The sequence below is a fragment of the Mesocricetus auratus genome, unplaced genomic scaffold (assembly GCF_017639785.1).
Source record: "Mesocricetus auratus isolate SY011 unplaced genomic scaffold, BCM_Maur_2.0 Super-Scaffold_100014, whole genome shotgun sequence".
Lineage (NCBI taxonomy): Eukaryota > Metazoa > Chordata > Mammalia > Rodentia > Cricetidae > Mesocricetus > Mesocricetus auratus.
In genome coordinates, this window is record NW_024429197.1 from 63633996 (window position 1) to 63697167 (window position 63172).

Sequence of the window (63172 nt, forward strand, 5' to 3'; positions counted from 1 at the left end):
GATTGATTGACTGATTAGAACTTCAATGATGTGGGAAGTTGGAATGTTGCAGGTCCAGAGCATCAAAGCAATTTATCTTGTATTATGTTTAGCCCCCTAAAGAGCCATTCCTTGCCCATGTCTGTGTCAGATCTAACATCCTTATAAGCAGATAAAAAACTTTGGAATATATTAACTTAACAAAATCTAGTTCTTCAAGAACCAAAGGGCAAAGAATGATATTAGATAACACCTGAGGACTATTCTCTTGATATTTGTACTTGTATATTTGAAAAATGTCTTGATCCATAACTTTATTTGTTCTGTTACCATAAATATTTTAGTAAACTTCATATTAAAAGAGGTCAGAATAAATCCACCAAATCAGGAAAACTGTTTCACTATTATTTGGGCAGAAGGAACAATATGTTAAAGGGACATACGGTTATAGGAAGAGAGCATAGTTGTTTGTCACTATGATAGTCCTCCTGTATCATTAACAGAGATAAATAAATGGTTGTGTTTTGAAAAGGATCTCAAAGTTTTATTTAATAATTTACTGCCTGGCAGTGATTTGAGTGATTGTGCCTATATATTATTCAACCAAAACAACTACCTTTGGAAGTACAAACTGTTTGCCCAAGGCTCATATGACAGCATTTCAGAGAGAGGTTGAGAGAAAAAAAAGCAGTGCATTCCAGAAGTCAACATTACCAGCGAAGGATGTCTTTGGAGCCTGTGCTGTAGGCTTTATTGTCCACACCCATTTAACAAGTGCCAATTTACTAGCCAGAAGCCAGCACTGTGACTGGCACTAATGTGTCATTTCCTTTTTAACAAACCAGGAGAAGGGATCTTACTTTTCATTCTACAGTTGGAGATACCATCACTCCCAAGTGGCAAATTTGAACTATTAGCAGAGCAGAGAGAAATTCTTGCTCCAAATATATATCACAGAATTCATAGCTCCAGCAGACATGGAATTCAGGCCTACAAACAACTCTTATCATTGGTCTATGTACCTCCTCCTTGGTTTCTTCCTGATTTAAAAATTTTTTGACATATTACTATAGAAAAAATTGATTGTCTACTTCAAATATCCTTTGCATTGTGGTTTGGAAGTAGACTGTCCTCCATAACTCCCATGTGTTTCAACACAAGGCCTTCAGATTCTGGCACGGTTGTATGAAGTTATAGGGTAGGCCTAGCTACAGGAAGTAGCTGTATCAGGAGGAGTGGTATTAATGCATGAAGATTGACCCTGCTCACTTTCTGACCTTTGTTTGTCATTCACTGGGATGATAGCAAGCTGTTACCTCATCCCACAGTGACCCTGTTCCCAACCTTGAGGGACTGTTTTCCTTGAATATGAACCAACATAAACTCTCTTCCTTTAAATTGTTTCTTGCCTTTATTTGGTGACAGTGGTATAAAAAAATAACTTACATAAAATTGTTGTCAAGAAGTATAGTGCTTGATCTGCTGTGAGAACCCTGACTATGTAGTTCTTAAGCATTTACAACTTATTTGTCTTAGAGAAGAGTTTGGAGCTGTGGACTAGCCAAACACTAGTGTTGTATGCTATCTCCTCTGAACTGAGACATTCATGCCTAAGTGGAGGGTCTAGGACTTGGAAAGTAAACAAAACCTGTAAAACCTGGGAAACAAATGAAATTTACAAGGGCAGGAGGTTCCTGAAATCTGCAAAATTCTCAAGACACCTACACAAGGTTATATAAGCATTAACAATTCTCAAACAGTAGAGTCTTTGACCAACAGAGATCTCCAGCAGCACTGATTTTATGAGTTGATACCCTTCCTAGTGAGATGCCAGTTCCTGGCAGGCACCCTGGCAGGCAGATAGGTAAAGGAGCAATGGTTAGGTGATAAATAAAATAGGCATCTTCTCACCATGCCATTTAAAACAAACGACCTGTGGGCTTTGGCCTTCCACAGGCAGGCCCTCTGCTGATGGGCTAACTCTACTGGTCAGGACAGTTTATACAACAGATATGGGTCAACATGTCATCCTATCTTTCTTCCAACTGACAAGCCCTAAATTAAGGAAGGAAAGTTTTCAGAGACTTAAAAAGCAAAGCAAAGAAACAAACAAAACTCCAGCCTTGGAGTAGAGACTGGACTTTTTGTTCTTTAGAATCCACCTCTGCTTTGCAGAGGGTCTTTTTCTCTGTGAGTCTACTGCTTGTTTGTTTCCTCAACTCCTGCAAAACCCTTTCTTCAACCGTTGATTCCATCGACTGCTGTCTGCAGTGTCTGGGCTTTCTCTGCTGCTACCTGTTGTGCTGGAGATTTTTCCTGCCTTTTAATTCTTTGATTGGCAGAAAAGATGGGCATCATCAAGACCCCTACACTGTCTTATTGTGCCTTATTGTGATGCAGCTTCCTTTCAGTCACCCAAGATCTGTAGGTAACCCTTCACCCATACTGTACGTAATCCCAATAAACTCACTAGTTTATGAAGCTAGACTTGGTGAATAGATACTTTTTCATGTGTTCCCAGGAAGTCATACAACACATAAATGCTGTATATAGCATTCAGGAGACCATTATGGTGGAAAGAGGAAGGTTTTCTCACTGCCTCACAACACTCTGCTTCATGTTCACCGAGAAGTGTGGCAGAAATTGTTGTGTGTTCCCATCACACCCCCTCCAGGAATGATGGACTACATGCTTTGAGCTGTGAGGCAAAATAAACTCTGCGCCCTTAAGTTGTTTCTTAGTGGGTGGTTGGTCTCAGTGATGAGAATAGCATACTGCTATCTCAATTTGTCAATGTCTGGATATGAATTTCAAGTTCTTGAGATAAATGAATCAAATAGAAATTTTTTTCAAGGGCATCGTTGTGCTGCTGATACTGTTCTTTGGAGCACTGAGCTCCTAACAAAGATCTGTGCAGAGTCTGTAGAGGGACTTCACATACCTGCCACCCTTTTTTTCCTTTTTTCAAGGCATACACATTTGCCTTGAGTCCAACAAGGTGAAGAAAAGTAGTGAGGACAATATGGAAAGCCAGCCCTTTTGGTCTTTCCTCTCTAAATAACACAGAAGATCAGAGAATCCTCAGAAGACAGTGCTTAAAATCCATCTACATAAGCACTTTGAAAAGTAGACCAGGAAATTGATTTTGAAGTTTGAGCAAATAAATGAAATGTGACAAATACCTTAGTTAAAATTATAATTTATAAAAAATAAAGTATAATGGAGAAAGAAAGTATGCTAACTTGGGTGCAATTTGGGGCTTGGGAGTTAGGGGAAAGAAAAGTATGGCAGTAATTTTTTCAGGTGTTTTACTTCTTTTCTGTTTTGTTTTTGGGAGGTCTGTTTCTTCCATGTGATCCATCAGATCATGTGTTGTTCTAATAGGCTGAGAGGGAAAGTGGTCTATATGAAGTTATCACTGAAGCAAAGCCAGTTTTGCAGATCTCACTTGGCTTTGTGATTCGAGAATCAGCTGGTAGCCTGAACCAAAAATAGTTCAGAATTCTTTGGCTTACTACATAGGATGACTATTTTTAACCTCCATAGAAGAGGAAGTGGGCACACAAACCAGAAGTGAAATAGAGAGGACTTGACTGGTTATAGCCCACATCTGTCTTATTTGAGCATGAAAGGAACATCTGGCTTGTGATTTGCTGACACCTAGACCTTTGGGTCAAGAATGCATATCAAGTTAGCTTTTAATATTAGCAAAATTTTAGCCTCAACTTAAAATATGTATGGAGGCATCTTTTGCTTTATAAGATTTATCTATTCTTCCCAAAGAGGTTGAAAGAATAATTTCTCATTAGTGATTTCTAAACACATTCAAATAAGTCCTTAGTAATCCTTGGAAATTCTTTGTTTTGCTACAAGGAAGAAATTCATCCATAATTGGTTTTCAAATGTTGCTTTTAATTTTTCAAAACATTTCCACTTATGTCTTTTAAATGTCTATGAATTTCTAAAAATTAATCATTTATGAAGTGTAGTAATTCTTACTAACATCGTCAAGACCATTGCTGTAGACAAGTGAGGAACGACTGATGTCACTCTTCCAGGGCCTACTTCTTCTTATATGTCTATTTTGCGTGTGGAAATTTTACTCAGGATTATATCCAAAGGGGAGTTGAAAATGGTTTGAAGATATATGGATTTATCATGTGACAATTTGGGGTTTGCAATTTTGAAGTTATTGGTTCAAGACTCATATTTGAAACCTGACTCACTCTATGGACATAGGATTCATTACTGCTCGTGTAACTGCCAACCCTTGAGATGGAGTAGGAGGCCTCTGTGATGTCTGCAGGTGTGGCTTCTGCTACCTCCCATTGTACAGCACACCTTTCTCTTTCAGAATTGGTGCTAGGCTCTGGTTTTATTCCTGAGTGCATGATTACATGGTTGAATTTCTTCTTCTTATATAAACATACTTTCTTCATTAACAAGTATATTCTAGGCCTTTTCTCACTAATACATTTCTATAAGCATAAATTTCATGTCTATAAAATATCACATATATTAAGTAATATCCCCATTGGAAATTTAGGTTGATGCTTTTATTAATATAATAAGTGATGCCTTGGTGAACAATTTTGTCAACATTTCTGACTACTCTTTCCAGAATAAATTTCTAAAAGTGGATTTTAGCGTCAAGGGATGTCAGACTTGTAAAATTCCCTAAGTTTTGCTAAACTTCTTTCTGTAAATTCTGTTAATTTTACACTCAGAATGAAATCTAACAATGTGGAATTTCAAATGATGGTTCTAAACCTAAACCCTTTGTCTCCTGAGAAAAGAAAAATCTTTGTTAGCTATTAGAAGTGGAATAAATGTATGAATGCATGACGACATAATGCAAAGACGTTTCTTCTGAAATCAGCGAATAAGAAGTACACCAGCAAAAACGTAAATGAAAGTTTGTATTACTAATCAGTTAAAAATTTTCAATTGTTTATCAAGTTCTAAAAGTGAGAATGTTTGTATCCATAATGACCATAGAATGCAGGCCCATTTCTGTCTGCTGTACAAGCACACATGTTTCAAAGTGTAATGAGAATGTGATGCCTGACTGCCGTATTTAAAACACATTATAGCTCATAATTCAATCACCGACAGCCGTCCACTTGGGACTTTACCTTTTAGTCAACTGTTATTGTTTGAATTCTGAGGTTCAACATGGCATTGCCACTTATTGATTTCATGAATTGGTGCGGGTCAATTTTCTCCATAAGCCTTGTTTGCAAAATGAACACAGTGTTGGCATGGTGACAGGAAATGAAGCACGCAAAGAACTCACCATTTTGGTGCAAACAATACAGTCCTGCATACTTTCCGCGTGCGGCTGCTGAAAACAACCAGGAGTGTGGCTGGTCCCAGTTGAAACTTTCTATACATGTTGAACACACATCAGTCTCATTGAAAACCATGAACTGCTTAATAAATCATTTCATGCTGAAGCAATACTCTTTGGGATATCCTGTTTTCAAACAAAACACATTATTAAAAATAATTGTAATTTAGTGCTTAAATACTTTTTCCCATTTAAAAAGATTGTGCCTTGCATTATTTTTTATTGGGCAGATCTGCTCTAGAATATGATGGCAGCTTATTAAATACTTTAGAGATGAAATAAACATAGATTGTTTCCTCCAATGTAGAATTCGGAGTTTTCTTTTTATTCTAGGGACTTTTGATATTTGGCAGTGATCACTTATTTAGATGGGTTAGAAAAAACTTAAGTGAGGACTAGGCATAAAATTTTACTCTTCATCAGAGGAGGGGTAAGAGTTTATAAATAGCATCGCCTCCCTCCCTCGTTGCCCAATGTCTATCCCTGATGAGTTATTTTTGTTGGCCACATTAAGAACCTGACATTTGATTCTTTCTCAGTGTGTTCTGCGTTGGTCCTTTGAAGCAGAATGGATAGTGAGCAAAAGGTCAAAGCGGTTGTCAAAGCGGTTGTTGCTGGTTGCATACATTCAGGGCCACAACTGACAGCAGAGCCTTAGGAAGACCATCATATTAAAGATGGCAAAATGCTTGGTCAAGATCCGGACTCAACGAAGCCTTCACTTGCACATGATGAACCACTGTAGCAGCAACGTGTTCGTTCGTCTGCTGAAACATGGCTCCAAGGTCATACCTCGAAATGCTGGTATGTGCTCTGCCCTGGGCTATCATTCCATGCCTAGAGAAGTGTGACTGCTTCCAGCTGCGCGCTCACCACTGGTGAGCCAGAGGGACGCTAAGGATGCATGTGGCATACATTTTTATGTTTCATAAGGAGTGAAGGTAGACAGGGAGAGAACAGGAAGGGGAGATGAAAGGCAATGAGGGGTGTGAACAAGAAAGCGAGAAGGGGAACGGAAAGCCAAGCTCTCTTGCGCAACAAATAGCGAATGCCTTCTTTATTCAAAAGATTCCAGAGGAAGGCTGTTGTGTCTTTCTGCAGATTGCTTAGGAGTGGGAGATGATGCTTACAAGGCATAACGGGCAATCAAAAGACTTCTCTGCCTCCCATTATGTGAATATTCAGATCTCAAATGTGTTTCTATGAGGCAGAACCCCTCCCCCCCTTTTTTAACTTCCATTGAGAATTTTATTAAAATAAAATACCAGGTCCTCTTTTGGTTTCTCTGAGCTCACACACACAGAGAAACATGTAGATGAGTAAAATGAAAATGAAAATGAGTAAAATAAAAACAATCAGCTAAATAACCACCATCAGACTGATGCCATACCTATTTTTTTTTCCTCCGTAATGATCCTGTTTTATGTTACTGCATGGTCGGAGAAATTGAAGCAGGAATTCAAAGTCAGATCCTCACCTCACAATGCTGCTGTATTTTATATGTTCTTATGTTTGTGTATTTTTTCAGTGAATGGTTACAATAAAATTTATTCTGAGAAACAGCTGAAATTGGTCATAGCCTAGTAATATTTATAAAATTGCCTTCTTAGTTGAGATTAAGTGTATTTTTATGATATAAATAGGATGTGTTGTGCTCCTGTTCTAGAACCTAGACAATTATTGTTTTCTTTTGTTTGAGGAAGGCTTGCACGCCTAGGCTAGCCCGTAACTTACTGTGTGGCTCATAGGTGGCTGGGACCTCACAATCTTCTTCTGCCCTCCTGAGTTGTGTGATTGACGTGTACAAGCATTATTTCCATCTTATTTTTAAAAGCACAAATATAGTGAATATTTTCTCATGCATTAGCATTCTTAATAATGAGTTCAGGAATGCTAAAAGTAGCACATAAAGTATTTTTTATGAATAGAATTGCTCTAGGTATAGTGTTTTATAATGCATTTTAAACTTACGATTGACAAAAGAATTTCCATATTAATACAGATTAATATGAATCTTTTCAAAACTGACCAAATAATACAGAGAATAATTATATAATGCAGATAAATAATAATTCACTATGTAATCACAAAATTATCATTAGAAATTATCATTTATTCATTTTAGTCATAAAAGTGATGAAAATAATTTAGAAACAGGTATTTCTCTATCATTTTTTTTCCAGACAGGGTTTCTCTGTGTAGCTTTGGAGGCTGCCCTAGAATTCGCTCTGTAGACCAGCCTGGCCTCGAACTCACGGAGATCCACCTGTCTCTGCCTCACGAGTGCTGGGATTAAAGATGTGCGCCACCAATGCCTGGCTTTCTCTATCATTCTTAAAAATATATGTGTTAGGATATAAAAAACAAACTTGATGGAAATTATGTAATTATCTGTGGCGCACTCCCTGACCAGCAGGAAAGACAACCACCAGACAAGGATTCTTCCCAAATCGCATTTTATTGGAGCCTCTTGGTTGAAGGGAGAGCAGGAAGCGAGGGACCCCGAACAAAGACTGCAGCTGCTTATATAGAAGCTGAGGCAGCGTGCAACTGTCCTATTGGTCGAGCACCCCTGGCAACCACCTCAGGCTCCCTGATTGGCCCAGCAAGCTGAGGACACTGCGGCATGCCCGAGCTGGTGATTCGGGTTATGACCCTATATGGAGTTGTTTACTCCAACCCTGCAGGGGCCCAGCGCCATCTTGGAATGGCGGCCACACCTCATGGCTCCCTGAAATTATCTTTAAAATACACTAACACAGTAAGTCTGAGAATATATGCTTACCACATCACTACTAGATCTATTAGGCTTGCTGCCTTGGCATTTGGTAGCAAAATGACTGGGGATGTAGTTCAGTGGTAGAGTTATGCATTTTTTGATAATCTAGGGCTAAAAACCTTTCAGTTTTTGCTTTGTTTTACCTAAAAACATAAGAAGTGCAGCCATTTCCTATATGGATCCATTGCCAGAGCGATGTATTTTTCTAGATGACACAAAATGATTGCCTAGCAACCAGAGTTTATAGTAGGGTTCATTCTTTGTGTTGTGCATGCTATGAATCAGTACTGCATCATACAAAACACTTTCACTGACATAAAGTCCTGTTTGCTACTCTTACTGGTTACTTTTTTCTACCAACCATGGGCAACCTCTTACAAATCTCCATCTCCTTTTCCAGAGTGTAGCATAGTAGGAACCACACAGGATGCAGCCTTTTTAAATTCTTCCCTTGTAGCCATAAGCACCTAAGACTGATTTAGGACATCATTTTAGCACTGAATTATATAACATAATTGGATTTATTTAAAATTTTTAAATTTTTATTTTTTAATTATTCCTGTAATCTTCCCCCAATTATTGTTCCTGAAAATTTTAGAGAATTATTTTTAAATTGTAGTGAAATTTATATTAAAAAGAGAACTGAATGTTTGAATCGTTTAGGGCATTTATTGAAGAATGTCATCATGGTCCTTCATTTAATGACTTATTCAGTTACACTTTAGCATTGTTCTCATTCAAATCTTGCATATTTCTTTTCATTTTGTATACTTTTGAGTATTTCATATTAAGGATTTTGAACAAGATTGTCATTTATTATATTTTGATAGACTTGACTGATGTGCTATGAATCACTGAATTCAGATACTGGTTTTGCTTTTGAAAACTTTGCTGAATTCTCATGATTTTCCTGTTTATTTTGTTTTATGCACATATTCTTACCTTAGGAAATAGAGAAAGTATGTTCCACATTTCATACTTTCATATTTCTAGTTCTATTAGAGTGAGTCTGATGAATAGTAAAATTTTGTCATGGTTCACACTGGTGGAAATTCTTCTAATGATTTCACATTATATACCTTCACCATCATACATAGTCATTTATTTGATAGAAATCTCAAGTCCTTGACTTTTAAAACATAAAGATTTGATGGAAAGGGGGCCAAAATAAAACCACAGCAAGTATGGTATTTGGTTATAATGATAAACAGATCCACAAAGTGGAATGATAGCTGTAAGGTTAAGGTGCCATCAGGAGAAATTAACAGAGAATCATGATTCAGACTGGTTTAAATCACAAGGTAAGCTTTTAAACAAAAGAGAAGTTCCCGAGAAAATGGTGAGAAAAACTTGCATTTTATCTCTGTTCACAACTTTTCCAATTGTCAGGGTTTTACCTCAAAACAGCAGCCTTTGTTGTGATTTTTATTTTCTCCTTCACTTTCAACATTGTCAAAAGAGTCTATGTTGGTTAGGTTTATGTCAGCTTGATACAAGCTAGAGTCAGTTGGGAAGTAGTACCCTCAATTTAGTTAATGCCTCCATACAAATGGCCTATAGGCAAATCTATAGTTAAGCTGGTTAATCAATTCTTGATAACAATTGGTGTGGGAGGGCCAAGTCCACTATTGGTGGTGAGGCCCCTGGACAGGTGCTTCTGTACAGTCTAAGAAAGCAGGCTGACAAGTTCTGAGAAACCACTCAGCAAGCAGTATTCCTCTGTGGTCTGCGTCTTCTGGTTCCTACCCTGTGTTCTTGCCCTGACTTCATTCAGTAATAGACTATGACCTGAGAGTTGTAAGATGAAATGAATCTTTCCTCACATCGATAGGAACCTAAGAGAGACAGAAGTTTGCTCTGAAGAGTAGAATATTGGTGTGTGTTGTGGGGAGGACTACAGAAGGACCTCTGGAACAGCAGCCAGTATTCTTAACCTCTGAGCCATCTTTCCAGCTCTTGGACTATAGAAGGAGTTGGGAACTTTGAGCTAGAAAAGCCACAGAATGCCCAGAGATTAATGGGGGTATTTGGGAACTTGGAAGATAAGGCTGAAGCAGATGATGGAGGCCATGCTTATGAAGTATCAGAGAGAAACCTATCAGGATCATTTTGTGATATTTTGAGTTAAGAATGATATTTTGAGTTAAGAATCTATGGTTCTTGTCAAGTGGAGTTGAAGAATTGGCTCTCATTAACAAGAGACCAGAAAACCAATAGTGAAATCTTTACTTTGCTAGTACAGTCAATACTGGTTAGATGGGGGTTAAGAACGAGTTGTGGTTGAGAAGAGACTAGCATGAAGGTAAAATCTTCTGGGAAGTACTTTTAGAGCTAGCACACAGAAATTGAAGTTGATGGACTTTAAGGCTGTATCTTATGACAGAAATCAAATTTGGTGATATGCATGCATTTCCCAGGAGGTAGTAGCTTTGAAGAGATGAAGAGGCCATGGGGAGCAGCTGAGGCTAGATGCTGAGAAACAGAAGCCATTTGTGAAGGTAACAGCCTTAATTGCAGGGCAGATCAAAGGTCACAGAGAGAAATTAAGGTTTGGCACCTTGTGGCAGGGTCAGAATCCCTTAAGAGAGGCCAGGAGAAGCCACTGGTGTGGGTCTAATCTCAGTTGCTGGGGAAACAACCGTATATTGGAGGTACAAATAACCATGGATGACCACCAAGGACCGCCGCAGATGTGAAATGGGTCTGCCCCGAGCCTCTTTGACATGCACCTGTGCTGTGAGTGGCAGAGCCAGAGGAGCGGAGCTGCCCAGGCCCTTTGGAGCCTGGAGGATCATAACTCAGACATCTGACACTGAGCTTTGCACTGCTGGACTTTTGTTTTGTTTTGATTGTAACTGGGCTCTGGCCCTTCCCTCCTGGAGTATGAAAGTACTTAACTTGCTTTACCCAGGCGCCAGCATTCCATAAGGCCACAGTTAAGAGATTCTGGAGTCTTAGAAAGATTTTATTTTACTAAGATTGAACTTTTAAAGAGACCTTGATTTTTTAAAGACTGAACTTTATATATATATTTGAGACAGGGTTCGCTGTGTAACAACCCTGGCTGTCCTGGAACTTGCTTTGTAGACGAGGCTGGCCTTGGAATCACAGAGATCTGCCTGCCTTTGCCTCCTGAGTGCTGGAATTAAAGGCGTGCACCACCACTGCCTAGCAAGATTGAACTTTTAAAGTGTTTGAATTTTTAAAAGCTGTGACACTTTTAAAGGTTGAAATGGTTTATATTGTAAGAATTATATCAATATGACATCTTAGGGGAAAAGGAAAGTTTATGATTTAATAGTTATGTGTTTGAATGTCAATTTGACAAGGTGTCAATTACATTAATTCTGTGTAAACTCGACACAGCTAGAATCATTTGGGAAGAGAGACTCTTAATTTAGAAAGCACATCCATAAGAGTAGCTTATAGGGGCTGGAGAAATGGCTTGTTGATTAAGAGACCTGGCTGTTCTTCCAGAGGACACTGGTTCAATTCTCAGCACTCACATTCATCACCATGTGTAACTTTAGTTTCAGGGGATCCAATACCCTCTTCCTGCTTCCATATGTTCCATGAATTCATGGGACACACAGACACCCTTGTACACAAAAGACCCATAAACATGAAATGATATTTTTTTAAGATTAGTCTATAGGTAAGTCTATTGTTTTTTCTTGATTAATGATTGATGTGGGAGCATCCAGCCCACTCTGGGTGGTGCCATCCCTGAGCTGATGTTTCTGAGTAAGCAGGCTGGGCAAGCAATGAGGAATAAGCCAGTAAGGGGCACACCTGCAGGGCTTTTCTTTAGTTCCTGCCTTGAGATCCTGCTCTGACTTCTCCAAGTTGTTTTTGGTCATGGTGTTTTATCACAGCCCTAATTAGTTCTGAGTATCTACCTTTCCAAGATGTTGCAAGAAGCAAGAATCTTTCTCAGAAGTCCCATTTTCATGATCGCCTCAAGTCTTTATTTCTATTTGGACCTTCTAAACAAATATAGCCAGGAGACTGGGAATGGACCTTTCAAATATTTCAATATGCTAATTTTGGCCTTGCCATATGAAAGGAACTTAATGTACATTTATCTACTTGCAATACCTCATACAATTATGACCCAAATTTTCTGCTAATTCATGCATACGAAGTAAGAAAATAACAATTAAAATAGTAGGTTCACTAGAATTAGTAAACAGTCAGAGTTCAGCAAAGTGATGTGAGAGCTTGTATGCTCAAAGTCAATGTTAAATGGGTGGTAGAAGGTGCATAGGTCCACAATCTTCTTTAATCTAGAACATCCATTTTGGAGAAAAACTGGCATTTTCAAGGATAGTAGTAACTGGTAGTACCAGGATGAGCACGTCTTAATCAGCACATCGGAAGCAGACATACGGTTGAAACTTTCAGGAAGAAAGTAGAGTGAGAAGAGCAGAGAATTGAGGTCATTCCAGAAACTGAGTGGACTGGGGATTGAGGTAGATGAAGTCAGTGAGTTAAATCAAGAAACTGTGGACTCATGGAGGCTGACTAATGAGAGGAAAGAATGATCACACACACACACACACACACACACACAACACACATTGGCTTGATCAATGCTGTGACCAATCATTGGAGACTTTGATGAGTGCCATTTCCATAGGCAGTGTGCAGAAAAAAATGATTGAGAAACACAGGAAATATGTGAGTTCTCATGAGTTCTAGATGTTTGTCATACACAAAAAAAATGTTAATATAGGTGAGAACTGAGGGGAAACCACGAAGTTGGTAGGTGATAGACACAAGGTGAAGACACATTATGCAGCTATATGAAACTCCCTAGAAGAGGGAAGGTAGCAAAAGAATGCTGAGCTATTATGAGACTACCCCCTTCCTAAGAAGGTGGGCACAGAAACAAGGAAGACTTTAGGATTTCTTTGTGTGTTTGTGCTTGTGTATGTGTTTGTCTAAGTTCTCATTTTTTATGCTTTTCAGAATCACCAGGATAATTTCTGATAGATGTAACATAGATCAAACAAGCGGTATTCCTAGGGTGTTCAGAGGCATGCCCTATATGAGATATTCTGAGATGTCCAATGAAAATGTCCAATTGAAAGTGAAAATATTCATTGAGAAAGTCAATTGCATTCAAGAGAATTTTAAATTTAAACCCATGGATCATAAATTTCATTTGAAACACTAAACTATAGGCTGCTTACTCTGGAGAGAAAACATTTTTGTGACTGATATCACATGCATTGTAAAACATTTAAAGTTTATTTCAGACTTAACCTGCAAATATCAATAGCAACTTATCTTTTGCTTTGGTTATCATGCTGTTTATGATATAATAATAAGAGATATTACATCACATGTAGCAGTTGTAAAATTGAAGGAAAGTAAGGAGCATTTTCATCCTGAAATTGGACAATAGAAACATAATTGGACTGTTCCAGGTGAATGATATGGGTGGTGACTCTATGTATAATGTAGTTGTGGTTTTTAGTGAATAAAATTAGATCACCATCACAGAAGATTGGAAAACGCCTTGAACTTTGGATCCAGACAAGCTTGTTAACCTTTTTGGGGAAAGGCATATGAATATTTCTACTATCAGGATCCCCAGCCTGGAATACATGGGTAAATTGAAATATCAGAAGTTCTGTCCATAGTTGGATGTCCACAAACCAGAGTCACACACCTAAAGGTAATTACAACCTTTGGTCACTGTTGTTTTAGGTTTATCCTGTTGAGCCAAGAACTTACTATGAAAGGTCTATTATTAAACTGATTTTGTTTAAAGTCAACATTCCACAGAACAGGTTCATGTATATGTTGAATTCCACATGTTTCTACATCCAGATTTTTGTGAAACAAGAGAATCTGAAATCTAAACTTTATAAAATAATGTTTTTTTTCCAGGTGCCCCATTGCCTAAAGCAGATGTTTCTGAGTCCCTGCCTGTCAGCTCACCAGTGAAGAGAGCTCGAGGTGCAGATGCTCTGAGTGAAGAGGAAGAGCAAGTAAAAGAAGACCCCGTGACCATCTCTGAACTAGCATACAGTCCCAGCGCCAGCCTGCTCCCCACCCCAGTGGATGATGACGAAATCGACATGCTCTTTGACTGTCCGTCTAGGTTCGAACTGGACAGAGAAGACACAGATTCATTTGAGGAGCTGGACGCAGATGAAAATGCCTTTCTGATGGCTGAAGAGGAGGAGCTGAAGGAAGCCCGTCAAGCTTTGTCATGGAGCTATTCCATCCTGACTGGCCGTATCTGGGTCAATCCTATAGTCAAGCGTTGCTCCAGGCTCCTTGTGGTGGGCCTGGGACTGCTGCTGTTTGTATTTCCCCTGCTCCTCCTCCTTTTGGAGTCAGGTATTGATCTCTTCTTCTTATGCAAAAACCTGAATTTGAGCAGTTTTGCTATAAATACTACTGTCCCCTGAAGGAGTGGGCATCTGGGAAGGTCAACATTTTTGTGTACTTGTTGGGATTCCCTAGTAAGAACAAAGGCTGTATTCAATATTAATATTATTTATTTTTCAAAAGATGCCATGGTCCAAATGGCCATGGGTTTGTATGCCAAACCCTTAATTTGGCTTTCTATACTTCCATATACTTCTATCAGTTTAAATCAAGTAAGGTTATTTTGTTTATGTTATAAAGGTAGCCTTGAAGAAACAAAAGATATATTTTTATCACAGTGTAGATATTCTTTTTTATTCTACATCATAGTGAATTATCTTTTCCTGTTTCTTTGTCATTGTCAGCATTATGAAATACAATGCTAATAATTAGAGTTTTAGTCAAAATCTAAGGGAACACTTTTCAATACAATCCTCAGTGAAAACAGCATTTCTCTAAGAAAGATTTATTCAACTAAATTTACCTTGGGCCTTTCTTTCAGTTTTTAAAAATTATTTTTATATTCAAAGAATTTGGTAAACTTTCTGTGAAAGAAGTCCTATTGAATTATTTAACTGTAAGTATTTTAAAATTAGTACACAAGGTATATCATAATTTTTTTAGTATTATTTAGTATTATGATTTCAATTTTATAAAGTATATACGAGGCTAAACGTTCCCACACATTAAGCTCTCTGAACGTGATATAGAAAATTAGTAGAATCAGGTTGTAAGTTGTGCAAACAGACACTGGACTTGGAGATACAGACAGAGAACACTGAGTTTGCATGTGAAGGCCACCTTTCAGTGTTTAGTCATGATCACTTACTAGCTTCATGTTGGTTATGCCCATGGATTTAACTTGGATAGGCAGAATGCTTTGAAAGAAAGTGAAATTTGAAAAGAAAGAAATTCTACAAAGACACACTAGTTAATTGCATATTGTTCGGTATTTGGAGTGAAGGGAGATGGGCTGGACAGGAGAATGGCACCAAAGAAGAATGGACAGATGACCTCTCACATGGGAGCGACAGTGATGCAGGGCATTCAGCAGTGTAAGGAGCTGCTATGCTGCTTTCCATGTTCACAAGGGCACATTTCAGTGATTCTAAATGACTGCAGAGAAGTGTCAAAGTGAAATGCTTCTTATCCTTCACCACATTTATTGTGACTCTGGGAAAAACCCTTCAAAACTGTGTGTGTGTGTGTGTTAGTGTGTCGGTGGATATGTGTGCATGTGTGTGTGTGTGAGTGTATATTCATGAATGAGTATGTGTATTTGCATATATGTCAGTGTTTGTATATGTGTACTTTATGTGTGCATTTCTGCAAGTGTATGTGTTAGGGTATATTTTAGTGTATATATGTATGTGTGTATATGTCTGTACATATTTCCGTAAGTGTATGAATTAGGGTATATTTTAGTGTATATATGAATGTGTGTATATGTCCGTACAAATGTGTATCTGTGTGTATATCTATGCATGCCTGTATGTGTATTTGTGTGTACATATATGTATGTATGAAGGTCTGTACATAGGTATATATGTGTGTCTGTGTATGTCTTTGTGTATATGTGGGTGTGCATGTGGGTATGTGAGTCTTTGTTTGTGTTTATGTTGCATCGGATGGTTATGTGTATATGTCTTTGAATGTCTCTGTGTATGTGTGTTTGTTTATGTGTATCTATATATATGAGTATGTGTGCATAACTGTGTGGGTGGTTTGTCCTTCTGTATATATGCTTCTCTTATTGGTTGATAAATAAAACACTGATTGGCCAGTAGCCAGACAGAAAGTATAGATGAGATGAGGGGAATCTGGGGGGGGAGGACACAGAGAGAGGTGCCAGGGAGACACCATGCAGCAGCAGAAGGAGTACCATGCTGGGCATTACTGGATAAACCAGGAGCATGTGGAAATACCTAGATTAATAGAAATGGGTTAATAAGTAAGAGACATCTAGTCAATAAGAAGCCTGAGTCATCAGCCAAACAGTTCGTAGTTAATATACACACAACTTTGTGGTTATTTGGGTCTAAATGATTGTGGAGCCAGTGGAACAGAACTCATCCACATGGGTGGTGGCGGCAAAGACAGAAAAACATATAGAGGGGGAAAGAGAAACAATGTCTTCTTGATTTTTGTGATGGGCAATATATGCCTTTCTTTACTGGGTTTACTTAATAAGATCTTATCTTATTCATAATTGGGTCATTCATTGAAAAGAGTGAAGGGATTATCAGATGACATACAAATTCAGCTTTGGTAAAGAAGATAAGTGAGGGAAGAAATCTTGCAGTACATTTCTTTGTGTCATAAAATTCATGAAAGAAAGGGCCTTGTGTTTACTGTTAAGAGTGAAAAAATGGTACTTACTTTACAGTACGGATTGTAAGATTTCCACCTATATTAAAATATTCAGCTGCCCTGAGTTATAAAAATATATGATATATAATATCTCCCTAACTCTAATAAAATTTCAGCACTATCACCAACTGATTCCAAAGAGGGCATTCCAATCTGCCTGGTTCAGTACAGCTCTGGGTAATTTGCCAGCTCAGGAAACCCTGAGTTGTGCCATGCACTCAGTTATAAAATCTGCAGAGCTTTCCTCTCGAAGGTATCCTGTGAGTTGTACTCATATAAAAAAGAATTACCTTTGGTAGAACCTGTGAAAATTTTACTTTAGAAGGTTTTAAGTAGAAAATTTTTCTAGTGAAGTTTTAACGTTTCCATTTTTCTCTCATATGACTTTGGATTCATGTCATTGTCATTGACACGGGGGTTCTCTACTGGTGGACTCAAAGTAGTCCCTCTTTTACTTACTTCTAACTACTTCCCATTTTCTTTGATGTCTTGTCCAAGGTAAATCATTTAGCCTTCACATTTGAAAAACATGTTAAAATTAATATTTTTAAATTATGGAAATAATATAATTCTTACTTTAAATACAAACTGAATGGTATTTTCAAAATTGTCCATTATTAGGTAAGGAAAGTATAGGTCCTGATGACTTTAAGCAACAGATATCAAAAGTAATATTGGTACTTTAAGATGTTATTCCATTTACATAGAATCAGATTCTTAAAAATATATCCATTATGTGTTAGAAGACAGGGATCACTTGCCTGAATCAAATAAGGAGAAAACTATTGCTCCAGATGATGGTCAGTGCATGATATAGTGAGCCTGATGGCCAGTGTAGAACATAATAAAATTCAGAACTCAGGGGGTGTGAGAGTAGATTAGGGTCCATATTATGGATATATGGGTATTTAGGTAATACATGTGTATGTGTATAGAGACAAACAACATCAATTATTTATGCTTGTTCATTGTTCCTTTCTCTCTTAATTATTATGGTGGATTTTCCACGAAAATCCCATGTGTGTATTTGTGGACTTGAAAACACACACACACACACACACACACACACACACGTGCACATTCATACTCACACTGAACTAGGACATGTACACACAGCCTGTATTTAGTGACACTACAAGCTATATAATTAGAATGATATAGGTAAAGTATTATATATTTCCATCTCAGCTTGAACCATAATGTATAAGGTTATATATTTTCAGTGTATTTTCTAGTTTGTCTAATATTCTTAAACTTTGGGGACAATTTACAATGACTCAATGTCACTCAAATATAAAAGATATGGAAGCCATATTATTGTGATGGAGCTGTATTTAAGTATAGTGAAATTTTCATTTCAATGTCAACATACAGTTGTTTAATATGATAACATGATGACAGAATTCCTAGTAAATACTGTGGGATAAAGCAAGTTTTTTAATACTTCAGTTATATTTAAGGCAAAGCTGTAGAGGCAATCTATTGGAAACTCTAGGAGGATGCATGTTAAGAATAGAAAATAAGTTGACCTCTGGTGATAAAAACCTGAAAAGAATCATAGGTAATGGAGGAGATTCAGATTCTAGTGAAAGCTACCGAGGCCTAACCAAAAATATGAGCATTGAAAACATACTTTGGTATAGAAAGATATGATCAAAATAATGATATCTAGAGATATAGAAAATCAGAATAATCAGAAGAGTAGTGTATTTCATAGTGCCAGGAATTACCATCACAAAACCTACCACTAGGTAAACAGTCTTCCTACGTCAGTAAGAGCAGTCAGACTCTTAACTCTGCCATCCTTTCCCCACAACATTGCCAGTAAAGAGCAAGTACTCTGACGTGCTCTCATATCTGGAGTGTTTTCTGGGATTGTTGTAGATGATGGACTTGGGCAAATTTTCTCTTCTTTAGAAAGATAGTTGCTAAAGGTTTCTGCTTACTTATCTTCTTGCTTCTTCTCTCTTTTCTTGTATGTCTTGGACCTGCTTTTGGACTTCCAGTCCCTGTGCTATAAACAGAATCAGCAGGACCTGCACATGGTGGACCCATTCAAGATTTGTTTTCCACATTCCAGCCTCAGTCTCTGACTGGGTAGAGAAGTTCATGAGTGAGCCCAGAAAAGCTCAGCAGTCATCACTTCAGAGAGGAAGAAAGAAACATCACTCGGGCCTCAGGCTTCAGCTGTAGTCACCCATCCTTCAGTAAAACTGATTTGAACCCTCTTCTGGACATGGTGTGACATTGTGTCTTTTATATACTAAAAAATGAAATGGTGACATTATGGTGGGTAATACTTAAGTCTTTTAGCTTCCAGTTTCATAATGAGGAAGTTATAGAGAAACTTATCTTTGATGGGGTTTGCGCATCAAAGGTTGTTTATTATACACAAGGATCCTCACAGCCTCCGCTAATGAGAGAAGGAATTAGGAATCAATTCATGACAAATAGAGGGTTGGCTGAAACTGTACAACCTTAATTTGAACCTTTGGTTACTGCAAATATCTTTTTGGAAGGGGCACCAAGGCCATTTGTTTTCATTCTTCAAGACAGGGTTTCTTTGTATACCTTTGGAGCCAAGGCTATTTTTATGGTTACAAAGGAATCTTCTTGATATAATTAAGAGAGAACTTCTGTGGTTATTATGTATCAAAACACATTTTTTAATTTCCAGCACATTCTCCTGCTAATATATATTACCTTGTTTCTCTTTATCCCTGCAATTACGATTTTAACCATTGATTCCCTAGAAATCTTCCTTTAAAAGTGAAGAAATCAAGAAAAATTATCAAGAAAAACAGCATAGTGTTTGGCAGATACATTCTTCAGAATAAGTTAAAAATTCAGTGTTCTGGTGTCGATCTACTCTAATTTTATTGACATGAATCAAGTCCGTCTTGTCTTGTCAGCCTGATTTTCCTGACATGCTGACCTTCTTGTTCTGAAAATGACAAATTGGGTAAGACCAAAGCTTTTGGTCCATCATCACAGGAGTCCAAGGAAGGAACTCAGAGCAGGAATTTGTAGACAGAAACTGGTACAGAGGCCATTGTGGGGTACTCTCCCCAGTTTTCTCAGTCTACTCTTTTAAACAATCCAGTACCACCTGCCCAGGAGTAAAATCATCTGTCCTGCACTAGGCCTCACCTATCAATCATTAACCAAGAAAATGTCTGACTGACTTGCCAATAGGCCAGTTTAATGTATATATTTTTTTAAAGTGAAGCTTCATTTCAGGTGACTCTAACCAGGACAACTGAATCCTTGTCAGTTTGTCACACAAATACATTATTAAAGCATACCTTTCCTTTCTGTTTTATCCCAGTGATCTCATAGTAGTGTCAAGATCATAATATAATATCACATTTCAATGTGTAAATGTCCCATAGTCTTTAAAAATTCAAACACTTTAAATGTTAAATCTCTTTAAAACATTCAATCTATTTAAAACTTGATATTCTCTGTAAAAAAATCAAGGTCTTATAGCTATGAGCTCTCAAAGACAAAAACAAACCAATTCCATCCTACATCTATCAGAATGACCAAGATCAATAATATAAGTTAATGATCATGCTCATGAGGATGTGGAGAAAGGGGAACACTCCTCCATTGTTGGTGCTGATACAAACTTGTACAGCCTCTTTGGAAATCAATAATATGGCAGTTCCTCAGAAAATTTGGAATCAATCTACCTCAAGACTCATATATTCCACTCTTGGGCATATACCCAGAGGACACTTCATTCTACCACAAAATAACTTGCTCAACTATGTTCATTGCAGCTTTATTCGTACTAGGCAGAAACTGAGAACAGCATAGACGCCCCTCAACCAAAGAATGAATAAATAAAATGTGATACATTTACTCAATGGAGTATCACCCAGTTGTTTAATAAAAATGGCATCATGAAATTTGCAATAACTGAATGCAAATTTGAAAAAAACACAAAACAAAATTCTAAAACATCCTGATTGAGATAACCCAGACCCAGAAAGACAAATATGGTGTGTATTCACTTATAATGGATATTAGCTGTTAAGTAAACGATAATCATGTTACAATCCACAGACTCAGAGAGGTTAGGTAAAGAAGAGAGCTCAGGGGTGTGGTGATATCTTGTTTATACTCGAACAAATAAAGATTGCCTGAATATCAGAGAGTAGAGCTAGCCACTAGTTAACCATAGAGGTTTGGAGGTCTGTACAGACAAACAGGAAGTGATGTGGCTGGGTGGAGAGGGGAAGTGGTAAGGCGGAAGGAGACAGGAGCTCAGTCTCTTTTTGGCTGGGAAGTTGAGTAGGTAAGGTGGCTGTGGTTTTGTTCCTCCATCTCTCTGATCTCTCAGCATTTCCCCTTGTATCTGACTCTGGGGTTTCACTATTAAGACCTATCAGAATTCGTGCTATACTTGTGGGAGTGGCAGGTGGATTTCCCGGGAAACGGGAAATAGAGTACATTATGTGGGTGCACTGGGCGAGGTGAGGATGAGAGGGAGAGGGTTAGGTAGGAGGTGGGAAGGGATGGAAGGAGAGTACTGGGTGAGACACCTGGAATTGGGGGTGGGGGTTAAGAAGAGGTATAGAAATCTAGTGTAGTGGAAACTTCCTAGAATCTATGAGGATGACTGTAGTAAGGACCCCTAGTAATGGAGGATAGAGTGTCTGAACTGACTACTTTTGCAGCCAGGCAAGGACTTAGGTGGTGAGACTTGGTGGCATTAGGTTAAGTTATTGGCTGAGGTGGTGCTGTGGAGATTCCTAAGCAACCAAGGTCGATGGTAGTACTGAGGATCACTGCTCAAAAACTGTCAGCAGGAACCTATTGCTGAGGAGGATGACATCCAAACAACTCATTGATTATAGGCACATTGAACCTGTGCCTGCATGCAGCCTTCACCCCTGTATTTTAGTTTCTTTGGTGTGGAAGGTACTCTGCAGGCTGCAGACAGAGAAATCATCAATTATGCTATGAAACCTTCAACCTACAGCCTGTCCTGTTTGCAAGCTGTGCTGGGACAACGGTGGAACAGAACTTGTAGGAGTGAACAACACATGTCTGGTTTAACTTCAGATCCACATGATTAAAGGGAGCCCATGCCCTATTCTACCTCAGGAACCTGAGACTGGATAGTCCAGAGACCTATGGTAGAACCAAATACAACTGGCCAAAAATAATCAATGAAATAATTCCTAATGGTATTCTGCTATACTCATGGTCTTTCTTTGTAATAATGACAAAGTGAAATAGAGAACAGTTGTTTTCTACAGCTCTCCCTTTTGTAAACAATAATCAGATTTATAGGTCTGGGGTTTAATTCAATGGTAGAGGAGTTACTAGCATTATGAAGACCCAATTTCTATTTTCAGAACTGAGAAAAATGTTTGATATTCAACAAAATAACTTACAACATATGGTTTTTATCAAAGATTATAAATTACAGAGAGATAAATAAACTTTTGTACATATTTAATGCTATACACTTGATTTTTATTCTTGATAGTCTTTAATCTATTATGTTTTTATGAATTGTTTTACTTTTATGGTTTATTTTTTATGGCTCCCTTTGTTTTATGGTTCATTTTACTGATTTTTTCTTAAAAATAGATAGATTTTTCCCATACAATATTATCTGACTATGGTTCCCCTTTTCTCAAGATTATCCCCACCTTCCCACCCATCTTCTGTTGAGCAGGAGGGCCTTCTGGGAAGAGTAGATTATATACCAAGTGAGACTACATTGCAGAAAAGTAATTTTTCATTTGCAAGTGATTATCAGTTGAAGATAGCTTCTTGATTATGGATGGGAGCTCATGTCCATTTCCCTCCCAGTTTTGGAATCCCATATGTCTTAAACCTGTACAGGCCCTGGGCATGCTAAGCCAGTCTCAATGAGTTCATATTTGTACCAGTTCTGTTATGTCTAGAAGGCCTTATTTCCTTGGTGTCCTCAATCCCAGATGGCTCTTACTCTCTTTCTGCCTCTTCTTCTGTAGAGTTCTCTGAGTCATGATAAAGATACTTCTTCATTTATCTGCCAATAAAGGTACTTCTTTCTTCTTAATTTGTATCCCCTTGATCTCCTTCAGTTGTCAAATTCTCTAATTAGAACTATAATTACTATATATAATAAGTACTATGTGGAATAGATTTGCTGAGACTGGATCACCTTGTCTTGTTTTGATTGTAATATAATTGCTTTGAGTTTGTCATCATTTAATTTGATCTTGGCTATCAGCTTGCTATATGTTACATTTATTATGTTTAGTCATGTCTCTTTTATCCCTAATCTCTCCAGCACTTTTATCAGGAAGGTTATTGAATTTTTCTCAAAGGCCTTTTCTGCATCTAATGAGATGGTCATGCATACATTTTTTTCTTTTAGTTTGTATATATGTGAAATACATTGACAGTTGATTCATCCCTATGTTTCTAGGATGAAGTCTACTTGATCAAGGTGGATGATTCTGTTGATGGTGTGATCTTGTATTTGATTTGTAAATATTTTATGGATAATTTTTCGCTTTTATATCCATAAGGGAAACTGGTCTGTATTTCTCTTTTTTTTTGAGTCTTTATGTGGATTAGGAAACAGGGTAGCTGTGGTCACATAAAAAAAATTCGGCAATGTTCCTTATCTTTCTATTTTGTGGGATAACTTAAGGAGTTCTAGTGTAACTCTTCTTTGCAAGTCTGGTAAAATTCTGTACTAATGCCATCTGGCCCTGGACTTCTTTGATTGAGAGACTTTTCCTGGCTGCTTCAATTTCACTATTGCTTATAGGGCTGTATAAATTGCTTATATGATCTTTTTACCTTATCTAGTTGTATATGAAGAAAAAGTATCTGTCATATTTTTTGAATTTATTAGAGAATACATTTTAAAAAATGTTCTTATGATTCTTTGCATTTTCTTGTTGTCTGCTGTTATGTCCCTCTCTTCATTTCTGGTTTGAATCTTTTCCCTCCACCCTATAGTTAACTTGACTAAGCATTTGTCAGCTTTGGTGATTTTCTCCAAAGAATCAACTACTGTTTCATTGATTATTTGTATTGCTTTTTGTTTGTTTTTATTAGTTTTTGTTCAGAGTTTGATTATTGTTTGCTGACTACTCCTTTTGGGTGTTACTTCTTTTTGTTATAGAGGTTAGGGTGTGCCATTAAGTTACTGATAGAAGACCACTCCAATTTTTTTTTAATGAATTCAGTTCTGTGAACTTGTTTCTTAGAGCCATCTTCATTGTGAACCATACATACATTTGGGTTCCTTGTGTTTTCATTTTCATTCAATTCTATGAAGTTTTTGTTTTTTCCTTAATGTCTTTATTGACTCATTTTTTTATTCAATATTGATTTGCAGTTTTCATGAGTTTGATAGCCTTCTGTTGTTGGTGGCATCTTTCTTTAATCTGTGGTAGTCAGACAGAATGCAGAATGTTATTTCAATTTTCTTGTATCTGTTAACACTTTGTGTTCAAATATGTGGTCCATTTGGAAGACAGTTACTTGAGATGCTAAAAGTAAGGTACATTCATTTGTGTCTGGGTAAAATTTTCTGTAAATATCTGCTAGATCCTTTTGGTTTATGATGTCATTTACCGGCAGCATTTCTTTGTTTAGTTATTATACAGATGATATGTGTATTGGCAAGAGTGGGGTATTGAAGTCACCCACTATCACTGTGTAAGTGTCAGTATGTGATTTATCTGTAATAGTGTTTCTTTTATGAACTTTGGTACCTTTGTATTTGGTACATAGCTGTTAAGAATTGCAATGTCCTCTTTGTGGATTTTTCCTTTGATGAGTATATAGTGTCTTTCCCCTATATTTTTTAAAATTTATTTTAGAAGCATTCTTATTTACACATCAATCCCTCATTTCTTGTCCTCCCATCCTCCCATGCTCCCCACCGAACCCCCAAGGATAGTGAGGCCCTCTGTGGGGGACCATCAAATTCCTTCACATCCTTTGTGGGAGGGCCCAGGCCCTCTTTCTTGTATCTGGGCTGTAATACTATCACTCCATAGAGAATGGGCTCCCAAAGTCCATTTGTGCTCTAGGGATAAACACTGAATTCACTATTAGAGGCCCCATAGACTGCTCTGGCCTCCTATTAGGCACCTACATTCAGAGGGCTTGGTTCAGTCCATTGCTGGTTCTCCAGCTTTATGACTAGGGTCTCCGTACTCTCACTAGCTTCTCCCTATATCTTCTGACTAGTTTTGCTTTGAAGTTTAGTTTGTCAGATGTTAATGTGTCTATACAAGCTTTTTTCTTGGATCCATTTGCTTGGAGTATTTTTCCCATCCCACTTCCTTTAGATAATGCCTATTCTTGATGTAAGGTGTGTTTCTTGGATGAAAATGAAGGATAGATATTGGTTTTTGTCTTTTTACTGGAAAATTGAGACCACTGATCTGGAGAGTTATCAATGAACAGTATTCTTTAATTCCATTTTTTGGGTTGTTTTCCCTGCTTCTTTGGATTTGCTGGTTTGAGATTATTTAGTCTTTATTTTTCCTTGAGTGTGGTTAAACTCTTCATGTTGAAGTCTTTCTTCTGGTGCCTTTTGTACAAATGGATTTGTAAATAGATACTGTTTAGATTTTGTTTATGGTAGAATGTCTTTCTTTTTCATCCTTTGTGATTCAAAATTTGGTAGCTATAATTGCCCTGGATGACATCTGTGGTATACAGAGCATCTGTTAAGGCCCTCTGTCATTAATAGTTTCCATTGAATTGAGGTGTTGTTCTATAAGGCCTGCCTTTACATCTTACTTGCTTTTTTTCCCCCTTGGAGTTTTTAATATTGTTCTTTTTTCTGTATGTTTAGTGTTTTGATTATTATGTATATTATATGCTGTGGAGAATTTCTTTTCTGGCCAAGTCTTTTAGGTGTTCTGTTTGCTTCTTGTGTCTTTTGTTTTATTTAAATTAGAAACAAACTTCCTTGACCTGTCAATCCCAGCACCCTCCCCTGTCCCTCCTCCCCTGCCCCCAATCTCCCTAACTCACCACCCTATTCCCCCTCCATTCCCCAGGGAGGGTGAGGACCTCCATGAGGAATCTTCAAAGTCTGTCATATCATTCTGGCCAGGGCCTAGGCCCTCCCCCTTGTATCCAGGCTGAGAGAGCATCCCTCCCTGTGGAATGGGTTCCCAAAGTCCATTTGCATGCCAGGGATAAATACTGATCTACTATCCAAGGCTCCATAGATTGCCAAGGCCTCCACACTGACACCCAAGTTCAGGGAGTCTGGATCAGTCCCATGCTGGCTTTTCAGTCACCAGTCTTGGGCCCATGAGCTCCCCCTTCTTCAGGTCAGCTGCCTCTGAGGGTTTTACAAGCTAGGTCTTGACCCCTTTGCTCATCACTACTCCCTCTCTGCAACTGGGTTCCAGGAGTTTAGTTCCATGTTTGGCTGTGGGTATCTGTTTCTGCTTCCATCAGTCACTGGATGAAGGCTCTAGGATGGCATGTAAGGTAGTCATCAATCTCATTAGGTCCGTCACAGAAATACCCTAATTCTGATACCAACTTGTCTTAGATAGGGTTTCTATTGCTGCTATGAAATGCCATGAACAAAAAGCAAGTTGGGGAAGAAAGGGTTTTATTAGGTTTACACTTCTACATCATAATTTATCATCAAAGCAAGTCAGGACAGAAATTCAAACAGTGCAGAAATCTGGAGGCAGAAGTTGGTGCAGAGGTGATGGAGTGATGCTGTTTACTGGTTTGCTTCCACAGCTGTGTCCAGTGGTAACCAAGGTTGTACTTCATGCTGGCAGCTGAACTTGGAAGTGTAGGAGTCACTGAGATGGTGTTGGTTTTGAAGGGGTGAGAGGGTCATAGAGAGAAGCTGAGGCTTGTTACTATGAAAGGCCAGGAAATACCATTAGTGAATGTATAGTCTTAGTTGTACTTGAAGATTCAGGACTGAAGGGGTCATCCAAAGAAGTTGAAGCTTGGCACCATGAAAAGAGGATGCTGGCTAAAGTGCATCTCAGTTGCAGTTAAAACCTTTGGTGTTTGAAGATGCTGGTATCATGTGATTACCACCAAGAACAGTAGCAGTAGTGGAACCAGCCATCGTCAAGCTCTGTGGTAAAGTCCAGAGAATCATGAATGCATCACAGATAATTGAACATTGAATTATTTATACTGTTTGAGTTTTGTTTACTTGGTTTAGATTGTGACTCTGTCCTGTTTTTTTCTCTTAAAGAAGGTATTTAATTTAATTTTGATTGTTTTTCAGATATTGGAAATTTTAAAGAGATCAGAGTTTTAATGTGTTTGAGTTTGTGAAAACTATGGGAATTTTAAAGTTATTTAAGTTTTAATGTGAGAGCTTGAAGATGAAGAAGAAAGGTAACATATGGCTTAGTGGTGGTATATTTGTGTGTCAGGTTGACAAGCCATCAGTTGTGCTGGCTAGTATTATGTCAACTTGACACACTAGCTAGAGTAATCTGAAAGGCAGGAACTTATTGAGAAAATGCCTCCATAAGAGGCAGATGTAAGGCATTTTTTAAATTTGTAATTAATGGGTGAGGGCACAGCTCATTGTGGGTAGTTTCATCCCTGGACTGTTGGTCTTGGTTTCTATAAGAAAGCAGGCTGAGACATGGGAAGCAAACCAAAGCAGTATTCTTCCATGACCTCTGCATCAGCTCCTACCTCCAGATTCCTTCCCTGTTTGAGAACTGTCCCAACTTCATTTAATGATAAATAGAGAAATGTAAGTATAAGATAAATAAAACCTTTCATCCCTAACTTGCCTTTTGGTCATGGTGTAGTAGCATTAGAAACCCTTGCTAACACAAGTTACGATAATACAGCAAGGATCAAACCAATATAATTGTTGACATCTGGTCCTATCCTGTGTTATATACAGTTGTGAAGATTCCCAAAGACCACCTGGGAGACAGACCCACCAAACTGCAAAAGAAAAGTTTGTTGCTCTATCCAACTGCAGCAAGGATCTCATCTAGTTAGCGGTCTTCCTTTTCTACTGCTTGGGTATTTGAAGGCAAAAACCACAGGGTTACATCAGTGGGTGGGGAGAAGTATGGGTCAATTTCTGACTGACATTTGGGAACAATCAGGGGAATTTTTAAGTCACACTTTTGGCAGCGTAACTTCTTTTTCAATGCTTTCGATTGGTTGGCTACAGGAGGGAACACTTTGTGGTTTCTGTGCTTTTGTTTGTTTCTTGTGGGTGGCCTGTTATGCACAGTTTCCAAGGGGACCATTTCTTGCAGGTGGCCTGTTTCACTTGCCAGAACTACGCATCCTGGAGGCTAAGGAAGAAGGTTTAGTCTGTCCTGGAGTTTCTTTGTGAAATGTGTTGAGTCAGAGGCCTACCTGTCTTTTCTACATCTTAAAATGGCTGCTAAAGCAGGGGGCTGGGTGAGGATCTAGTCCCTTCATCTTGATTTAGTAACTGAGCAAGAAGAGTAATGTAAACAATTAGTAGTTTATAACCCTTATGTGTAAATTGACCCTTTCCAAAGTTTTATTCCTTTGAGTTATAATACTTGTAGGAGAAAATTTAGTGGGGGAGAATAAGTAACTTTAAAGGCAATGAAGGATTTGCCTTTGGATCTAAGTAACTGTTGTTCTTTTCTTTGTGTCATCTCTCTTTCTAGAGTTTTAAATAAATTGGTTAGTGTTGTAGCCATCTGTAGTAGCTCCGTGTTGAGGTACCAATCTGTTTTAACCCATCTTTGTGGGGCTTCAGTCAGATCCAGCCGACTTTCCCTGTTTGTACCTGAGACAGGGAGTGTAGATTGAGAAATGGCAGATAAAGATGCTATGAGAAAGACAGAGACACAGAATAGAGTTGGGAGGGCAATCCAGTGAATACTGGATGCCCCAAGTTTATTCTTCAAAATTCTTAAAAAGGGGAACATGGAAAAAAGACTTCTTTATCATATACAAGGAGCAAACAAATTTTCTTCCTTAATTCTCCAAGCATTTGGGAACCACACCTTGGACTCAACTCTTTGTTTCTGGCCTTGAGGGTCAAGAGTAACTACACTTCAGACCAAGTCTGTTGTTATTTAGATAAGACAGTCATCATCAAGATCAAACATCCTACAGTAGCCACACCTTAGACCATTAGGTCTTAATGACTTTAACCTTGGAAGACTAAGGACAGTTTTGAACTCTCTGATCTTAAGTCAAGGTGAAGCAGAGTCATCTCTGTGGGTCCCTGGGTGGTTAGTGCATAAGTAGGTATTCTTAAAGCAGGAGGTGCCCAATTAACATTTACCAATACTCTTTTAAAATTATTAAGTGTTTTTTTAAATTGCCTTGTCTATTACAAACTTATTTTTATGGTTTATCAGTCATTTTAGTAAACAGTTGTGCAAATACAACACAGTGTTTGATCTTTGTACTTTTTTAGGTGCAATGTTAAGTCCATTTTTACATAGAATATCCTGAGGCAAGTCATATATGGACTGTATATCTTCCTCTTTGGAGGTGGTGAACAGGATATTCTATATATAATGAATAACATAAATCTGATTTATATTTTAGAGCCTAGTTTCACAGGCTTTAAACCTTTTCCTACATGGTAGGGGAGTTTTGTCCTTGAGGTAACACAGTCCATTGTTATCAGAGCTGAGGTTCTTTATGATTGAATGAGGGGGCAGAAAAAACAAATGTTTTGCTTTTGTTGAATTTGCATTGAAAATACCAAGTATAGTATATGAGGTAGGGGAGGGACTGGTAGAAAAACGAGTTTTTATGGCTATGCTCTAGCTTTCCTAGATTGTAAAGTTAGTTTTTTTCTTAGGCTCTCCTAAGTCCTCATCAAAAACTGGAGAGAATGCAGTAATATATTGATTATCAGATTGTCACCCCATGTTTCAAGGTCATTTTCAGGGAATGGAGGATATATATTTAAAGGAGGCGCCAATAATAGAACTGAGGGAACCATCACTGGCCTAGGTAGTACTGTTTTGTACTTTTGGTTTTACAAGCACAGGACAAATCTCCTTTGCTTCTTTTGTCAATTTTAAGTTTGATCACCCAGTTTACATTCATTCAAGGAACTAGCTCTCCCTATGTCATGATTAATATCCTCCTTACTTTAAACTTTGAAACAATGCCCATGAACCAGAACAGAACAGGGATCTTTCCCCTTTGTTTATGTGCCTTTTCAATGTTTTCTCAGATTCTGTCTCATACTTCATTTAAAGTTCCTTCTAAAGGAAAGCAGGGGTTATACCCTTGCCCCTCCTTGGCTTTAAAAGAAAAGAATTCACAAGTTCTACATGAGGCAAAGGCTTCTCAGGTTTCTTCCTCATTATTGTCACTCACCTTCTGTGAGGGTCCCTACTCTCTTATCTCACAGCCTACTTCATGCCCCTAATTCGTGGAGGCACTTGTTCGCCATTCTCATTGGTGGAATGAATCTGGCTGATAAAGGCCTAAAAAAGTGACAGACTGAAGTCTCATGCAATAGCTGATTTTATCCAGAGCATCAGAAGTCACTTGAGTGACCCATCCAGCAGGCCAGGTTATTTAGTAGGTCTCGAGTGGGTGTCACCTGTAGGAGTCAAATGGGGGGGGAGAAGTGGAAGCCAAGCGCGTAAGGAAAGACAGAGCCAGTCTGAGTTGCGTCAAGGCTTCGTTTATTAGCTAGCAAGATTTCATTTTTATAAAGTGGTTTAGGCAAGGCGGGAGATGAGGACAGGGGCAGTGGAAAGTACCGGGCCCGGATACAGAAGGAAATATTTCTTATAGAACACCTTATGTTTAGCCTGTTCCAGGAACCAATGTATGCATGACCAGTTTGTTCATAATAACTTTTCAATTTAAATTGTTTCAATTGAAACTGCCACTTAGTTCTGCTACAACTTAAAGGTCTCCGGGGCTCTAACACTTGAGTAAAATTCTTATGAATTCCAGGTGTATACAATCACAAGGGAAAATCACACATGGCAAAAGCATGTTTTCCCATAAAGGCGTATAAATACAACAGCTGAAGTCAACTCACTCCTATCTGCTACACCTGATAGGAGCATGAAATCACATTTCAAAAACAATTCTGTGTTTTGAAGAAACTGAGGTCACAAGCCTCTTGTTTTCTTGGGGTCTTCTTACACACACCCAGAATTCACACATGACTCCTTTCTTGGATTGTGTTCTGACACTGAATGTGGAAGACACCTCTAAGCTCCAGAGGTACTTGTACATTCCTCATTGTTACGTACTATACATAGCTAAGTAATAATTGTCCCTCGACTCATGACTAGATACAGAAAGCATGGTACCTACATGAATGGGGATTTTATTTAGCCATAAAAATATAATGTTATGGCATTACATAAGAATGGAAAAGAACCGCTAGGCATTAGTGGTGCATGCCTTTAATCTCAGCACTTGGGAGGCATAGGCAGGTGGATCTCTGTAAATTCAAGGCCAGCCTGGTCTACAAGAGCTAGTTCCAGGAAAGCCTCCAAATCCACAGAGAAACCCTGTCTTGAAAAACCAAAAAAAAAAAAAAAAAAAAAAAAGAATGAAAAGAACCTCAATTCATATTACATCAAGGGAAATACACCAAATTCAGAAAAAACAAAAGTCATTTTTGTTGGGGAAGTCCTGGGTATATGTCAATAAATTACTGCTGGCCAATAGGAATCTAGATAGGTGGGGCTAGGAGTCCAGGAGGATTCTGGGAAGGAGAAACACAGGAGAGTTCGAGATGTAACACCATGGGGGTAGGAAGCCCGGGACTATTCTCCGGTAAGAGAAATACTTAGATTAACAATTATGGGGTAATTACTTAAGGCAGAGGTAGCCAGTAAGAAACAAACAAGGCCAACAGCTTTATAATTAATACAGCGTCTTGTGTGTTTATTTGGGGACTACAAAGCGGCAGAGCCCAGGCGGCTGGCAGGGAATAAACCAAAGCGGCTAGCAAGGAAAAAGCTTCTCTTAACACATTTTTTCTTTCATATTCAAAAGATAAATTTTAAATTTGTGTGTCTGTTCATAGGTGTGTGTGTGTGTGTGTGTGTGTGTGTGTGTGTGTGAAAACTAAAAGATTTTTTAATAATTTAAGTAAGTTTACAAAGTAACAGATACGGTCTTTGTTCTCTCCTTATTTGCCCCATTATGTTCTTTATTATGCACAGTGGGTCTCTTTATCATTTCCTGTCTTTCATTCACATTTGCTTTTACTTGAATGTACTTGCTTAACAGTAAGAGTGTTTTCTTGGAGTTCATTTTTCTTCTTTTAAAAGCGTGGTTTCTTCTTAGTTTGTACTCATTATTTGTAGATCTTGCTCTTTCAAAAAAGTCTCAGTTCTTGCTTTATTTATTTATTTTTTTGAGTAAGTTATCCAATTCCCCAATCTTATTTTGGGACCTGATATCCTCTATTCAACGTGATACAGTATTTTGGTGAGGTATTCACCTGAGTTTTTTATTTGACATTCTGAGCTGGTTGGGGGCAGGAGTTATTTTGAATTACCTTTCCTTCAGTGATTCTATCTTTCCATTAAATTCAATTTTTATATCTTGAGTTGTTTTCATTATTTTGTTCAACTGTGTTTGCTGTTTTCTTTCATGATTCATTCTAATCCTCTTTGGGTTTATTAAACATATTTGCAATTACCCTTTTGAAACCACCACCTTATTTACTAGATAAGTTGCTTTTCTCAGGGAACATGGCATTGTGGGTAATAATTTCTGGAGAAGGCATGTTGTCTTGGTTATTCATGCTTGTTCTTTGCAATAGGATCTAGACATCTAGAGTTAAGTCATTGGTGATATTTAGGTATCTGGTCTCACCTTTGTTGAATGGGTGTTTAGAACAGTTTGTTGTTATTCCAGTTACAGTCCATCAGAATTATGTGTCATGTTCAGTCATAGACTACTCTGTATTGATGTACTAATTGGGTACAAGGTAATGGTCCCATCTTAGTTAAGGATAGGTGCAACTTCTGAACCTAGGAGCAAAACTTTTGCAGGGATAGAAGCTTTTCACTACTGATTTTTCTGAAGTCTGAAAAGGGGCATTACATTCTACAGATAGTCCTTCAGTGGCAGAGGCTGTGGTTACAGTAGGAGTTGGCAATGCTCTGTAGCTATTGGGCAAAGGAAGCCACATAGTCCTCAGGATAAGGTGGGAGAAGTGGAGGCCAGACTGGAAGTTCCTCAGTGTTCCTATCTGGTGTCAGATGTCTAAATGTAAAACAATTCTGGGTAGGGCAATCAGTATAGTGTTTGACTGGCCTTTGGATTCCTTACCTAGGGTCATGATCATAGGACAACATGAAGACCTAGGTGTCATTATGGATGGGGTGGCTGTTAGTCTTCTAGGCATATGCAATGGCCCTGGTGTTTCCTTCCTTAGATGGTGATCACAGGATGCCTCACTGCCTTAGGTGTTATGCTAGGTACCATGACTGGCAGGCCAGGTGGTGAGTGTACCATTTCTGGGGGTCATTTCCCAGGGGTCACAGTCACAGGATGCTATATCATCCCAGGCAGCTTGGGCTTGTGGAATTGCTACTGGATGGACTAGTTCTGGAGCCCTGACATCATGTTTACAAGAAGCCATTAAGTGTCTAGTGTCTGGGTTGCCTGGCTGGTGGGTAGGGAAAACCTTCCATCCAAAAATCAAAGCTTAACTCAATTATTAATAGGTATTAACATTATTTTCAAATTATTTCTATTCCTTTAGTTTATTTCTATTCCTTCAGTTTATTTCTATTCCTTTAGTTTATTGAGTTTATTTCTATTCCTTTAGTTTATTTCTATTTCTTTAGTTTATTTATTTCTATTCCTTTAGTTTATTGAGTTTATTTCTATTCCTTTAGTTTAAGTTCAGCAAGATGCCTCTTCATCAGTTCACTGCCATCATGGCATGAGTCATCGGCAGCCCTTCAAGTTGTCTAAGGTAACTAAAGTACTGGGAAGGACCCATTTTCAGATACAATGCAAACAGGTGCCTGTGGAAATTGTCGATGACACCACCTGCTCTACCATGTGAACATCAAAGGCCCAGTGTGAGAAAGTGAGGTACTCTATTAGAGTCAGAGAATCTCAGAGGTTTGGCTGACCTTGTGGCTGGGTCATGGATATCCCCCGCTTGGTCCAAAGGATGACCTGTTAATGTTAAATAAAGCATTAGACTTTTAAAAATTAGACAAGGTGAGAACATTAAAACATATTTAAAGAAGAATCTATATAGGCTATAGGTTTTACTTCTTTTTTTTCATTTCCTACTAATATATTTTTTTATTTATTTTTCAGTTTAAATTTAGATTAGAAACAAGGTTGCTTCACAAGTCAGTTCCAGGTCCCTCTCCTTTTCCCTCCCCTCCTCCCATGCCCTCCCCCCAACCAGGTTTTACTTCTTAATGTAACAGTTATAAATTAAAATTTATCTTAGAAATGGAAGATGCTACTTTGTATGCTTTTAAGACTTAATAATATAGCCAATTCTATTATATAGAGTATAAGCTCATGTAGGTTTTGAGTAACTGCTGGTATTGTATTGTTGCATTAAAATGTTCCTGAATGCAAAATAGGAAAATATGATAATTAGTATTTAATAAAATGCCCTGAAATTATTAAGTTGGAGAAGCTAAAGAAGCTGTGAAATGTGTGTATCAGAAAATAATCCTGAAAAAAATATTGGTGGTTAAACCTTAAACTAAGATACAAGAAAGATCCTGTATTAGTGGGGTATCATTTACTAAACAGAAATCAGAAAATGGAGAAAGTTGATAAAACTATTAATAATCAGAAAAAACAAGGACTAGCAAATAGGTTCCCACTGGAAATGAGCAAATCAAAGTAATGGAGTTAGTTATTGCAAAATGTGCTTATTGACCTTAGAATTTGGATTAGCTTGGGCAGGGACTGGAAGTTGTTTTTGTCAGGATGTCATGAAAAGGTTGTTTAGGCTTAGTCTGATGCCAGATGCTTTGGAGGTAACAAGGAACAGCCATACAAAACTTCATGTATGAAGTTAATGTAAATGAAGGGGTGGAAAATGGTGAATTCTGAGCTAGGTGACAAAGAGGAGGCTAGGAAGGAATGAGGGAAGGTTATAGAATAAACCCGCAAGTCCAAGTTGGTAATGCTTCCTATGTATGTTCCTCATCTACTCGTATCTATTGTGCAAATAATGCCAGCCACTTACCTTTATTTCTGTTTCAAGTTTTTAATATGTGTGTGTGTGTGTGTGTGTGTGTGTGTGTGTGTGTGTGTGTGTGTGTGCGTGCACCCATGTGGAGAAGACAACCTGTGGGAGTCAATGTTCTCTTTCTGTCACATAGGTTCTGAGGATGAAACTCAGGTTAGCAGACTTGTACATTAAGAATCCCACCTCCCAAACCCGTCCAATCTTTCTGTGATGTGAAACTTCACTTTTCTTCATAAGAATTTCCAGCTAAAGCTTTGTAACCCTTAAGTTCAACATAAATTATAAGCTGAAATTCTCAATAATGAAGACAATTTTGGGGGTCAAAAATAATTGAGGTACTGGACAGAGGTTAGAAAATAATTACTATAAATAGGAATAATTGATGAAAAGTAGGCTTCTTCTAATAGTTAGCTCTCATTTGATTTTGATAGCATAAAAATGCCCAAATCAGCAATGAAAACTTACAATGAAGTCTCTTGCATTACTAACTCATCCATTTAAGAACAGAACCAATCTTTCATAAGGAGGGTCATTCACTGTATTTTCCCACTGTTCCAAACACATACTTGACTATGTCTTTAATTTTTTTTTAGTTTCAGATAATAAGTGAATCATTTCCCCTTTCTCTTTCCCTCTCCAAACCTTCCCATCTAGTCCTCCATGCTCTTTCTCAAACTCACAGCCTCTTTAGAACCATCTCACACCTACTGTCCACACATGACTTGTCCTGACAGGAAAGTCTTACTGAAATGGATGAGCACACACTTCTTTCCTTTCACCAGATACCAAGCTTGGCAGCAGTTTTGCTTCCGGTCTTGCTGGAAGAGAGGAATTCACGCCAGGACACAGGTAGAAAAAGAAGATTGCCAAGGCCCATTTTTATCAGGAAGTAATCAAAAGCAAAGTACAGTCTCCAGACTGGAGTGGATAGAACTGAGAAGAAGTGGCTTGATTTGTCTCTAGTGTCTAGTTCACGATTTATCTTCTAGGACTGTCTGGAATGATCTACTTCCTGGAATAAAAACAGAGTTTCATGGAGGTGGTTCTAACTTATAATATAGTCTGTTGTTAGATACAAGCACATATATGTACCTGTCCATAACAGTTGAGAAGTTTGCTGCAGAAAATGACAAGGGTATATTATACACTGGTATCTGCCAGAACCTGCTGACAGCAGCTTCTCCCCCTCCCCCAGTGCTTTCTCCTTCCTATTATCTGGTCAGGTTGGTTATCTTGTACCTAGCAGGAAGCCTTCCCATTTATTTTTCCAGTGTCCCTGACCTTACTGTTTTGACCCTAACATTTGTTTTAACTGTAACATTATCATTATCTATGGTTGCCACCTCCTTGCTCTAACAATATCCTCCCAGATAAAAAGGCCATAAGTATTTGAATATGAAGGGACACATAATTATTGCCAGAGAAGTCACTGAGTCACAGTTTCTGCTTTGAGGGCAGAGCTTACAAAACCCAAGGTTCTCAGTGAGCCTAGCAATGTCAGTGGTGTAACACGTTACCATATTAACACTTCCCGAGTTGCAATCAAAATGAGAGCAAATTGAACTTCAACTTATCAAGCCAGCACACACCCTTCACACACATCACTCCCAACAGCAGTGTTACCATCACTGAGGAACTTGCTAGACATTCAGTATGTGCATCTTAGAAAGCTCACTGGGATATATGTTCACCTTTGAAAAGAGCTATGAAAATGCTAAAAATTAAGATCAGAGCTCTAGAGCACACTCTTCCAGGACATTTCTTTTCACACAGGTTGGGGTAGAAATTGAACTTTTCTGAAATGAATATGAAACCTATTGAGTCATTTGCATTCTCCCATTTTAAAGCCCCAAAGTGGTGGAGAAATCGAAACAGCAATAGAAACTAAGGCTAAATGTCATTCTTATCAATAATTTTGGTTAATTTTATTTTTATTATCTCTCTCATGTGTGTATGTGTGTGTATGATACATGTGTGTACAAATGTGTGTATGACATATGTGTGTAAGTGTGGTGTGCATATGTACAGCATATGGAGTCCAGAGGACAACTTTTAGGCATTGGATCTCTTCTATCATTGGGTTGTATGAATTGAATTGTGGTTAGCAGACTTGAAGAGTGATTGCTTTAGCCCTCTTGACAGACTCAATGATCTACTTTAAGCATTTGGAGGAATTTCTCTTAGTACAATGTCAGTGTGTTACACTGAAAAAAAATTATCAGTGACTAAGCTTGTGGATGGAAGCCCACTCCCCACCACACACACAAAGCAGCACTTTCACTGAACTATTGTTTCTTAATTATAATGTTCAGGTAATGTTACTATTCATAAAGCATGTCTACAAATTTTCATTCACTTCTTATTTTTCCCTTTTTATTAAAAATAGATTCTCATATAATACATCCTGCTGATTAATTGATTAGAAAATTAATGATAGCAAAGAAGTTGGAATGTTGCAGATCCAGAACCTATTTTCAATTTATGTTGGGCTGTCTTCATCCATCATATTAACTATTCCTTGCCCACCTCTTTGTCTAACCTAACACTCATGTTACTTAAAGATAACACACTTTGAGACGTATTAATTTAACATAACACCAGTTTCCACCATCCAAAAGGCAAAGAATGTCCCTCTGACAGCATCTGAGGCCTATGGCAGAACTTTCCCTACTTTGCTTTAACTAACCTGTCTAGTGTTTCCATCAATGTATTTTTTTCTTTTTCTAAACAGGGTTATATATATTGTTTTGCAGGCTGTCCTGGAGCTCGTTCTGTAGACCAGGCTGGCCTCGAACTCACAGAGATCCACCTGCCTCTTCCTCCCGAGTGCTGGGATTAAATGTGTACACCACCAACGCCTGGCTCAATGTATTTTTAAAATGCATGGGTTTATTACTTTTTTGTTCTGTCACTATAGAAACCTCAATTTGCTACCACGTTGAAGCATGAAATTTGGGTTAACATGAATTTGTGTTCCTGAGTGATGGTCACTCATATTTGATATTAGAATAAACTCATTTATCCACTGGTTAGTAAGAGTTCTGTTTTTGTGTCAACAAGCTTGATTCTAGGAATCTAAGAGTCACACAACCACAAGAAGTTACCATGCCATTAAACAGTTGCTCCTAGGGTAATCTTTTACCCTGAAAATTCTTGAGAGTCCACTAATGCGACTCATCTTGAACATGAGATCTAGGGCACTGTATACTGTAAACATGTCAGGTACCTTGTGATACCAAGTTATTATAAGTGGAAAACAGAAAAAGGAAACAATACACTTCTCAGTTTAAATATTTCCATGCTCTATTTCTGTACTTATACTATTGTGATCTTTTTTTCCAAATTCTGGGCTTCACATATATTAGTGAAACGCTCACACAGAAGGAGTAGATGCCAACAAATCAAATTGAGTAGAAACAAGGAAAACAAGACAAAGAATCAATGAAACAAAGACTTGGTTCCTTGAGAAAATCAACAAGATAGACAAAATTTTATCCAAAATAATCAAAAGGCAGAGTGTGAACATGAAAATTAACAAAATCAGAAATGAAAAGGGGGCATAACAAAGGACACTGAGGAAATTCAGAGAATTTCCAGGTCATACTTTGAAAACCTGTACTCTGCAAACTGGGAAATTTAAGGAAATGGCCAATTTTCTAGATAGGTATCACTTACTGAAATTAAATCAAGAACAGATAAGCAATTTAGATAGACCTATAACCCCTAATGAAATAGAAGTAATCATCAAAAGTCTCCTAACCAAAAAAAGCACAGAACCAGATGGCTTCAGTGCAGAATTCTACCAGAAATTCAAAGAATAGCTAATTCCAATATTCCTCATATTATTCCACAAAATAGAAGCAGACGGGTCATTGCTAAACTCCTTTTTTGAGGTTACAATTACCCTGGTATCCAAACCACACAAAGACACAACTAAGAAAGAGAATTATAGACAAATTAGCCTCATGAACATCAATTCAAAACTACTCATTAAAATACTGGCAAATCCAATCCATCATAAAATCATCTAGCATTACCACATAGGCTTCATCCCAGAGATGCAGGGATGATTCAACATACAAAAATCTGTCAATGAAATCCATCATATAAACAACCTGAAAAAGGAAAACCACATGATCATACCACTAGATGCTGAAAAAGCCTTTGACAAAATATAACACCCCTTCATGATAAAGGTCCTGGAGAGATCAGGGATAGCAGGAACATACCTAAATATAATAAAGCCAATATACAGCAAGACACAGCCAACATGAAACTAAATATGATTCCTCTAAAATGAGGAACAAGACAAGGTTGTCTACTCTCTCCATATCTCTTCAATATTGTACTTGAAGTTCTAAGTAGAGCAATAATACTACAAAAGGAGATCAAGGGGACACAAATTGGAAAGGAAGAAGTCAAACTTTAGCTATTTGTAGATGATATGATAGTTTATATAAATGACCCAAAAAGTTCTACTAGGGAACTCCTTTAGCTGATAAACACCTTGAGCAAATTGGCAGAATACAAGATTAACTCAAAAAATCAGTAGCCCTACTATTTATAGATGATAAATGCACTGAAAAAGAAATCAGAGAAACATCACCCTTTACAATAGCCACAAACAACGTATCTTGCGGGTAACACTAACCAAAGAAGTGCAAAACCTGTATGGTAAGAATTTGAGTCCTTAATGAAAGATTAAAGAAGATACCAGAAAAAGGAAAGAGCTCACATGGATAGGTAGGATCAACATAGAAAAATGGCAATCTTACCAAAAGCAATTTACAGATTCAATGCAATCTCCATCAAAATCCCAGCACAATTCTTTACAGACCTTGTAAAAATAATATTCAACTTTATATGGAAAAGCAAAAGACCCAGAATTGCCAAAACATCCCTGTACAATAAAGGAACTTCTGGAGGCATCACCATCCCTAACTTCAGGTTCTACTACAGAGCTACAGTAATAAAAACAGCTTTGTATTACACAAAAATAGACAACTAGACCAACAGAAATGAATTGAAGACCGTGATATCGATCCACACACCTATGAACACCTCATTTTTGAAAAAAACTAAAATTATACAAAGGGAAAATGAAAGCATCTTCAACAAATGGTGCAGGCATAATAAGGGGATACTGACATGTAGAAGACTGCCGATAGATCCTTATCTATCACCATGCACAAAACTGAAGACCAAATGGATCAAAGACCTCAACATAAGTCCAGCCACACTGAACCTCTCAGAAAAGAAAGTGAGAAGTACCCTTGAATGAATTGGCACAGAAGACCACTTCCTGAACATTGAGTGCAAACATTGAGATTGACAGTTAATAAATAAGACCTTCTGAATCTGAGAAGTTTCTGTAAGGCAAAGGATGCAGTCAACAAGACAAAAAGGCAGCCCACAGAATGGGAAAAGATAATCACTAACTCCACATCTGACAGAAGGCTGATCTCCAAAACAAAGAACTCAAGAAGCTAGTCACCAGAATATCAAATAATCCAATTAAAAAATTAGGGTACAGATATAAACAGAGAATTCTCCACAGAGGAATCTCAAATGATGTAAAGGCACTTAGGGAATTTGTCAACATCCTTAGCTATCAGGGTAATGCAAATCAAAACAACTCTAAGATACCACCACACTCCTATCAGAATGGCTAAAATCAAAAACACCAATGACAGTTTATGCTGGAGAGGATGTGGAGAAAGGGGAACACTCCTCTATTGCCTGTGGAAATGCAAAATTGTACAGCCACTATGGAAATCAGTATGGTGGTTTCTCAAGAAAGGGGCAATCAGCCAGGCCGTGGTGGTGCACACCTTTAATCCCAGCACTCGGGAGGCAGAGGCAGGCAGATCTCTGTGAGTTTGAGGCCAGGCTGAACTGACAGCCTCCAAAACAATACATAGAAACTCTGTCTCATAAAACGAAAAAAAAAAAAAAGAAAAAAGAAAGAAAGGGGCAATCAATCTACCTGAAGATCCAGCAATTCCACGCTTAGGCATATACACAAAGGATGCACATACATACCACAAGGACATCTGTTCAACCATGTTTGTAGCAGCATTATTTGTAATAGCCAGAACCTGACAACAACCTAGATGCCCCTCAACTGAATAATGGATAAAGAAAATGTAATACATTTACATAATGAAGTACTACAGTAACTGCAGTAAAAAGCAATGACACCTTGAAATTCATAGGCAAATGGATGGAACTAGAAGAAACCATACTGAGTGAGGTAGCCCAGTCACAGAAAAAAAAGCATGGTATGTACTCACTCACTACAGGGAAGGTAGAAGAAAGTGGAAGGGAGAAGTGGACAGGGGAGGAGAACATGGGGGCTAAGGAAGACTGAGTTGAGCTAAGAACAGAGAAGGAGAGCAAGGAAAGAGATACTTTGATAGAGGGAGGCCTTACTGGCTTAACAAGAAACCGGGCACTAGGGAAATTCCCAGGAATTCACAAGGATGATCCCAACTAAAAATCTAAGTGATGAGCAAAGGGGTCAAGTCCATGCTGGGGAAGCCCATAGAAATAGTTCACCTGAGTAAGTGGGAAGTCATGGTCTCCAGACTGACAGCTCCGGAATTAGCAAGACCCCTGAACATGGTGTCAATTGGGGGCGTGGGCAGCCTATGGGGCCACTGGCAATGGAACCAGTATTTATCCCTAGTGCCCGAACTCATTGTTTGGAGCCCATTATCTAAGGGAGGATACCTTGTTCAAACTAGATACAGGAAGGAGAGCCTAGGTCCTTCCCCAAGTGATGTGACAGACTTTGATGATCCCCCATGGGAGGCCTCATCCTTCCTGAGGAGTGATTGTGAGGTGGGATGGTGAGATGGTGGGGAGCACAGGAGGTAGAGGGAACTGGGATTGATATGTAAAAATAAGATTGTTTTTAATTTAATTAAAAATTAATTGAAAAAAGAAAAATGTAAAAAACAACACTATCTCAGCAGTCTGACTCATTCTACTAATGATGTATATAGGTTTATGTGCCGAACAAGGAATTTAACACACCACTGTTTTAGATACTTACAGTTTCCATCATTAAAACCACTCACCGGAAGTACCTAAAATACTGAGCTTCTGAAAGTGGTATTACATAAATTGCAATATAATTTGTTGAGTGCCTTTAATAACAGCACTCCAGGGCCAAGACAGGAGGATCATGGGGTTGAGGTCAGTTTGGGTCATCTAGCAAGAACATATATCGATCCCTTTGCTTATCATACCTCCCTCTCTACAACCGTATTCTAGGAGTTTGGATCAATGCTTAGCGGTAGATCTCTGTTTCTGCTTCCATCAGCTACTGGATAAAGGCTCTATGATGGCATTTAAAGCAGTCATCAGTCTCATTATAGGGGAAGGGCATTGAAGGTAGCCTCTCCACTATTCTTTAGATTCTTAGTTGGGGTCATTCTTGTAGATTCCTGGAGATTTCCTTAGTGCCAGGTTTTTCATTAAGCCCATAATGCCCCCCTCTTTCAAGGTATCTCTTTCCTTGCTCTCCTTCTCTGTTCTTTCCCCAACTCAACCTTCCTGATCCCCCATGTTCTTCTCCCCCCTCCCTCTTGCTCCCAATTTACTCAGGACATCTTGCCCCTTTCCCCTTCTGGGGGGAGTTCATGTATGTCTCTCTTAGAATCCTTGTTTCCTAGCTTCCTTGGGTTGTGGATTATAGGCTGGTTATCCTTTGCTTTATGTCTAACATCCACTTATGAGTGAATACATACCATGTTTTTCTTTCTGCATCTGGGTGGGATGGGGAAATGGTAGGTGTAGTAAGAGGACATGAGGGAAAGGGAACTGGCATTGGTGGGTAAAATAACATTCTTTGTAATTTTAATTATTTAAATACTATTTCAAAAAGTAAAAAACATATCTCAAACAGTAAACTTCAATGAAACTACAAAATTGTAAGTGTATATATATAAGTCAACATTAAATTCTGTGCTTATATTCAATTAATTATAAAGTGGCTTTGTACCTTGAATGAATGTCTCAACATTAAAATGTCACAATATATACAACTAACATTATGCAGACCGACATATCCACATCCATATCTTTATCTACACATCCTCATCATCTATCATCTGTCTGTCTATCTTATTTAAAACAACAATTAAAGAAATAAAGGAAGTCATGAATTTGAGAGGTAGCAAGAAGCTGCATGGGAAGGGTTTGGAGGAAGAAAAAGACAGGGAAATGTTATAATTATATTTAAATTCAATTTCTTTTTTAAGAATACTTTAAAAATGCTGCTTTTATAAAAATATCACGTAGAATGCCCTGGGGGTGTACGTAGCACAACAGTGAGTGGCTAGCATGAGAGATGAGGTGTGTTCCAGCTCTAATATGACCCATATATATGCTATGAATTGAATTATGATTCTCAAAAAAAATTGTGTGTTGAAGTCCTAAATCCAAGTGCCTCAGCTGGCCTGTAACTTTATTTGGAATTAGGGTAATCACAGATGTAATTTTTTAGACTTCAATCCTTCTGCATAGCGTAGGACCCCTGTGCATGCATAGATTTTACACACACACACACACACACACACACACACACACACACACACACAAGACAGGGAGAGGGAGGGGAAGTAGAGGGAGGGAGGGAAGGAGACAGGGAGGGGATGAGAATGCCATGTGAAGATAAAGACAAAGATATAACTATTAGGATACAAATCATTAGATGTCAGGCTAAAGTGAATAAAGAAATTCTAACACCCCTCAGAAAGAATAGTTTGATAATTTTGTTACCATCAGAAAGACAGATAATTTTGTTGATTATCAATCAACAAAGTCTGTGATATAGAGATGTTTTATGAAATTTTGTGTAGCTGTGTCAGATGAGTGCATGTTTAGAATTGTAATATCCTCTTGGTGGTTGTTCCTTTATTGACTAAGATGAGATCTTTCATTACTTCTGACAGGTGTCTAACTTAATCTACTTAAGAGAGGCTTAGTTCACTTTCCTCTTAGTTTCACAAAAGGGGCTTCAGGTTAGAAATAACACATACTGGAGGAAAAACATTTGAAGTTGGTTACACGTATTTCCCAAGTTTTCCCCTCTATTACTACCCTTCTTGGAATTTTCTATTTTTTACATATATATTGCCAGCACCCTTTAATTTTCAAAGACCAATGGGTTATTTTGTGCAAAAGAAAGTATTTAACTTCTCAATGTGACATTTTCAGTTTCAAATTTTTTTTCATAGTTTCAATCTATTTTCAATTGCTCAAAGAGAAACTAACTATCCTATCTTATTACTACCACAAATGGAGAGCTTTAAATAAGAAAGTAGCTTATTTTGGTTCAGTTCAACAATTAAGGTTCAGTTTACTCATAGGTGATGAATATTAAAGTTTCTTTTAGTAATGGAGATGGTAATAAAGAGGTAGATGGAGAAGGACATTGTTTTGGTCACTTTTTCACAACATGGCTATTTTCTCATATATTTTAACAATCAGGCATATGATAGAAAAGCAGTACTAAACCTAGGTGTCAGAGCAAATTAATAAAATATTCATCTTCAATTTTCATAAGTATATGCAACTGTGATTAAATAAATTCTCTACATTTGTACATTCATGTGACTAATATAATATTTAGGGAAGTTTCCTGTGCTATAGTTCATTGTTATCTTTCTAAAATCAGAATTTATATTTCTAGTTCTTCTGGGTTTAAACATTTCTATTGAATAATCAACTGTTATTTCAATTGCTCTGTGTCTATATGTGACTTGGCGCTTTTTTTCTTGTGACATTCAAGATCTTTTCTTTATTTTATACTTTTAGTATTTAAACTATAGTGTATTATTAGGATGTTTTTTTCCTAGTTCTGTTCTAGTTCTATTTGTATGCCACTTTTATCCAGATAGGCATCTCTTTCTCTCAATTTGGGAAAATTTTTCCATGATTTTACTGAAAATTATTTTCAATACTTTGGCATGGAATTATTCTTCTATGTTCATAGTTCTCTTCATGTATCCAAAATTCTCCTATCTTGTATACACTTTAGTACTTTTTTCATTGAGTTTGGCTGAATGACACAACCTTATATCATTTCAATCCCTGAATTTTTTTTTATTTCACGATACATTCTGTTGGCAAGGATTTTCACTAATTTATATTTGGTTAATCATTTCTTTCTGAGAATCATTTTAATTTTATTTTCCTTAGACAATTTTAGTTCCTTATTGAATTCTCTTTTCATAGTTTGAATTGCCTTCCTTAGTTGATTCTGTTGTTTGTTTTTATTATATTAGAACTTCATTGCTGTATTTTTTGACTTGTTTCTATGTATTTATCATTGTTTTGAACAATGTGTCAAGAAGTTCCAGCCATTTTCATTGGTGCCATTATTTTGGGATTGTTAGTTTTTGGAAGAGACATTTTGTTTTGATTTCCCATTTCTGTGCTGGGACTTAAACATCTGTAGTTAGGTTTTTGATTGAATATGTCTCCCTTTCTCCCTCCCTCTCTCTCTCCCTCCCTCCCTCCCTCCCTCCTTCCCACCTACCCTTCCTTCCTTCCTTCCTTCCTTCCTTCCTTCCTTCCTTCCTTCCTTGATGCACCCTTCCCCCAAGGGGTCTGCTGACCAGCTTGTGACTAGGAGCTTCTAGCAAAATACCTCTTGTACCCTCCTTCCAGTTAAGCCTGAATGCAAGTTGCTGTTTTCTGTCCATCCTTATTGTCTAAATACTAATTCCTGTTATTGGCCCATCCTTTACCAGAGGGCCCTGGAAACGTGAGCTCCTGACCTTGGTAGTTTTCCACCATGCCTGCTGCTGGTATTTAATGCTCTGCTCTTGTTACAATGAATTCCATTCTCCTTGTAAGAATGAGCCACTGACTTTGTCTTCATTTAAAGCCTTAGTCCTTTGCCCAGATCATTGAGAAGTTTTGTAGCCCAGTAACCATGACAATCACCACACTTCCTTTTTTCCTTCCTTCTTTCATTCCCTCTGCCTCCCCATTGCTTCCTTTTTTCTTCCTTATTCTGTTCTCCTTTCTTTTGATGGAGGCATTTACAATGTACAGGAGAAGAGAAAGTCATCATAGCCTTCTCCATGGCTGTTATTTCAGTTTCAACTCCGTCCCTCTACTCTTCTCTGGAGAATCAACTATGGTCAAAGGTAGCAGTTGTTACCCAGAGGTCAACATACCCCTGGATGGTACTTGTTCTGTCACCATGTGGTGTTGTTACCTGAACTTCCATGCCCTACCCAATGTCAAATCTGATATACTCTGAGTTTGTGTGTGCTTGGGGAAAGTTGTACCAACTGAGTACATATACGAGTCTTGCAATTTTTTAAAAGTCAATTCATGCTTGATGTCTTTTGGGAACACCAAGAAGCCAAAGTGAATGTATGTTCCTCCAGGAAAAAAATTGCTTCATTTCCTTGTCCTTGAAGCACTAACAACAAATAACCATGCTCAAAGAAATTCCTCACTAAGGATTTTTTTCAGACAAAATAGGTATCATATTAAGCCACCAAACCAAATGAGAACCAATGGAATTGTGAATAATAATGAAAGAGAAGCCACATAATTTTGTGGTGCTCTCCCATTTGGTTTTCAATATGCTTTAATTATTTCTCTGAAGGTGGATTGTTGAGCAAACCCTTCCCTTCTTTGAATAAACCCAAGGTTCTTGTCTCTAATACTTTCAAAATACAAAGTAAGAAATACTGCATCCCTTTCTATCTAAGTCAAGGTATTAACCCATTCAAATAAGAATTTCAAAGGGTTGTAGTGTTAGTATGGGTCAAAATTAGCAGGCACCTATTCTCAGCCTATATGTGATAGTAGACATTCAATAATTGGAAGCCCAGTGTGCTTTGGGATATGCTATTGATAGTCTGCTGGATTGGCAAAATAAGTGCTAGACTTCAAGTCAAATGGCAAGAAATGACAAGAGCTATGAAGAGATGTTGCCCCACATTCCCTACTGAATATTAGCCATGGGGTCTTATGTCTGCCTTCTTTATTTTGATTACTCTGAAATATGGTTGTTGTGATAGTCAATATCTTTCCAAATGAATTGTCCTCTTTGCATAAGCTTGTTCATGATGATGCTTTAATAATGTTAACTGCTAAAAACCAATACCAACAAGAATTTGAATCACATAGTTTTCTTTTAAAATATAATTATGCACATAATGAAATTCTAATTCTAATGAGATTATTGGTGAGTTTACTGTCAGCATGGATTTATGGATTCCTAACAAAGTTGTTCATAATACTGTCATACACAAAGGGCAGGAATGTGGTACAGGGCATACCATCACATGGCTGACTTAGAAGTTGATTTCTTGGAACTAAAGAGATTTAGTTTATTGAAGAAGCCATAAACCTACTTTACCATAAAGCAAAAACCAAAAAAAACAAAACAAAACAAAAACACATTAAATCTCATTTCATGTAGAATTTACAGTGTTCCATCTGGAAAGAAATGCACAGAAATGTTATAAAGTGTTCATAAGTCTTTATAGTGGTAGAAGTGATTATTTTTGGTTAACACATTGCAGTCATGAGACATTGCTTTTAATTTCCACAAATTTAAAATTATTGCCAATAAATGTCTTATACAGTGCTATCTCTTGTACACAATAAGAAAAGCAGAAAAGAAGAATCGTGCAATTAGTATATAACTAATTGTTTTTATTTTGTATGAAGTTTTATTTTTAATTAAGAAAGCAATCAAAATTCTGAGTATCTTCACCAAATGGCTTCAAGAAGTACTGCAACTGAGTTCAGTTCAGTGTTTAGCTGTGGATGTCTGACTCTGCTTCCATCAGTCACTGGATAGGTAACTATAGCTTACCATTTCTTTGTTACTTAGTAGATCTCCACAACCTTTAATGTAGTATGCTTGCCTGTAATGGTTAGTTGTATCAATGTGACGCAATCTACTTAGGAAGAGAGACTCAAAGAAGCACTGTCTAGATCAGGTTAGTCTATGGGAATGCTTCTGGGGGAGTGTTTTGATTATATAAATTGAGCTGTGAAAAATCTACACATTGTATCTGGAACCATTCCCTGAATTTGGGTTCTGGATGTTGTAAAGCAGAGGGAAATTGTACACAAGTAGGCATATGTACATATTCTCATTTATCCTGTTCTTGAATGTAGATGTGGCACGTCTTGTTCCTTAAGTTCCTGTCCCCAAAATGATGGAGTATAACTTGGAAATGTGAACTAAAATAAAAATTGTCTCCCAGAACCCACGTTTTGTCAATGTATTTTTATCACAAGAGCAGAAAGGAAACTAGGATAGACTAGGAACTAAAAGTATAAGTAGAATCATTGCCTAGCCAAACCTGACTTAAAATGTTCTTACACAACTAGAACATTCCTATGAATGAAATGTGAAAAAATTTGGAACTTTGGGATCATGGTAGGTAAAACACATTTTAGTGGATGGCTGTACACCCAACTGTATGTAACAAATTGGACATATATATATGTATATATATATATATATATATATATATATGAGTGAAATGGGTATGCAATTAGATGGGAGGAGAACGGGAATGTGGTTAGTGAGGAGCTGAGGAAGCAGTTGAATATGATCAAAATACCTTGTATGAAATTCTCAAAGATGTAATACAAATATCTTTTTCTTACTCACCGCCTTATCAGATCATTGTCTATTTAAATAATGAGCAACTTAAAAAGTTTAAAAATGGAAATAGGTAAGTAAATAAAACCTCAGAGCTAGCTAGACCCTCGATAGACAGGACATCACAAGTCAAAACCCTAGGACTACACTGACATTTGAGACTTCTAGAACTAAAGTGCCAGTTTCTGAAGGGACTCTGGACCCACCTGAATAAAATACCTGTCTTGACTCTGGGGATATTGCCAGAGTCAGAGCCAGATCCAGATCCAGATCCAGATCCAGAGCCAGAGCCAGAGCCAGGGCCAGGGCCAGGGCCAGGGCCAGAGCCAGAACCAGAGCCAGAGCCAGAGCCAGAGCCAGAGCCAGAGCCAGAGCCAGAACAAGAACTAGAGTCCTATTATTATTATTATTGTTGTTGTTGTTGTTGTTGTTAGTTTACCCTTTTAGTTCTAGTGAGCCTCATATGAGCATATAGTATTCTTTTCACTGTGGGACTCTGAAACTGAATTCCAGGAGTTTGGCTCAGTGCTTAGCTGTGAATCTGTGCTTCAGCTTTCATCAGCTATTGGATGAAGACTCTAGGATGGCATTTAAGGTAGTCATCATTCTCATTATAGGGGACAGGCACTTAAGGTAGCCTGTCCACTATTGCTTAGGGTCCTAGTTGGGGTCATCCTTGTGGATCTCTGTACAATTCCCTAGTGACAGATTTCTCTTTTAACCTATAGTGGCTCCCTTCTATTGATGTGTCTCTTCTTGCTCTCCTTTATTCATCTTCCCACTCAATCTTCCTGATCCCTCAAGTTCTCCTCCCTCTCCTCTTCTTACCTCCTCTTTCTCCTACCTTCCCCTCCCCCCACGATTCCAATTCCTTCAGGGGTTCTTGCCCCTTTCACCTTCTCTTGGGGACCATGTATGTCTTTCTTATGGTCCTCCTTGTTTCCTAGCTTCCCTTGAGGCGTGGATTTTAGGCTTCACAGACCCCTGGAGGTGTGGATTGTAGGCTTCATAGACCTTGAATGGATAGCGCTTTACAGTACTTTATTAGCCCTGCTACTATACTTGGCTGGGATCTAGCCATTCCTTCCAGCCCACCTCTATTCCTTCATGATTCCCAGTTGAACAGCATAATAGCTATCTACTAGGGATCTCACAAATACCACACTTGTGGGGATCACAGACCCAGGCCAGAAACCCACCCCTCCATCAGCCTGGGAGCAGGCAGCTGTGAGACAATGTTTACTGAAAACAATTCAGTGCCATAAGGTCCTGATAAGGACGATAAGGGCTCTCTCACTGAAACATCATGACTTTGATCTTCTCCATGGCTAGCTACTCCCTGTGTTTTTCCCCGGGTTCTGGGGCCAGAGATTTAACCACCAGCCAGGAGGAAGCAGCTGTCTGTGAGAGGTCTGTGAGAGGTGTATGAGAGCTCTGTTGGAGATTTGTGTGTGTGTATGAATGGCAGAAGTCTTGCTGAAGGGAAGCGTTTTTTTCTTGGGAAGTTCTCCTAAGCCGTTTGGGGGAGCATAACGTTTTCTTAACGCAACCGACCAGTCTCTGTGTCATCTATCCCAACAACCTCACTACATTCTCGGATACAGGCTGCACAGGAGGCACATGGACGAGCCACCACACTCAGGAACCAACCCACAGCTGCCATCCTTGGCCAGGACCTACAGTGAACATCTTAGTTAGGTTTACTATTGCTATGGTGAACACTATGAACAAAAGTTAGTTTGGTTTATGCTTCCACATCATTCAAAGCTGTTAAGAGAAGCTTTATCTTGCTAGCCGCTTTGGTATATCACCCGCCAGTCGCCTGGGCTCTGCCACATTGTAGTCCCCAAATAACACACAAGACGCTGTATTAATTATGAAGCTGTTGGCCTTGCTTGTTTCTTACTGGCTAGCTCTGGCTTAAGTAATTACCCCATAATTGTTAATCTAAGTATTTCTCTTACCGGAGAATAGTTCCGGGCTTCCTACCCCATGGCGGTTACATCTCGAACTCTCCTGTGTTTCTCCTTCCCAGAATCCTCTGGGATTCCTAGCCCCACCTATCTAGATTCCTATTGGCCAGACAATGCTTTATTGACATATACACAGGACTTCCCCAACACAAAGCAGTCAAGGCAGGAAGTCAAAAAGGACAGGAATGTGGAGGTAGGAGCCCATGAAGAAGGCATGAAGGAATGTTGCTTACTAGCTTGCTCCATGTGGCTTTCTCAGCCTGAATTCTTTTTGTTTTAATTTAAATTGGAAACAATCTCATATTACAAATCAATCCCAGTTCCCTCTCCCTCCCATCCTCCCAGGCCCCACACAGATCCCCCCCATCCCATCCCTCTTCTGCTCCAAGGGGGGGTGAGGCCTTCCATGAGGGATCATCAAAGTCTGTCATATCATTTGGGGCAGGGCTTAGACCTTCTCCCTTGTGTCTAGGCTGAGGAAATATACAACTATGGGGAATGGGCTCCCAATGTTCATTCGTACACTAGGGATAAATACTGTTCCACTACCAGAGACCCTGTAGACTGCCCAGGTTTCCTAACTGACACCCATTTTCAGGTGGCCTGGTTCGGTTCTATGCTGTTTTCCCAGCTGTCAGCCTGGGGTCCATGAGCTTCCCCTTGTTCAGGTCAGCTGTTTCTGTGAGTTTCACCAGCCTCGTCTTAACCCCTTTGCTCATCACTCCTCCCTCTCTGCAACTGGGTTCGAGGAGTTCGGCTCAGTGAAGCCTGCATTCTTACAGCACTCAGGACCACAAGCCCAGCAGTGATATTGTTTACACTGGGCTGGGCCCTCACACTAATTAAGAAAAATGCCCCACAGGATTTTCTACAGCTTTATCTTATGAAGGTATTTTCTCAGTAAGGGTTCCCTCTTCTCAGATGATGCAAGCTTGTGCCAAGTTGACATAAAACAAGCTAGCAGTACTTACAACAGCAAAGAAAGGAGCTCGCTCCTTCTCAACAAAGGAGAAACCAGATGTCTACACCAACTCCAAACATAGTAACTGCAGATTCCTAGGTTCCAGTTCAAAAACACGAACATGAATGACCAAGATGTGATAGCAACCCTATTGTCACAGGCACTGAGAAAAGCAATATAACTGAAACATAAAACAAGGACTTCAAACAGCAGTTATGAATATGTTCAAGAACATTAAAGAAGATATGAACAAGTACCTTAATGAAGGCCATGAAAACACAAACACTTGAGTGTAATAATGAAAAAAACTCAAGGCAATAAAGCAGAATTTCTGCTTTGCTTTGCGCTGAGATAGAATCTCTGTAGTACTGACTGTCCTGGAGCCTGCTATGTACATAGACCAGGATGGCCTCAAACTTGCTGACATCCACCTGCTTCTGCAGTGCCTCTCCAGAGTACTAGGATTAAAGGCATGCACCCCCACATCCAGTGAAAGTATCATTTAACAAAATGAATCACTAAAAAAGAGCTGAACTGAAATAAAGTTGGAAATGACAAACTTAGAAACTCAAACAAAAGGCTAAGAAGTAAACTGAAATAATATTAAAAGACATATAAGAGAGAATCTCAGGCCTTGAAGACAAAGTAGAATAGATTAATAGTGCAGTCTAAGAAAATGTTAAATTGAAAAATAAAATCCAGGTACAAAATATCCAGGAAATATGGGACTCTGTGAAAAGAGGGAATCTATAAAAATATAGGTACAGAGGAAGGAAAAGAAACCCAGGACATATTTTTAACACAATCATAAAAGAAAATTTCCCCACTCTAGAGAGAATGATACCTGTTATGGTAAGGAGGCATACAGAACACCAAATAGGAAACACTCGAAAAGAAACTCCTCATGACGTCTAATAATCAAATGTACACGGCAAAGAAACCATATTAAAAACAGACCTATTACAAAATACTTAGCTTCAATGGAGACTGTGAAAGATAGAGGGGCCTGGATGTTCTATAAGTTCTGAAAAACCATAGATGCCAGTGCAGACTACTGTATCCAACATAGCAAACAATTAATAGAGAGAGAAAAACATTATACAATAAAAGCAAATTTGATAAACTTATATGTCTTAACACTAATTTGCACAGGGAGAAAAACCTGAAAGATTTCTGGATTCACTGTCTATCCTTTTAAATGAAATCACTCAATTTTTAATTGGATGACCCTAACGGGACCAGAGATCAAACCTAGTACCCCTTGACACCAATGATGCAGAAAACATAGAGTTATTATGGTTTTTTCAGTACTTTCCATGAATATTGTAATTATGGCATCTCATTGAAGTCTGATGAGTTGTTTGTCTCACGCCATCTAGTAAAATGCCTTCCCTGAACCAATTATGAAAATTAGAATTCTTCATAATTGGCTGAAATTAAATTGTGCTGAATACTTTTTGCTGTAACTTTTAATTAAAAGAGGTTATAATTATTTTTTCTTGGAATCTTAAATAAGCATTATTGTATTTATAATGATTATTCCATATTTGGGTGATATAAACATCAGTAGAGTTACAAATTAGTACAAATGTCTAACATATAATGCTTTCTATTTACCATTCGCTAATTATTTTACTATATTATTAGACCACTAAATCCATCCAGCAATCCTAAGTTAAGTGTTAGCATCGTTCTCATGAAACTCATGAGACTAATATGGCACAGGGCTGAGGTTTAGTGAATTAGGCTCTATGTACACTATGCTTTTCAAAATAAGTAAAACAAACTTTTCAGATTCCTTGGATAAGCATGACAGAGTCTTTCCTGGTAAGTTTTACATTGAGGTATTACTGTTTCACACACAAAAGGCTTCTGGTTCTTACTCTTCTTAGTCTATTGGAATACTTGTAGGTATGATTTTAATTTTATTTCTTTGTTCCTATTCATTTCCAACTCACACCTAAACCAAATACAAAAACTCTGTGATTACCAGAGACATGCATTTATGTGGAGTGTTTTCAGAACAAAAGGTGGTATTCTCTTTTCTCTTAAGAAGTCAAAGTCAGTTATGTGAAGACCACATATAGACAGATTACATAGTTTCTATACCATGTTGCTGTCAAGGTAGTCAGTTACCAGAGCAAGTTTTCATCATTCCTACATTAGAAAACTGTTATCTGCTAAAACCATCTAGTTCTACTCCAGAGGGACCAAGGCTGCAAGAATTGTAGTAAAACAATGAAACATGAGAGCATGGAGTTTGTTATACATTTACCAACCTATTCACTTCTCTGCACATTTAACTATTAAAATGTGATATTAAGTGTTGTAAAAACTACAGTACATCTTACTTTGAACTCACATTTGAGGCCATGAAATGCTTTATGGAAGCTGTGGGCATAGAGCACAATGAACGACACTAAGGAGGGATGAACTAGATAATCTCCTAAGTGAGTGTGGTGGGAAAGGTGGTGTTGCCATGTGTACCAAGAAAATAGCCTGTATTCCAATGCCAGATTGGTAGTGAACACATGCCAAAATAAAATCTTTAAATTTTTTTTATTTAATTTAAATTAGAAACAAGTTCACATGTCAAATTCAGCTCCCTCTCCCTCCCTTCCTCTCCCGTCCCCTCTCAACTTTCCCCCAACCTCTCCTCCAAGCCCCACTCCACTCTCCAAGGAGGGTAAGGCCCTTCATGGATATCTGGAAAGTCTGTCATATGATCTGGGGCAGGGCCTAGGCCCTCCCCCATGTGTCCAGGTGGAGACAGCATCCCTCCATGTGTTATGGGCTCCCAAAGTCCATCTGGATGACAGGGCTAAATGCAGATATGTTGCCTGAGGCCCCAAAGGATGCTGAGACCTGCTCACTGACACCCATGTTCAGTGGGTCTGGCTCAGTCGCTTGCTGGCTTCTCAGCTATCAGTCCGGGGTCTATAAACTCCCCCTTGTTCAGGTCAGCTGTTCCTGTGGGTTTCCCCACCAAGTAATAATCCCTTTGTGTAGGCTTCAATGGACGGATACAAGCCGTTTCCTCTGCTGAGCCGGAAGCCGAACTCCAGGAAAAGAGACCGAGACTTCCTGTGTGCTGTCTTTTATGCCTTCCCCCGTAATGCCCCCAGCCATGCCCAAAAGTGGGCCTGGCTAGTGACGTAGTTCCGCCTACGTCCGTATACGTCTTTACGTCCAGCCGTATACGTCTTTAGTCCTGCCTAAAGTGGGTGTGGTTAGCGGTGTGGTAAACCGCCCTTTTATTACCTCATCTGTATGCGCCTCTAGTAAGTCACATGTTTAATGGTGGCATGCAGACTTCCTCCTACAATTCCCCTTTTAGTCTAAAAAGGACAACTAACTTGTGTCCATGAACAAAATGTATCAAACATCTATTCTATCTACCTAAACTTATCTGAAAGAAATACCCAAATATGAACACCTCCTTCCAATCCCAACTCTAAAATAATTGAAAACTAACACTAACAGGTGTAAACTATCTTATAATATCAATAGTAGGGAGAGGGGGCGTGGAATTCTCAAAACTACTTCCTGTTGAGATGGGCCGATGATAATCTCATGGGGACCTGTGAGAAGAAAAATGTTAGTATAACAAAATCTCCGTAGATCAGACAGTCTCTGTATGGCAGGAGATGCTTGATTGTAGTTCCTGACTGGGGTTCTAGTGTTGATTGAAGCTCTCATCTTGAAGCTCCTGCCAGATTGCAGAAGATGTGCTATTTCAGTTTCTTGGTCCGGAGTTGTGTAGAGTGATGTAGTTTCAAGCCAGTTTCAGGATAGTGCTTGTCAGGTGGAGGGCAGTTCAGATGCCTCCAGTCGAATCAGGTGAAGTCAAGGAAGTGGATCCTCATTCTCTTTCGGAAGCAGTTGAAGATTGCTGTCAGGAAATCCCTTGTTCTCTGGAAAACTCAAACATTAATGTTAACAAAGAAATATTTTAACTTTCATATGTATGCATACCGGAAGAGGTGACAATAGGGAAGATGGTAAACCTGAAGGAAATTAGACTTTACAGAAAAGGAAATCCACAGATAACAGTCCCTCATTTTATTTCTTCTGTCTTATATCAAATCCCACTTCTGACACCATTTTGTTAAAAGAAGCTTTTTCTTTTCTAGCCGCTTTGGTTTATCCCCGGCCAGCCGCCTGGGCTCTGCTGCATTGCAGTCCCCAAATAAACACACAAGACGCTGTATTAATTATGAAGCTGTTGGCCTTGCTTATTTCTTACTGGCTAGCTCCGCTTAAGTAATTACCCCATAATTGTTAATCTAAGTATGTTTCTTACCGGAGAATACTTCCAGGCTTCCTACCCCCATGGTGTTACATGTTGACTCTCTTGTGTTTCTCCTTCCCAGAGTTCTCCTGGACTCCTAGTCCCTCCTATCTTGGTTCCCTATAGGCTCAACAGTACTTTATTGACAAATGCACAGGACTTCCCCCAACACCTTTGCTCATCACTCCTCCCTCTCTGCAGCTGGGTTCCAGGAATTCAATTCAATGTTTAGCTGAAGGATTCAGCCACTGGATGAAGGCTCTAGGATGGCATACAAGGAAGTATTCAATCACATTATCAGGGAAGGGCATTTAAGGTAGCCTCTTTACTATTGGTTAGATTGCCAGCTGGTGTCATCCTTGTAGGCCTCTGAACATCTCACTAGTACCAGATCTCTCTTCCAAACTATAATGACTCCTTCTATTATAGTATCTCTTATCCTTCTCTCCTCTATTCTTCTGCCTAATCAACTATCCTGCTCCCCCATGTCTTCCTCTCCCCTTCTCTTCACCCTCTTTCTTTCTCTCAGCTTCTCACCCCCTCCTCCCCGCTGTGCTCCCAATCCCCTCAGGAGATCCTGTCCTATTCCCCTTCTCTGGGTTACCATGCATATCTCTCTTAGGGTCCTCCCTGTTACCCAGACTCTCTAGCTGGAGATTATAGGCTGGCACTCCCCTGTTTCAGGCTTAAAATCTATATATGAGTGAGTACATACCATGTTTGTCTTTTTATGATTGGGTTACCTCACTCAGGATGGTTTCTTCTAGTGCCATCCTTTTGCCAGCAAATTTCAAGATTCCATTGTTTTTTCCCACTGAGTAGAACTCCATTGTGTAAATGTACCACATTTTCTCTATCCACTCTTTAGTTGATGAGCATCTAGGTTGCTTCGAGGTTATTACAAATAATGCTGCTATGAACATAGTGGGACAGATGTCCTTGTATGAATGTGCATCTTTTTGGTATACATCTAAGAGTGCAATTGTTGGATCTTGTGGTAGACTGATTCCCATTTTTCTGAGGAATCTCCATACTGATTCTAAAGTGGGTATACGAGTTGGCACTCCCACTAGCAGTGGCAGAGTGTTCCCCTCTCTCCACAACCTCTCCAGCATAAATTGTCATCTGTGTTTTTCATTTTAGCCATTCTGACAGGAGTAAGATGGTATCTCAGAGTTTTGATTTGCATTTCCCTGATGGCTAAGGATGTTGAGCACTTTCTCAAGTGTCTCTCAGGCTTTTTAAACTCCTCTATTGAGAATTCTCTATTTAGTTATGTGCCCCCACAGAGGCATCTACTCCTCCTGGGGGAGTTTGCTTCTTTGTGTTCTAGAGCTTTCAGCTGTGCTGTTAATTCTCTAGTATAACTATTCTCCAGTTTCTTCATGTGGGCACTTAGTGCTATGAACTTCCCCTGTAGCACTGCTTTCAAAGTGTCCCATAGGTTTGGGTATGTTATGTCTTCATTCTCATTGAATTCTAGGAAGTCTTTAATTTCTTTTTTATTTCCTCTTTGACCCAGGGATGGTGCAGTTGTGCATTATTCAATTTCCATGAGTTTGTAGGTTTTCTGCAATTTGTGTTGTTGTTGAATTCTAATTTTAAAGCATGGTGGTCTGATAAGATGCATGGAGTTATTCCAATTTTTTTGTAGCTGCTGAGGTTTGATATGTTGCCAAGTATGTGGTCGATTTTTGAGAAGGTTCCATGTGGTGGTGAGAAGAAGGTATATTCTTTTTTATGTGGATGAAATGTTCTATAGATGTCTGCTAATCCCAGTTGGGTCATTACTTCTATTAGACCCTTTGCTTCTTTGTTGAGATTCTGTCTGGTATTCCTGTCTAGTGGTGAGAGTGGTGTGTTGAAATCTCCCACTCTAAGTGTGTGGGGCTTTATATGTGATTTAAGTTTTAGTAATGTTTCTTTTACGAATGTGGTTGCCTTTGTATTTGGGGCATAGATGTTCAGGATAGACACTCCATCTTGGTGGATTTCACCTGTGATGAGTATGTAATGACCTCCTTCATCTCTTTTGATTGATTTTATTTTAAAGTCTAATGTGTTAGATATTAGGATTGCTAACCCTGCTTGTTTCTTGGGTCCATTTGATTGGAAAATCTCCTCTCCTCCACCTCCCACTCCTGTCTCCAGTCCACCTGAAAAACTATTCTATTTTCTAGGCAACTATTCTGGCACACTCCATGGTTTGCTTTTGAGCAAATTGGTAAAGAATGGGCCGGCAAAACCAGCAGAGACAGCTGATCTGAACATGGGAGAGCTCTTGCACCCCAGACCTGACAGCTGAGAGGCTAGCATGGGATTGATCCCTGGCATACAAACAGACATTGTGTGTCCATAACACAAAGAGGGATGCTCTCTCAGCCTAGACTCTTAGGGGAGTGTCTGGACCCTGCCCTGAGTGAAATGACAGACTCTAGATATCCCTTATGTGGAAGGAAATGGCGATAGGGTGGGAGGCTGGGGGGGATGGTGGGGGAGTGTGGGAGGAGGGGAGGGATAGGGAACTGGGATTGACATGTAAAACAAGCTATTTAAAATGAAAATAATAATAATAAAAAAAGAAAAAAATAAGAAAACATAATTATCATAAAATATGTCAGTTATAGATTTTTCATAATGTTGATTTATGACTATTTTTATTTTTTAGACTGAATACATTTATATGCAGCTATTAATCACAAACTGTATAGTTACTAATAATATATATATAAATGTTATGAGTTTGTAAATATATAAATGTTCCAATATTTTGAATCATGTTTAAAATTTGAATTACACATGTGTTTCTGAACTTTTCTCATGTTTGGAAAGTTTAAGAACATTAAGTTTGCAAATATTTTTGTTATGACTATTTTAAAACTGTTTAACATTTAAATGATAACTGGTTGGTTGATAATGAAAATATCTTACGTGTTTAATTATGCATTCTAAATACAATAAAATTAACTACTATTATTCAAAAAAATAAAAAAGAAATTATATTTTAATGACAATCAAATGTGTGCAGTCATCTTAAGAAAGTGATCACTATTACTAAGTTTATACAGTCATGGAGATGAAAAAGATAAAGGTAGCAATACAGCTTTCAAGAGACAGAAATCCATGAGACAGTTACAACAAAATTTAGAAAAAAGTTAAGAATATGGGTATCAATTTAAATTGACTATGAACTATCCATTCTCTTTTTTTCCTGCTCTCATTCTGGTAAGATGTTTGGTTTATTTCTCTTTAGGTTGGTTCGTTTGTCTCATATTCTAGATACTAACACTCTGTCATATGTATAGCTAGTAAAGTTTGTTTTCCCCAGTCTGTAGGCTGTAGACATAAAGGGGTAAAAGGCAAAATTTATGACAGTTTTGGAGAAGGGATCCTTTCCTATTAAGGGAATACAACATGAAGGAAATAGGAGGGGGAAAAGGAAAAACCTTAAAAGGAGCATGTTAAGGGTGGCTTTGGAGAGATGAGGGTCAAGGTTAGCGTAAGGAGTCAGAAGAACTGAGATACAGTTTAAGAGTTTTTAAAATTACCTGTTGGATTTATATGCCTTAAATTACTTTCTTGAACCCATAAATCATTTTCTCTAACCCTTATTACTTGCCTAAGTTTTCATATTTTCTTTATATACTTTACTTTCTTAGAGCCACATAATTATTATCATTTATTTTTTCTGTTTTAAATTTTTTATTAATCTATTTTTTACATTTTCATCGCAGTTCTCCCTCCTTCTTCTCCTCTTCCCCCCCACTCCTCCCCACTTCTCCCTACTTTTCCCATCTGCTCCTCAGAGGGGGTAAGGCCTTCTCTAGGAAGTCTACTAAGTCTGACCCATCATCTCATTGAGGCAGGACCAAGGCCCCTCTCCACCCTCATACTCTTGTGCCTAGGCTGGGCAAGGTATCTCTCCATATAGAATGGGCTCCACTAAGTCAGTTTGTGCATTAGTGTTAGATCTAGGACGCACTACTATCACGGTAATCGAGGCTATATAGGGAAAAACAATATATTTATTTATCAGGGAGAGAGAGAGTCGCACATACCAGGAGTTAGAAGCGTGGCTGGCTTCCAGGAGAAAAAGAGGGAGGCCCCTTTTCCTTTCACTACCTTTTATCTCTACCTTGACCCCGCCCTGTTGGGCGGGTAGCTTTGTGGGGTTCACTCCTACAATTCCCCTTTTAGTCTAAATAGAAGATTTAAATTTGATACAAACTCAAACATATACAACATATATACATAGAGGGTGATAATTAAGTTATAATCTACTTATCCTAAACTAAACATATCCATTCCACCTAAATTCTAAACTTATCTGAAAGGGATGCCTAAGTCTGAACACCTCCTTCCGGTTCCAACCCTAAATAATTGCAAATTACACTAACAGGGGTAAACTATCCTTTTATGTCAATAGTAGGGAGAGGGGACGTGGAATTCTCAAAGTTACTTCCTGCTGAAGTGGGACGATGACAATCATGGGGACCTGTGGGAAAAAATTGTTAGTATAACAAGAGTCTTAAATAGGTCGTTTTGCAGGAGAGGCTTGACTGAAGTTCCGGATTAGATTTCTGATTTTGATTGAAGCTCTTGTCTGAAGCTCTGATCAGATTGTAGAAGATGCACTGTATCAGTTTCTTGGCCTGACGATGTGTCGGGTGATGTAGTTCCAAGCTGGTTTCAGGATGGTGCCTGTCAGGTGGGGTCGATGATGTGGGGCAGTTCAGATGTATCCAGTCGAATCAAGCAGAGTTGGGAAAGTGAATCCACATTGTCTTTCTGAAGCAGTTGAAGATCACTGTCAAGAAATCCCTTTGTCTCTAGAAAACTGAAATATTAATGTTAGCACAGAAATTCTTAACTTCTATGTGTATGAACACTGGAAAAGGCAACCCTGAGGAAGATAATACACATAAAGGAGATTAGAGTTTTAGAAAAATCAAATATACACAGATGACAGTCCCCATATATGTATGTCTTTTTTTGATGTTGTTTCTGTCTTATATCAATGGCTCTTTGATATAATATAGAAAGTCTGAATTACATTTTAACAATATGCTTGGGTTTAAAGTAGGAGAGCCAATCCAACTCCAAAGCCAGCAATAATTAAATGAATTGGGACTCAGGCATATTAAGAAGTGGAAGAAATAGAAATTATAATAACACAATACAGAGATGTAGACATTGATAACACATCACATTATTTCATGTTTGGTGGTCCTCTGAGTAGCGCGGTAATCGAGGCTATATAGGGAAAAACAATATATTTATTTATCAGGGAGAGAGAGAGTCGCACATACCAGGAGTTAGAAGCGTGGCTGGCTTCCAGGAGAAAAAGAGGGAGGCCCCTTTTCCTTTCACTACCTTTTATCTCTACCTTGACCCCGCCCTGTTGGGCGGGTAGCTTTGTGGGGTTCACTCCTACACACTACCAGTGGCCTCATATATTTTCCTAGTCACACCATTGTCACCTATATTAAGGGACCATTTACTTTTTCTTAACCTATATAAGTTACTTGTCTGTTTCTCATAACCTTTAGAAAATTGAATCTTTCTTAGTGTGAAGCCTGTCAGCAAGGTAAATTGTACATCTGAAATGGACTAAACAGGCAGCTAAGTGTTGTTAAAGCTACAGTTAACCATCAACATCGTAAGAGATCTATGAAGGATAAATGTGAGTAGAAAGTATAATTTAAATGACAAGGGCTTACTTAGACAATTGTTTGAGGCTTATATGGTTCACTAGGTCTTTAGTTGTCAGATAAGGGCGTAACTTAATCTTCAGTTAACATACAGAGCAGACAACCTTCAGTTGTCACACTCAGTTGTAAGAAAAATTTTCCTATTGAGGAAGAACTTGGGAAAATTGCCTGTTCTTTGATGATGCAGAGTACTGCAGTCAACCTAAGAGTGTCTACAGTTTGTGCAGGTCCCTGACAGCAGGTGAGACATGGGGAAGTTTTGTCTAGTGGTTAGCATTACCACTGTCCATGTAGAATCCTCAGTGCAATGTCCCATGTGTCCTCTTTGGAGACCTTCAAGTTTTCTTGTGAGGGAGGGGTCTTTGTTTATTGTGGGAAGTTTTTATTGAATATCTTAAATGCCATATTAAGCAAATCATTAAGCAGTTTGAGGACAAAGTATGTATACCTGATTTTAGGCTTAAGCTTGAAAATATTATTGGAGGCTAAATAAAACTTATTTTGGTAATTAATCATAATTGTAATTATGAGTACATTAAAGAGCTTGATTATTTATAAGGTGGGTAACTACTAACTTGTGTCTCTTAATTACCTGTAGCAGTTCATATCAAACTGAATAGCTTTATCCCTATTAAGTTTGAATCTTAAAATGTGAGTTGAAGACTTAATTGTTGATCCTTTAGCATCAAAAATAAGCATAAATTCAGTAAAGTTTTACCTTGCAAAATATCGCAGCTTTTTTTTTTTTTGACTTGGTTTAAGCTGAAGGAAGTTTCATGACAGGAAAGGGTTAAGCTGGGAAAGTGGCTGATAAGGATGGAGAAAACTGAGGGTCCAGTTGGGTAACATGGCCATAATGTACATTGTGGCTCACTTGGTGATGGAAACTGGAGAGTTTGCCTTCAGGAAGGGGGAGGCAGAAGCAGCTGCCCACTTGACAAATGGGTGGGGAATTTGGTTTTAGGGATGGCAGGGGGACTGGAGGTGGACTGCAAGGAGGGGCCTTTTTGAGTGCCACCAATTGGGAGAGTTGTTGGTCTGATGTAGCTGGAAAGAGCTCCAGGGGTGGGGGTGAGGAAAAAATGTCACTGTAGCCCAGACAGGGGCCTAAGAAAACTGCAGGACCTCCAGGAGGAAGCTGAGGCACTGCAGGGACATTACAGAGGAACTAAGGGAGCTGCTGGTCTTAGTAGCAGCTCTCGGGGGAGGTAGTAAGGAAAGGGATGCTGTGGCCCATTCCTGGGCCTAAGGAAGCTGCGGTTTCTAGGTGGAGGAGAGAGAAGCCATGGATTTTTTTAGTTACTCTGTGTGGAGAGGGTGAATTGGGGTGATGAGCTCCGACCCCTTCCCACCAGGCCAAACTGGACCGGGTCATGCAGAGCGGGCAGGATGGATCGACAGTGGAAGAGTGTGTGGCCAGGGTAGGGTTTGGGTGCTGTGACAGAGCAGGGCAGGACACAGCTTTGGCACCTGGTGGGCACAGTGTGGTGGGTAGTTTCTATTCCTGCAGCAGCACACAAATGTTTATATAGGACTAGAAGCAGA

The 63172-nt window shown here is 38.5% G+C and overlaps 1 protein-coding gene across 4 annotated transcripts; it reads left to right on the top strand.

Annotated features, from left to right (window-relative positions):
• The first annotated feature begins 5879 nt into the window (after positions 1 to 5879).
• LOC121144042 (FERM domain-containing protein 3-like) lies at positions 5880 to 19090 on the top strand. 4 transcript variants are annotated; one of them, XM_040757306.1, is made up of 3 exons: positions 5881 to 6133; positions 14007 to 14462; positions 18842 to 19090. In XM_040757306.1, exons 1-3 carry the CDS (start codon positions 6007 to 6009, stop codon positions 18880 to 18882), a joined length of 624 nt encoding a protein of 207 aa, XP_040613240.1. In that variant the 5' UTR covers positions 5881 to 6006; the 3' UTR covers positions 18883 to 19090. The 4 variants fall into 4 exon arrangements, with proteins under 4 accessions (XP_040613239.1, XP_040613240.1, XP_040613242.1 ...); XM_040757308.1 differs by having other exon boundaries at positions 5884 to 6133; positions 18869 to 19090; XM_040757309.1 differs by lacking the exon at positions 5881 to 6133 and adding an exon at positions 13639 to 13791.
• The last annotated feature ends 44082 nt before the right edge of the window (positions 19091 to 63172 follow it).

Excerpts from the sequence above, each read along its gene's own strand:
- LOC121144042 (XM_040757305.1), top strand. The coding sequence starts at position 6,007 with ATGGCAAAATGCTTGGTCAAGATCCGGACTCAACGAAGCCTTCACTTG. Across the intron at positions 6,134-14,006 it reads GGTCATACCTCGAAATGCTG|GTGCCCCATTGCCTAAAGCA; the intron begins GTATGTGCTCTG and ends TTTTTTTTCCAG.